The sequence below is a fragment of the Nannobrachium achirus genome (genome assembly GCF_963921795.1).
Source record: "Nannobrachium achirus genome assembly, chromosome: 12".
NCBI classification, from domain to species: domain Eukaryota; kingdom Metazoa; phylum Chordata; class Actinopteri; order Myctophiformes; family Myctophidae; genus Nannobrachium; species Nannobrachium achirus.
The window spans coordinates 35,023,425-35,084,372 of NC_137832.1; the positions used below are offsets into that span (position 1 = coordinate 35,023,425).

Here is a 60,948-nt window from a genome sequence, read left to right on the forward strand (position 1 = left end):
GGCAACATGGCCGACATCTAAGGGTGTGCCCCATTCTTTCACAGCATTAGAAAAACAAAGTGGTGGGGTTAAAAGAACAGGGTGATGTTTCAGCTCCGAGTTCTATGACAGGTTCCTCTACATCCCGCTGCCTTAATGGGGTCAGCAGACCCCTGTTACCAACACTGCCAGCCACCCCCTACTTACCTAAAGGGCACACTCCCCCCAGGAGGGTCACACAGCACATCATCACTGAGAGTTGCAAGCTAGACCCAGCAGGGGCTCCAGAGGTTGATATTGCCCTTGTCAATGCCTCTGTCTGGGGCCTTGAACAGACTATAGGAGAGTATGGTCATTGCCCCTGTGACCCATGGAGCATATTTCCCTTTAATCATGTCAACATGCTACCTCTTCACCGAGACATGCATCTCATCATATATGTACTATAAGCATGACACACAGCCAAATACATATACATACATCCATTTTTACACAGAAACGGCATACAGGCCACACATTGTAATGCCCAGACTTAACAGAAAAATAAGTGGGGGTGGGGGGATCATGGGGTGAAACCCTGTTAATAACGGTTATGGCAACAGCAGTGATACGGTCAGTCAGGGCTAATTCTGTGTTCAAAAGTTAATGGCTCCTGACAAGCATTTCATCCGTCCACTGAGAGACCAGAGTGAACATGACCACTCAGCAAAGGGACAGATTTAAACAATTCATTACAAAATGAATTACACATGGCGACCCTGTAAAACTACCCGATAGTTATGGCACATACCACATGGACTCTAATGCCTGACAATGAGTCCTCGGTTTGATTCCTGACAGGCTGATCCTTCTGCTGCATTTCCTGTCTCTCTTACACAATACCACTCACAAAGAAAAAAGTGATTCATCCAGACAAAACAAACACACACAAAACGATAAATGATTTGTAAGTCTTCCCTCCCTCCTGGGGACAACTCTTTGAGGTTTGCATACTGTTTTCATTTCATCTTTCCAGTTCTGACATTCTCTCTCTATCCTTGACCCCCTTTCCTCGCTCCCTCTGTTATCTGAAATAATGTCAGGGCCTCCTTAGAATCTATTCATCAGAGCAGAAAGAAGCTGGCGCTGACATTGATAAAAAAAAAATACCATCTGTGCCTCGCAGGGGTAAAAGGGAGCGAGAGAGAATGAGAGGGAAAAGAAAGAGAGGGGCTTCAAATGAAACTAGCGCTGCTGTCTCCCTCTTGTCCACACCCACCACCCCCACCCCTCGTCAATGCCATTTCAATTGAAAAGCGCAGTGGTAATTAAATTCCAGCAGGGGTTAGTGGCAACTGTGCCGTGCACTGACAGGGGGCTGCCCTGACATGAAGATGACACAATTCAGGAGGACAGAGGGGGCGCCAGGCGGAAAGGCAGGGAGGGTGACAAATGTCCATTTATTCACACACAGTGGCAGAGTTGCACTGCTCAATCTTCATGATATTTAAAATATGATATATACTGAGAATGAAATGGAAATTCGAAACTCATAAATCCCAAGATGACCTTTTTCCTAAACCAGGGCTATTCTAAATACAGTAGCTTCATATTCTGCTTCCGCAGCAGTAGCAGAATATTTTGTCATGATTAAAGGGATGAGCTATTGAGACAAAAATAATTTGGTAACCTGTGTGTGTGTGTGTGTGTGTGTGTGTGTGTGTGTGTGTGTGTGTGTGTGTGTGTGTGTGTGTGTGTGTGTGTGTGTGTCAGTCAGCACAAATGTAAGAGTGACTCACAGAAGGACGCTGGTTGCTGTTGATCCACAATAAAGTGGAGGTAATCCCGAGGATCCAGAGAATCCACAGATTCCCGCCCACGCACGCACACTTCTTTAGCAAAGAACACACTAAACATTCAATATTACTACACCCGACTGTTGTGTATTTTGATTTAAGACTTTTATGAGAAAATGTAATTAATGAATGTTACAGTTATAGCTATATTTTAGCTTTTTCTTCAGCCACTTTCACACCAGATAATACATTGTATTTGTTAAGTTATCATCTCCCGATACCAGGTCATTCAAGGATACAATCTCAAAAACATTAGGCATGATGTAGGAATTGTAAATAACCACTTTCCCTTTTAATTCTTATATCTTCTTTTTACCCATTTGAATTAAAAGGCAGTGCATATTATACAACCACAACTGACTGATTGGTCAACTTATCAGTTAAGAAAGGTATTTCTATAGTGTAAAAAGATTACAATGAATCCATAAACTAAAATATTTTATGACTTAATTAACACAATCATCAGCTCTCATTCTAGCCTCTGCTAAAAGGACAAAAAGTCATTTTTGCAACGTTGACGCCATCTACTGGACAGAGAGCTCAAGCATTCACTTCAGCAAATAAAATAACATTGTTTTCATTCCACATACACAGTGGGCCTTATGAAGGACAGCCAGTCCATAAAATGAAAACATCAGGTTGTATCCATTCCATTATGAGTTGCACCATCAGATATGCTTCAAACAACAACATTCTAATACTGCAGCAATAATCACCTGGCAGACAAAGCATTGATATTACAAGTTAGATGATTCATTCTATCTACCCGTGGAAGCTGTGTGGATCTCACATACTGTAGGTCTTGATGCATTACTAATAAAAGGTCCATAGTCCATTATGTTTGCTTGTTCATCTGTAGCCAGTTGTGGGCCCTCAGTAAAGGTTTAAAACTTCCAGAATCTCCTCCTTCACAGAATGAGGAGAATGCTGCTGAACACCAGGGCCACCAATACTTGTTTCCCAGCAGTCAAAGCCAAAGCCTTGCAGGTCCTGTATAGTGTTCTGGATAACTAAGCAATCCGTCTCTACAAATTAAAAAAAAGTCATGTCAAGTCAAGGTATAAATGTACATGCAAGTGAAAAGGGGATCACATACACGCATGTCTAGCTAGAAGCTAATAGGACTTGCTACAACTGCTTTGGAATTAAAGACTGCAATTCAGAGCAAGTGACTGGAAGCTTTGCAGAGGTGGTTTCACAGCCAGGTGTGACAATGTGAGCTCTGCTGTGAGAAGTGAACCTGCAAAGTCCCTCTGGCTAACAGCAGAAGGGCACACGGCAGGAGGTGCCACAACTGGAGCCAAACAAATATCCTGATCTCTAAACTCAGTAATCCTTAAGATGTGTAAGACAAAATAGAGGGTGTGCTATGAATTCTTTCCTACCAGAGGTCTGGTGGTCCCCTGCTGAGACATAATAAGGTAGCAAGAGAGGTTTTAGCACTTAACATGGACAGGGTAGACACAGCTGCAGAGCTGTGCCAGTACATGGCAACACCCTCATTGTCCATTTGGTTACATGTGTATATTACTATCTGAGTTACAAATGGATAAATTAGCCTTGAGGATTTTACTATGTACTAACCATAAATCACGTTGAAAATGTAAGACCTCAAATACAAGCGCAACATTTAACACACTGGCAGTCAAATCAGCATATGTCACTTTGTGCCTACTTCCTTAAATCAAAGCACTTCAGCTCAAAGACTTGGGAGAGCATTTTAGGAGACTAGTTTGTTGACAATAGTTGCAAATAGACAGAGATACAAGCAACATGTGCTAACAAAGAACATGATTTATGGCCTTAATAGATATTCAAATTATGCGTGTTAAAGGATGCAGGCATTCCGGGCATAAACAAACACAAACAATTCAGTTTATCTGTCTGTGTGGTCGAAGTCCAAATGATAGACAGTATCTTCTTCACCAGTCACAATATACACACACAGCAAGGCATATCTTCACTATTGGGTGGAAAACGTTTATGTCCAAAACCGTTACGTTTCAGGAAATCCTGTGTTCCAGTGGAGCCAATGTAGATATTATTTTGTCACAAGCTCTTCGTTGCCATGTCAGGACATTTTATTTAATTCACATGAAAGGTTTCTTGTAGAAGAAATGTGTCATCATAACAAGATATCATCTTCTTAAAATGTGAAATTCTATAACGTGTTACGTGATACACTTTTATCTTGTTATAACATAATAAGTTATCACTGTTTAACATGACACGTTATCACATAACGTAAAACATTTAATGTTTTTACAAGATGAGTGGTCATGTCATAACGTGATACATTTTTAGCACTAAACCGTGTAATGTTCATGTTACGGGTCAGAAGCCCACCGCTCCGCGTCGGGCTTACGGCAAAATCGCGCTCTTTCGAACGACCATCATTTCGACCGGAGGGTTAGCGACTCACTACACGGAGGTTAGGGTTAGGGTGAGGGTTAGAGTCGAGTGTCGAAAAGATGACATGTAGTAACAGCGACACGCTCCCGGGCTTACTACGCCTCTTGTACGCCATTGTAAAATTCAATGTAAAACACAGCCTCTTGTGGCTTATTTTGCTAATAAAACCCACAGACAGACTTAATCAAATTCAACCTGCGTCCCTAATATGGGCATGTTATACACCAGTGGTTATAGACCAAACCTTTTAGGCCGTGACCCAAAAGAGAAATTAGACGTTTGCCCGGGACCCAAACTAGTGAAAATAGCAGATCTACAAGCTCACAACACGCTCACACACATGGTCCCAACCCAGTGTTTGGGAAACAGTGTTATAGACAACATGCCCACATGCGAACTTGTTGATTTTGCTACTTTTGCGCAACACTGTCATACAACGAACTATTCAGGGGTTGCATTTGTAGTCCTAAACGGCCATGTTGAGGACCAACACAGGTGTTTCTATTTGTCTGATTGGCACAGAACTAATGTTCTACGCCAATCAGAACACCTGTGTTGGTCCTCAACATGGCTGGTGTAGGACTACAAATGCAACCCATGAATAAAATACGGACATAATTTATGAAGACACTTCATTTGGAAATAAAGGGTTTCTGCCTGACATAGAAGTTAAAAGTAAGAAAAGTATATTATGAATACATTAAGTTACAAGTAAGGTACATTACCAGGTCTTAGGAGGGTTATGCCACACCCCCCTCCTCCGGCGCCAGTCAGCTTACTGTGAAGTCCTCTGGCCAGAGTGACACTGCATAGTGTGTCCAGGGCAGTGTGTCCAACGCCCATCACATTCAGGTGGTGCTGGTTAATGTCAATAAGCTCCTAAATACATTATTTGACATTACACAAGCTGTAGTTAGTAGTGTACCTTGAAATAAATTGCTTGGATATAAAAATATGACCAACTATGGAGTATTATTTTTAATTAGTTATTTAATATAAAATATTGGTACACCACCAAATGATCTTGGCAACACTATCAACATGCTCTGTACCTCTAGAACATTGTAGTGCTCTCCTGTGATGGGTTCACTGGTCATGTCTGAGAGGGTTTTCTCACAAGTGCAGGAAATAGCGTCCACTGACTCAAGCACAGGGTACATGATAGAAGGAAACTACAAATGACAGAAGAAAAAGAGGGGTAAATATAGTTTATTAACAACCTTCACTCTCGTATACCCATTTTGGGCATGTCAACTCATAGGTGAAAAGACCTTTGATGGCAGATCTACAATGTATTGTGTGCAAGTGAACTGTATGCACCGAGCAAACCATGGCATGCGTGTAAAGATACAAAATGACTACACAAGTGCCATGTAACTTTCAAATATGGTGATCACAGCACTGCCGCTACGGTGCCACGCCATTAAGGCTTATCTCCATCTCAAGCGGAAATACACACACCTGCTGGTGTCACCACGGCAACAGTACACAGGGGTGCTGTCCTAGAGTTTAATTTCAATGTTTTATGAAGGCATTCTACATCAGGCACTAGGGTGACTGTAATGCTAACGCACTGGAGATTATATTAATTACAGTGTTGGGGAGTAATACACAGGGGATGAAGTAACCATTTAGTACCTTGTTCATTTTGTCCTTCACCCCAGCAACAAGTACCTTGGTGCTACGTGGCACTTTTGTGTTTGTGAGAAGGATTCTCAACAATGGCACTCTAGAGAAAAGGAGTACAGACAGATTATTGAGCTCACAGCTGAGCAATATTTACCAAGATGCTGCTTTGTTAATGCAATAAATAAACGTGATCTCCACTACTTCTTAATTGTGCTCATTATTTTAATTGCTACAGAATAATAGTACCTGCTCAGTGGTATAATCTTCCCAGACAAGAATCTTAGCATGCCACCTACATGAAGGGAAGGGAATTACATGAAGGGAAGCAAATTGGTATAAAAACTGTATAATAACGTAAAGTAACTGACTGTTCAGCCACAACATGTGAAACTTACTGTAATGTATTAGTGGTTTTATGTCTCCAAAGCACACATTTGCAAAACAAAGCTTATCACAGAACACTGAGAACACTGTACATCCCAAGAAAATCTTCTACGCTAGGGGCCCCTGGGGGCCAGAGGCACACTGTTGCTCCCATCCACATCAAACTTGGGACAAACACTGTTCAGGGGTCTGCCATGAAAATAGTCACTCAAAAAAAGCTAAATTGCATATGGGGCTTTAGAGCATAAATGGCCATAACTCAGTGACAATTGCTCTGATCAGTGCAATATAGCAAATCTAGTAATAATAACATATTTACAAAGCCAATAAGATTCAGTACTCACCCCAAGTGCTTACAGCATTGTCCACCCCTGAAGGATTACCATGAATGATCATCTCTCCCTGAAATGCCCAACTGTTAATTAGCTCCATATGCTCCTGACTCCATCTAGATTTACACAAAGTGCAAAAACAAAGCACAAAAAAACATGTAACACATACTACAGTGAATACCTCATACTCATTGTGTCTTAATATAACTCAGTCTCAAACCAAATGATGTGCAAAATTAAGTGTGAATATGAGTGTGAAAATGTGTGTTTTAAATTGAGATGCCCAATTAAGAGCATATACTTATTCTGTACATGAAAAAAGTGGTCTATATAAATTGATTCATACATAGCGAATGGGTCTCAATTGACCATATCACACAGCTGCCATTTTGCTTTTACGTCATAGTCGGGTATCATGCTCGCCTTGGTAAGAGCAAAATTGACGGTGTGTGAAAATGGTCCAACATTGATATTACCTGGCGGTGGTGTCCCAGTCTTTGAGAGGAGTGGGAATGGCTCCACTGGCAGAGAGCAGAGCAGCTGCGAGGCACACAGAGAAGGCAGCACTTGACCCGAGTCCTGCTCCAGTTGGCAACTCTGACCACACAGTCACTGTCAAACTGGGCAAATCTCTTCCACTAATGAAAAACAAAAACAAATACATTTATTTAGTTAATGCATGTATTTTATAATAATGTTAGACTCAGCCCATCTTCATATAATTGGTCCTGACTAATGCACGTGATAAAATGGTACCATCTTTATCTAGAACTGTCCCAGGGAAGGGCTGTCTACAGTTCAGAAACCTTCCTACTGATGACATCATCGTTAGGCAGCTTAATTTAGTGTTTTTGATTTCGATTTTTATTAATGCAAGAACAATGGTTTCCATTATAGCATGCTAACTTTCAAGGAATAGAGACACAGACATAGTATAAAGATGTTTACCATATTATCATAAGCATTAGTGAGGACCAATAATGAAAATGGGTGAAGTCTTCCTTTAAAGAAAATGTAATGACAAAATACCAAGTACCAACATGGTAATAATAATCTGACCTTTATCACAATGGCTTATTTGGGAAATGTAACTCAAAACCTTATTTCCTTCACTCTGGTCAGCATCAACATCAGGTAGGAGCAAAGCATGTGTAATGTATATGCAATATAAACTTGCTCAGCTTAGCTGTCAATGTTGTCTGTCAGGGAAGCTGTTTTGGGCAGACAGGGGGATACTCTAAACTAATTGTCCGGCTCCTCTCCCAGGGGACAAACACATCCAGACTTGTTAAAGGCTGCAGTGTGGCCTAGTGCCAGACTCTCATTAGTGGCCATCCTGTCAGAACCCATCACCTCTCTCAGACACGCCAGCACTGTGTCAGGACTGATTAAGCCTACCAACAACCTTCAGCTATAATATGCCTGAGCATCTTCCCTGTTTCCAGATGCTAAAGCCTCCGACACTAACATGGTGTCATTGTCTTTTACCAGAACAAGAGATACTTCTGATTCAGTGATAAAACTCAAATCCTGATGCACATACTCCCCACTATGCCACTTTTAGCATGTGTCTTCGGCACAAGGGTTTTTGGACTAGATTAAGCTGCCCATACCTATTCGGTGTCCCAATTCTTCCGGTATTTAAGACTGAAAGATTGTGGTCTCCAAGTACTTTTTTAAGCTATTGATATAAGGTACTATTTGTAAAGTATGTGAACGCTGCAAAAAATCCCAATGCAATGTTCAGAGGTGAAGCAAATAATAATAATACAAATAAAAATAAATAGGACAGCGTCTTCCCCCTGCTGAAAAGATCTACACCTCCTTTAGCTAAAATATCAACCAGCAATCTTTACAAAAGTTTTTTTTTACATGCTTTTCACTTCACCAGTCATTTCTTGGTTGCACACCCTGCAGACTTGTTTATGGCCAGAGGTCTGTGTCATGCACCTAGCAGCCTGAGATGCTATTGGTCTACTTTTGAGGGGACAAACATGCAGAGATATACATATATTATTGCGACCGTAGGTCGCAGTTTAGTATGAACCGTCACATCTTGACCGTATCTGCTGTCTGTCTGTTTGGTACTACACTGTGCAGACAACTAGCCTTTGGCCACAAAAATGTTACATGGCTGAAGTTTAAATTCAAGCAGACATACTATGGAAATGTAATTCAAATAGTTGATTATCCGTTGTAATACAAAACAAAAAGTCAGAAAAAAAGGTAAATGTCAAGCACTACTCAATATTAAGGGTTCTCTAAGTGAAATATAAAGTATGGTAAACATGAAAGGCATGTGCACAGACAGACAGATGGCCAGTGGAACCAGATGAGTTAAATACATTCATTATGGATATCAGAATCTTTGAGAGAGTGATATAAAAAGAAGTCTGCTTTGCTGTTCTCCAAAATACCAGAATTGGTATCGGCTTTGAAGAATCAATTCTGGACAACCTCTAAGTAATGCAACTATGTTTTAGTAATAGCTGCTCACCCTGATCCAAACAGAGAGAGGTAAATGTAGAGGAATGATAAGGTGGCCATGCTGCGAGTGTCCAGGTTCCCGTTAGTTACACCAATAAATTCACGAAGTCTCTTGATAAGTTCAGCATCCAGCAGTTTCATATCCTCCCTTTTAGCTATAAGAAGAATGTCAACACAAAAAAATTACCAACAGCAATTAAATGGATCATGGTGAATTATCACATGTATGAGTCTGAAATTCTGAATATCAATGAAAAAAAGTGATAAACAATCAGATAAAAAGATTTAGTAATATTGTCAACAAATTCCCTGTCACTTATTATACTGTATATATATATACATACATACATACATACATGCCTACAGTACAAACATACATACATATCTAACTATTGTATGTCTGTCTGTCTGTCTGTCTGTCTGTCTGTCCGTCCGTCCGTCCGTCCGTCCGTCCGTCCGCTGTCTGTCCGCATGCTGACATCACTGATACTTTCTAGGGTTAAACCCTATTATTCTAGATAAATAATACAGAATATAAATATTAAGTCCCTTGAGTTCAATGGGGGAGTGGTGCTAGCTCGAGGATTGTTCGAGCTTCACATGACAATCTAGCTATCCAGACAATAAATAGGCAACCAAACTTGCAATTTCAAACTGCATCTTTCTAGTTAGTGTGGTTGCCTGACAGGGCAACACATTATAGTTCTAGGGAAACTTTATAGAGTTCTAGGCCAATCTAGGGTAACTGTTTTAGACCTGTAGGGTAACTTTTCCGCTGCCATTGGAAATGGCGAGTGGGGAGTGGGAATCAGTAGGGAATCAATGGGAGAGGGAATCAGTAGGGAATCAATGGGAGAATCAATTGGACGAGCTTCACATGACAGTTAGCTTACTGTAGAATATAGTCAGTAACCGTCAGCATCAGCAACCACACTCGCAATTTCAAATTGCATCTTTCTAGTTATTAGTCCTTGCTCATTTGAATATGAGGGATTGAATGTAGGAGTCTCAGAAGTAATGTTGGAGAACCCAGACGTATCAGTGATGTCAGTCATCTCCAAATTTGGGCACTGTTTCAGCATGTGGCTGTTACCATGGCGGCGGTATCAGTGATGTCAGTCATCTCCAAATTTGGGCATTGTTTCAGCATGCGGCTGTTACCATAGTGGCGACGCATGCTAAAGACGTATCAGTGATCTCAGTCATCTCCAAATTTGGGCACCGTTTCACCCGTTTATGCCCATAATGGTGTTCTGTGTCCACACCAGTATGTGACGTCAGTACTATGATGTCAGAGTACAGAGAGACGGCGGACAGACATTCCGTAAATTAATAGTTTTTTATTAATATTACAATTCACCATTCCTTACCACAAGAGTCGGGAAGAAGTTCCTTCAGTTTAGACAGATCCCAGGAGAGGAATGTGTCGATATTTGGAAGATTGATAACAACTTTCCCTGTAGAGCTCGGCTTCAACCGTAAATATGTTCTCAGGTTCAAACTCACTGCAAGAGCCACCTAGTATGGAGTATTATTGATTAAAAAAAAGACAGCAATGCAGTTAACTATACCAGATCATGAAATACATTTGGAAAACATACAGTACAAATACTCTCACAAAGCATGGTTGATATTTGTTGTCTTTCACCAGACAGACAGACAGACAGACAGACAGACAGACAGACAGACAGACAGACACACACAATATTATTTATCAATCAAGTCTGTTCTGCAATATCTTTGTTAAGCATTCACTTATCGATACATCTCATCGATCTGGTGTCTTTGATAATTATGGATCTGACCTACAGTAAATACTAAATACTGGAAACTACTAACCTTTCCATGAACAACTGCATGTTCTCCATGAAGGATAGCTTTTCCTGGAGCAGACACGATGCATTCTTTGACCTGCATTTCTATACTAATGTTAATCCTTATAGACAGCAAGCTACCATTAGCACGTGCCCAAGATATGTCTTCTTCTCGTAGTTTGGTGCCGTAAGTTCAGAACGGCTCACATCGATAAGCTGTAGCCAGTTAATCACAGCACTTCCAAGAAAGTTTTAAAGTTGACCTCAAAATTACAACTACAAAAACCTCTCCATCCAGTGCAATCAATGAATGTGTGAACTGTCACGACAACAACAGGCTACAGAAGATGATGAGGATGGGGAGGAGCAAAAATGTGGTGTTTGGCTTGCAACGTCCAATGAGCGCTCGAACTAATGACACACATTTTACGCTCATCCACTCACAGTGCCATGACGTATAGGTGGATATGCTGGTGCCATTGGTCGTTCGATGAAATGACCGCTACCCACACGGACTAGCCATAAATTATAACTTCCAGTAGAGGGTGCTAATATGCGGAGGTTACGTCTCTCCTGGAGTTATAACGCAGAGTAAAATAGCTCTCGCTGGTTGAGCCTCCATGTCCCTAATCGCCTAAAAACATGTTTAAATCATGAAGTTGCTCACCTCATCGTCGAAACAGCTTTATATCTACCGATGAGCCCACTCGTTGGCATGTGTTAGTCCATATGTTTCTAATAAATTAATGTTTACTAAAACTTCTCTGAGACTCGCGTTTCCTCGTCGGAATGTTTCCGCATACAGAGCGCTTCAGAACTACAGAACGTTGGAATACTTCCGCATACAAAAACGTCATGTCCTAGTATGAGCAAATCGCAACGGCGATCAACGTCACGTGATATGTAGCCTCGCGTAGCCAGGCTTTTACTCATCTCGCGTGATATGTTCGGCCATTTTACCCAAGCAGTTCAAAAACAAGGAAAGCGTGAGACTCAAAGAAGTTTTAGTAAACATTAATTTATTAGAAACATATGGACTAACACATGCCAACGAGTGGGCTCATCGGTAGATATAAAGCTGTTTCGACGATGAGGTGAGCAACTTCATGATTTAAACATGTTTTGAGGCGATTAGGGACATGGAGGCTCAACCAGCGAGAGCTATTTTACTCTGCGTTATAACTCCAGGAGAGACGTAACCTCCGCATATTAGCACCCTCTACTGGAAGTTATAATTTATGGCTGAGACGTAACCTCCGCATATTAGCACCCTCTACTGGAAGTTATAATTTATGGCTACACACGGACCATGCAGCTACGGAATACATGAGGGACAAAATAGAGTCTACTGAAAACAACATGGCTTCAGTTATTATCAAACCGACTCATCTACGTTGCTTTATAAGAGCAGGGAAACGTCTACACCTGAATTGGACAAGGGCTTCCCTTGGGTTTGAGAGAAGGTAGTTATTTTTGTAATTATTATTCCAAAAAGCTTTATAATCGGACACAATGTGACATATCTGTTCACAGTACACAATGATGTACCCCCCCCAACTGTTTTATAATGTTCCCCATTTTCAACAGTTTTATTGTATTTTGACACTTGCTTTGGCAATATAAACATAATTTGAATTGTATGGCACTGTTAGATTTAAGCCGTTTCATTATGTTTGTCAGGTCAGTCAGGCCACCACACTGGTGGCTGTTATCTCAGGAAAGTAGGTAGGATATAATGTAATGATGTTTAGTTAGCGCTACCTGTTATTTCACTCAAGCATCTTTTTGCAAACGTTTTGCTTTTATCCTTTAACAGTTTTGTCACCGAAGGAGACTGTAAGATCCCTAAAATTTACACCAAAACTGGAGACAAAGGTTGGTTAAGAGGCACCAGTGAACAGTGGTGGTTACACATTTCTATTGTAAATTCAAGTCAGATGGAAATAAATTAGATTTTACGTTTTCTCATAGGTTTTTCTAGCACCTTCACAGGAGAAAGGAGGCCAAAAGAAGATCATGTTTTTGAAGCATTGGGAGCTACAGATGAATTGTCATCAGCCATAGGGTATGCATTGTACTATTATTTTGTATTATTAATTGTATTTGTCACTATCAGCTTTGAATGAATCTTTGACTGACTAAAAGTCATCTGAATTGTACAGGTTGGCCAGGGAGTTCTGCATTGACAAGGGCCATGAGTTCACTTATCAGCTGGACAAGGTTAGAATTCCAACATCTACCAGCCTCCAGTAGTGCTGACAAATTAAATAATATACTTGCACATCAAATGCCTATTTCTCATCCCATAGATACAGTGTGTATTACAAGATGTGGGGTCAAATATTGCCACTCCTCTGTCATCTGCAAGAGAAAGTCACATAAGTAAGTTACGTTTTATTTAGTACAGAGCGTATAATAGCACTTGACTTGTGCCTTGATGAAGTGATCCAGGATCTACCTGCCAATTTTTATTTCTTTTTGATTAGAGAAAACCAGGTTTTCCTCTCAACCAGTGATGGACTTGGAAAGCTGGATCGATAAATTCACAGACGTACTCCCACCACTCACCAACTTCATTTTACCTGTAAGTAAATCCACTCACACTGAAACGAGACACGTGACTCGACTGTGGTTAAACTCAAGTGCATTCTTTCTTGATATACAGCACATATCACGTTAACACTTGTATACATATTACATTCTACAGTCTGGAGGCAAGAGCAGTGCTGCTTTGCATGTAGCTCGGACAATCTGTCGCCGAGCAGAGCGCAGGTCAGTTCAAGAGTATTCCAGTTATAAAATCGTCAAATATTCCTCAAATTGGCCTAGTCAGTCGTGACTCGTGATATACTGACACAGTTGGCTGACAGCTCTCTGCTCTTATTTCAGTGTTGCTCCTATTGTGCGCTCGGGTGAAGCAGATCAAGATGTTGCAAAGTTTTTAAACAGGTCAGTATACATGGCTTCTGTGGAATTGTACAATCACAGGAACACAATTTGCCTGATTTAATGAATTATCCCTCTATTCATTCAGATTAAGCGACTACCTGTTCACCGTGGCCAGATATGCAGCTATGAAAGAAGGCAATCAAGAAACAATCTACAAAAGGCCTGAATAACTACATCAGGAGCAAGGATGAGTGAGGCACAAGTAAAGTGCTAAACATTTTTTTTACTGCATTCTTGGTGATGTCACCATCAGCAAGACCTGATATAAGTAACACTGGGCAAACAGATAGCCACCGAATGCAGTACTTGCGCACTCTGCTGGTGCAATTATGTATTTCAGTAAATTAGGATGGAAGTACTGTTACTTGACATAAATATTACTCAAGTAGAAGTAAGACTACTTGTGCTGCAAACTATACCCATGGTCACTGTGAAAGGGCCAATGTGGCATCCTGACATAAGCCAATCAATATAAAAACACCCTGCCAACCAGTTGCTCTCCCCTTAAAGGGACAGTTCACCCAAAAAATAACCCCATATCAAGGATAATATGATGACCAGCAGTGGTTTCCTATGGAGACACAAAGGAGACTCTTTGTGTCCCCTTAGGAAATCATTGCTGGTCATCAAATTATTGGCTTAGGATTGTGACAAATAACATGAATTCAAGTCTCCGTGGGGTGAGTAATCGATAGAATAAAGTCATTTTGGGGGTGAATATCCCTTTAAGTGATTCCAAAGTGGTGACTATCTTCTCTTTATAAGAAAGATTTCTGAAAGAATGTCCTCCTCATTGGGCCATAACAGTAGAACTGGCTACATACTCGCTGGCGTTCAATTTGAATTACTATTTAGAGGCTGCATGTACATCCAGAATATTAATCGTATTCTGTTTTACAATTGAGGCCACTTGATGTAGTGGCCTGTTTTCATCCAAAACCATATAACAGCAGATACTAATTACTGTATATACCTGTGTGCGTGATATATCATAATGTACTGTGAAAATATGCCACTGTGTTGGATAAAGAAATTAATTGGCTGCATCACAAATTAATGCAATTATTTTCCTCATTTGTTTTTATTGCACCATGTCTAGTTACTCTAGTATTTGAATGTCAGGGTCTGGAGTGTTCAGCTTTCTTTCCAATTGTATCTGTCATCACCAGACTTCTCATAGGATCTGGCACCAGCCCTCGCTCTTCTGAGAGAGTGTGCTGGCCCATGTCATTAGAGACAGATTGCGGTCGTCATAGGGTGGATAACGCAAGTAGGTGACACATTCAAACCGTGTGCCTCTTAGCAGGCACGATTTCCTGTGAGAAAATGTGTCAAAGCTGTTGCGCCCATGGTAGGAGCCCATTCCACTTGCCCCTGTCAAGTTTAAAGAAAAAACATTTTATATATTATTTATCCCATTCACACACACCCTGAGTTACATCATCCTGAGAGGGTTGGACCCCCATACACACATTAAACTTGACATAATTTGTAGTCCAATGTGTTATTTGTACGGCTGCACTTACCAACTCCGCCAAAAGGCAAAGTCACCATTACACTCTGCAGGACGCTATCATTGGAACAAAAGCTCCCACTAGATGTCTCAGTCATTAGCCTTGAAATGACCTGCAAAGAAAGGATGTGTGCATGAGTAGAATATGCACTGGCAGCACTAGTAGTGTACATAGAATAATGAATATAAATATGTGTGCTTGTTACCTTGCTGTTGGTAGAGTAAGCATACACACAGAGAGGCTTCTCTTGCCGATTAATGAAGGCAATTGCCTCGTCTACATTGTTAATGGTCAGAACTGGAAGAACCGGGCCAAAAACGTCATGTTGCATGATGGGGTCCGAGTCTACCACCTCTGTCAGAATTGTTGGGGCTTCAGACACGATAAAAACAAACCATCCGTTATACATATGGACAGTACATACCACATACAGTATTTGCACATTATAGTGCAAACTCTGGTACATAAAGAAGAAATTCCAAATAGATTACCATTACCAATGTATTTTTCTGCTTCAATCACCTTCCCTCCCATGGCCACCTTCCCAGACCTCAACAGCAGGTCTTTGGTTCGGTTCAAGGTCTCCATATTCACCATGCGCCCAAAGCTATGGGACTCACGGGGATCCGAGCCATAGAACTGCATCAGGCAGCATTTCAATGCCCGGACCAGCTTTGCTTTGACATCAACATGGCACAGGATGTAGTCGGGAGCTACCACACTCTGGCCAGCGTTATGGAAACGTGCCCAGGCAATGCGTTGTGCTGTGATAAGGATGTCACATTGCTGGTCCACATAACATGGGTTCTTGCCACCCAGAACGAGTGTAACAGGTGTCAGTGTGCGAGCTGCAGCCTGAGCCACTCTGATTCCATCCTCCTTGTTTCCTATCGTGACAGTTGAAATGACAGTTTAATCTTTATTAATCTAATTGAGAATGCGTAACCACAGAAACGACATATTTTGACAGCTGAATCATTCTCATCTTTACCTGTAAAGAAGATGTGATCAAAATCGAGTAACGCAATGTCAGCCAAGTAATTTGGGCCTGCAAGAATCACATGGAAGCACTCCTTGAAAAAGAAAAGTAATTTGTTTAAATTATGTTTGCTTCAGGGATAGAATAGGTGTCTTTATCTCGTACTTTTAAGAATTTACAATTTAGGCATTTAGCAGATGCATTTATTCCAAAGTGATTTACAGTAAGCAAAACATACTGTAGTGTACCATTTCAGCCAAGTTCATTATGCAGTGATTACAGTTTTAGTTGACAAAGGTGACTGGTACTGTACACTTAAGAGATAAGCCATCATAACACCTCAGCACAATATTTAAAATACATTACGGCACAGTTGTATAAGCTTGTTTGTGATTTGTTGACAAGGATGGCATTTATTTAAGATGTTTATTCAGAAACATACTATAATAAGCTTGTGCCACAGTGAATTTGTTTCATGTTGTACAAATGTTATTTCTTGAAATATGAACAGATTTGCGTTAGATCTAGGACTTTTGGTTAATGGTTGCATTTGTCAGAAAATGATGAAAAACAGGTATCAATTTTTATGCACTAAAACCAACTATTGAATAGATTTAAGTCTTTGTTCATAAGAATAATTTCATCATCAACAGCCCTAATACAATTCTTACCCAAATAGAAATCTTTGACACTCAATATTGTTGGGATTTACAATAAACAAACTCCAAGCTGTATCTGTTATTCTTATGGAACTCATAACTACTCACGTTATCCAGATATGAGGATATGAGACGATGTAGAAGCTCTGCTGTGTGAGGGGTGCTCTGAGAGGGGTTAATTATTGCACAGTTTCCTATAAGGATTAACACAATATATCAATTGTCAAACTACTGGTAAGGAAAGGGATGATCTAAAAATATAGGCCTGTAAATTAAATATGTTTTAACGGGCACCTGCTGCGATAGCCCCGACCAATGGCACCAGACACAGTTGGACAGGACTACACCAAGATCCTATGATCATCACCACACCCAGCGCCTCATTCACCACCAGACACTCATCTAGGGAGGTGGACTACACCAATAAGATAATAACAAAACAGCTCAAAATTAGTTTACAAGTCAAGCTGAGCCACGGTCACCAGCAAGCAGGCAGCTGGAAGTCTAAAAGATGTATAAGCCCTATTTAATCTTTAAATTATGTAAAGATCACTTCAGTTCTCAGGTTCTAATCTGATCTGGTGGGCTCAGCACAATGCATTGCTTTGTATCCCACCTAAGATTGCAAGGGTAAATAGCTGTTGACAATGCTTAGAAAAATATTCACATGGATCTCACCAGATTCCTTTCCATGCGTTGTGGTTGCATCCATTTCTTCAGGTTGTTGATAGCATAACGAGCCTCATTCTTCACAAGAATGAGCTCTGACACAACTGTCTCAAACCGTGACTGGGAAAAAAACAGGCACACAAGTAGGCTATTAAAATATCTGAAACAAATCACCTATTTAACAATTATATTTGACTGACTGTGTAGAAACCTACTGCATTATTTCAACGTGAACACTGCAAACAGAAAATTCAATTTTGCAGGTACTTTAGTCCACACCTTATGGAGGTCCCTTCCAAGAGCATCCACAAATTCACACTCATGTTCCTCCAGCAGATGCACTAGGGCCTCAAGCTGAGCCAGTCTGAAGAATTCCTTAACTGTGCGCCCGGCTTTGAAGGCATGTCGAGCCCGCTGAAGCAGCTCCACACCCGCCACATGATGGGGCTTCAAACAAGGTTCTCCTTGCCTGGTCCTGGAACACAAAAGATGGTTAATAGAAATGTATCATAAATCATGTGTGGTCGGATCTAAATATCTGACCAAATACGTTCAACACCATATACAGTAGGGGTTCTATAGTATACCGAGAGACAGCCGTTGACGGCCGCGTCCACAAGAATACCTTCTGCATGTTAAACGGCCATTCCTTTGACATGTGTAACATGCCCTTGCTTTTCCGCTCATTCTAACAAAACATCTTGTGGGTCTTTTCTAAGTAGATTTTATTTGCAGTTGAGGCTTAAGCCTATTCAGACAGACCAGCTATGAAATTCCTGTATTTTCAGCCAATCAGTTGGTGAACACCCACAGGCCTATGTTCCCTCAGGAACTGTACTGTAGCACAAGTTAGTGCTACAATTAAATTAACAGAGTTTTAGGAACAGACACAAATCCACTAAGCAAGCCAACAATGTCTCTTGTGATTTTCCAGAAACTTTAAAACAACCGTGGCAACTTAAGGGATTGTGTTGTCTAAACCAAAGAAAACATTCACTTTACCTGCCAAATTAGCAACCTTATGTTTATCCTTGTGTTCAGAAACAAATACAAATGTTCATTAATATAGTCATCTAGTTGGCACAAAATAAATTACACAAAAGATTATCCCAAAAATGTGTGCCTACTTGACCTGCATGTGTGTATTTACCTTGGTAATGTTTTAAACCAGTTTGTAGGAGAAGGGCTCTGTGGACTAGTCATAATGATTCCAGTTATTATGATATGGGGGGTATCCAGAACCCATGCAGATCCTACAAGGTTAGCCTGTCATGAAGTACAAGGAGTGAGCAAAGGTGAATAGAAATAGAAAAAAGCTTATTCTAGGACAGGGGTAGGCAACCTTAGCACAGGTGCCAACATGGCACAGGGGAAGGTCAACACTGGCATACAGTAAATGTGAGACTCAGAGGTTTTTGGTTAAAAAAATAAAAATATTGTATTGTTTTATTTATGTATAGGCCTAATCAACATCTGTTGGAAATATTACATTTTGATGTGGTGCCATAATTAAACCTAATGTTGATATGGCACACAGACTATGAAGAAAATAAAAACATGGCACTTCCATAGGGGCACATCATGTCAAAAAGGTTTCTGCCCCTGTTCTAGGGAATAAAAAACATGCTTGCAGAATACTAAAAGATGCTATGAGTGATTTTTATGGTATAAAAAGTTAAAAGATTTAAACTGCATGATAGTAATCATTGTTATAGTGTTTGTTCTGTAACATCCAATAAGAGACAGAACTAATTTCTCTATATACATTTTTACCAATTCCAAATTTGTTTGCTCATATTTTGTTATCACTTTCAATTTCACATGACTGGATGAAATAGGTGTTTTAAAGAGCTGGAAGACCCCTGAATACTCTTTATCAATGGTTACCATCAAAATATAATTTACTTCAACTAAACACAATGTATCACTTTTACAGCACCTTTAAATATACTGTAGCCTACCTGACAGCAGAATAATTTAAAACTGGTAGGTTTCAACTTGGAGCAAGACAAACAAGGCAGGTGTATATAGTTAATTAATTATGATAATCAAGGCAAAAGGCAGCCTATGCTCTTTTAAGCTATTGCTGATAATGAGGGGAAAAACACACATTATGCTGTTAAGTAATGTTTTATATAATAATAGTTTACATGACTTTTAACAATTGTGTTAATGCCTCGGAGAAGAATGAGTATCTTACAAATGGACAGGTTTTACATGGGAATTGCCTTTTCAAAAATTTGACATAGTGCAGCCAGTTTCAAAGGCTATGTTCACACTGGCACCCCAAATCAGATTTTTGGCCAATACAGATTGGAATCAGATTGGTTTTTATCAAGTCTGAACACCAAAAGAAAAAAACTGATGTATACTGATTTTTGCAAAGAGATTGAGCCTTGTTCAGACTGCATAAAACCAACATTTGGAAAGGAAAATCAGATTTGGCCTGCCAGTCCGAACAAGGCATCCATCACTTCAATAAAGGGGTCAGTACTTCAATAGGAGTGTTGCACTTGAGATGGATTCAAAGTCAGCTTCAGCAGTCCACTGGAGCATTTCGTTGTTGTCGGGTGGAAATCTTGTATGTCCAAAACAGTCTGTTTAGTATTTATCATTTTAAAAATGACTCAAAACTAGTGAAAATAGCGATGCGATGTGTGCTTGTAGATCTGCTAATTTCACTAGTTTTGTGCGACAGTCTGGTATGATGAAGCAGGGTTTTACGTTACGAAAGAACGTACACATTTGAAACTTGGATATACAAGGTTTGTGTCCGACAGTGACGATTTGCAATCTACTGTTGTTACTGTATAGCTTTCATGACATCATTTAAAACTGATGAGTGACCTCATCAAACAACAGACAAAGCTCATGAGGTATCTTTCATCTCTCTTGCACGCTACACAACTCATTTCTGTAGTTACAAAAAAATTGTTTCAGCAAAGACTGGAATATAACATGAATGGGAAAATGAAGCTCATTAGCAGTGATATCCTCAAGAAGGTTTTTTGTTTGTTTTTATCAAAGATCATAAGAACAGGCTCACTTCATACTAAATTGAATATAACTAGGGATATATTACAATATTTTTGCAATTAATTATTTTTTAAGTAAAGTTAGTGGCCATAATACTGGTTAGACAAATAGTCATACGTTGGAATATATTCTTTGTTCTCACAAAAGTCATTCACCAAAAAAAGCGTTGCATAATAGAGAACTTAAATTTGCAATTTTTTTGATGGTTGAAACCATTTTCTTTTCTTTTAAAATTGTAGTGCCCTCACTGGTAATAAACAGTCGCTTAAATTACTACACTAAGTAATGAAACCCTGTTAAATGTAATATGTATACCATTCACCCTTAAGCCTGATTTATACTTGGTTGCACACCAAAGGTACGCACCGAAAATAGGCGATCTACAAGCTCATGTGTCGCACTGCAACACGTGAGTGCGTAAGTCTGATATTTCTGGTGCGCAATTAGTGCACAATCAAGTATTAGTATTATTAGTAAGCCTTCTTTCCCTATATCAAATGCCACAAGCAGAGCAGAATTTAGTGTGCAAGAGAACATCTCTACAGGAGACATCAGAACAAGCTGTCAAATTCAGTTCATGAACCAGTCCATGACATCATGTTGAGGTTTTGCCTCAATGTCTTTTCTTTTTTTTCACATGGCTTAAAAAAGTCCAGAGATGAGAGTGCAACCTTCTGGGACTCTCCTTGTTTGTTTGTAGTGGTAGAACAGTGGTTGGGGTTCAGCTGTTTGTTCTTAGTAGGTGCAGGGAACATTCAAGTACCTTGCCCCTATGTATGGCTTGATTCCGAGAGACTCGAGACAATCAGACATATAATAGCAGGGGACACACACGCAAACAGTACATGAGGCACTCTGCATTATTCAAAGATGTAGTGAAAAATCTCATTATATTGGTAATCTATACAAACAGTAACATCACAGATTGACTTTGTGGTTCACGTCTTGGGCTGAATGACATGGATCAGCTTTGCCTGCTGCAACAGGCAGACACTCACAAATAATAAAAACATCCCCTGATACAGCAGGGATGGACATCTTTGTCTTGAGCAAACAAACAGCATGATGAAAGACTCAGGGACTTGGGGTGTCTGATACAATTCTGTGTAGAAAAACACAGGGTCAAAGCCTCAGTCAGATGACTTTAGGGTCTTAAGTAGGGAGAAATGGAATGAGGTCACCAGGATTTACTTTCATAATCCACATGGGATATAATGTAATCAACATAGGGCCACTTATCATGGGCCATTTCCCCTTTATAAAAGTTGAACATGAAGCAATGATTTGTCTTCTCTTTATAAAAAGGTGCATCATGTTCCACAATACTTCTTAAAACACATCTAACAGCCTAAGGTTACTTGGATAATAGAATCCAAACGGGTAGGTATATTAACAATGCATCCCTTGGACTGGTTATGCTCAAGTGAGTCTCTCATGTGTCTAATGGCTTGCATTGTATCTGTATTGCTTTCCACTTTGCTTGACATGGTTGTGTTCGATCCACGAATCATTCTGTTAAGCCTGAGAAGTAGAGATCTAGCCAGGATATTTCTGCATTTCTTCAAATTACAGTATAGTATATGATGTATTGAATTTCAGGAGTGGTTGAAAAATGCTGAAAAATCTAATCATGCTGCAAAAACGAAAAGAAAAAACAGCATTCTCTTTGTTTTTCCCCCCAGAACAGTATATATGATGGCCAATGATTGCAAAAAAGATTCTATAGGCAGCAATGGGTAGAAGCAGCCAGAGAGCGGCTGGCTGGACGTCCAAGAGGGACTGTGCCGAAGGAGAGTGAAGCTAGTCTGGTTTCAATTAGCAGAGGCAAACGGAAAGTACACGGCTCCTTTATGATTCCTCTTTTACTTCTGATGCTCCACTGAAGTGACAGGCACCAGTTCAGGCGAGCCTTGACCCTCTTGCTGGGGTCAGGCTGCTTGGAAAAGCCCTGCTGTGCAGACTCTCCTGGTGCAGCTCAGTTAAGATAGTTCAAAGCCTGTGTTCATACTGATGGCGTAGCGCAGTTTGTCACGCAGAATGCTTTTCTTGCTGTAGTTGGGCAGCTTGAGCAGGTTGAAGCAGGTGGATGAGGTGGGCAGCCGTCCACCTGGTTCCTTCTTCCGGATGGTGAAGAAGCCCCTGAGGACACTGCCGAGGGTGTCTCCAGTGTCCTAGACACAAGAATGTAAACTTTAGCACATTTGTTGAGCACAAACAACACGTGGAAATGATCAAAAGCAATATAATTCTACACAAAGCAGGGATGTCATGAGCCACAGCCTGATGATGAATGTTATTTATTTCTAAGGATATTGTGCCCTTTCTCTTCTGTCTTTCTTACCTGGTCATCTGAAACCTCCACGCAACGGATAGAGAAAGGTGGTTTGAGGTAGGCGAAACCTAGAAGAGGCGGCCTTGAGCAGCTAGTCACAAACTATAAGAACACAATAGCATATAATACAGATTATGTAAAAAATAAATATACAGTATGTACTTGGCCAACTTCAGGTGTCGTTACTAAAGGTCTGTGATAGTTATGGAAATAAGGGAGCTTACTTTGAGGAACATTGCCCTCTCTTCAGCGTTGAAATCACTAGACAGGATGTCCCACAGCCAAATGATGACCCGATGACTGCTGTGAAATCCTCCATAATAAACAGTGTGCTTCCTGGGAAAGAGAGAAATACAAAATAATTGTATCCCCTTTAGAAGTTCCCAAAGGTGGTATCATATTCTAAACATGAAGGTTATTGCATGTGGTTGCATAGGGCAAGTGGAAAAAGCTATACGAAATGTTCTTCTATCAGAAACCCTTTTCCTTTTCTTTTTATATATTAAAATGGGCTGAAAGTGATCTCTTTTGGTTTAAAGGTTTAGTGTTAGAAGGTTAAAGCTCTATCTATATTCTGCTGCTTAAGAGTTCCAAGAAGCTCCAGAGCAAGCCATATGTTCATTAGTGTCAGGGCAATCTGGCTAGCCATCGTCAAATAAAAGGGAAAAACAGCGCCCTCTCTGTTGTAGCATAAGAGTCTGTTCTTGAGAGACTAGTGTCAGGGTACCTACACAGTGCTGTGTTCTACCTGTAAGTAACGCACGTATACGGCGTCTGCTGTCTGAAATAAAAATATGAATAGCGTCTGCCCTGGCCACACGAATAGCTGCGGATCATAGATTATAGTATGCGCTCAAAAACAGTCTAGAACACACCACTGTACCTACATGCTATGCTATGCTACGTAACCATATGTTTAGAGGCATGTGTAGGAGTCAGCAAATTATATAATTTCTGTCATAACCCTATACGCAGCTGTCAGGTTTTCCTCTAGATTGTGGAACCATTGGCACACATGTCTGTATAGAAACTGATCTCTATGATAGGTTTGTATGTTTACTTCTTTTTATGATATTTTTCTTTATTGTGCTATTTTTATTGTGAATGGATCTCCCCTGGGTCTGAATTGAATTGTTTGTTCAATAACAGGGGTATCCCGTCTCATATTCAGGTGGATTACAAATGTAATCCAATCAGGAAAGAGAACCCTGCAAAGATCATTTATTAGCTTGTGTTATATTTCCAATTTCACTTGTTTATCCTACAATATATAAGTTGTCTCTCCTGATTGGATGAAATTGGTATCCCAACGTGAAAAATAGTTTTTTGTATAGTAGAGAGAGAGCAATAGTTATTGAACAAACACTCTGATAGACCTATTTAACTTATTTGAACAATTAAAGCACCTTTAATAATTAGCTGTGTAAACTATTTTCCTTTTCTCATGTGTAGCATAGATTTTCTTGTTTTGCGTAGCATAGATATTATTCCTCCCTCCTTTCTTCATAAAACAGGAAAGGAGTGCATAAAATGGCAAAAGACAGCATTATAAAGATATTTAAGGAAGGGAATGGAAGTCTGAGAGAGGTTCCATACTTGAGGTCGTCCAGATCGATCTCGGCATTGTCCCCCGAGACAAGGCGCTGAACTTCAGGGGTGGAAAACATGTGCAACCACTCTGGGTTGATAATGCTGCGGAATCCACGGATAAATGCTGTGGTCTGCTCCTTGATCTGCGTGTGCATCCGGAAATGTGCCATGAGGTGTATATAGCTGATCCTATGAGAGAATCCATTTGGTGGAGATGGAGATGAGGTCATACTCAGCGGGTGATCAATCAGTGAAACAACATATCATATAAAGTACAACTGTATGCAGTTAAAAGTACAACCATACACTATAGAACATTGTACTGCATATATGAATCAACTTAACCACCCGTGTTACAGCATATTTTCCTAGAATCTGATAAAAATGTACACACTTGTTTTCATTGGAGACTGGCATAGTCTTCCCTCCCGGTATCAACTCATGACAGACCAGCTGGAAGGGATGGGATTTCAGAATTACAGAGGAAATGTCTTGTTTTGTATAATTTTCTTTCCGATTTTACACATGGCTTAAGGACTTACCTGCCCCATGACATCCTCGTCATAAGACAACGTCAGTCCTAGATCCCCTACATCACCATCATAGCGCTGAAAAACCAAACATGACGTCTCCCTCAAATATAAATGAATCAACTGGAGCAATGTAACTATGAATAAAAGCCCATGACATTTTAGTGTGGGGGGGAATAATAATCAGCCATTTTATTAAATTTTGTTAAAGCGTTAACTATTACTGACCTTGATGGATGTGAGATTCTTGTAGAACTCAGAGTCCAGTGAAGGCAGCTCATCAATGGAGCTGTAAAATGTGCTGTGGTGGTGTCCTAAGACCTGACTTAGGAAGAAGGATGCGAAGGGGACATCCACAACAATGCCCTGAAAACACAAAAGTAAGACAATTGCTCTCTGTGCCTTTGAAGATGCTGCTGCATTCAGCACTTTGAGCCGTTATTACATTATGAGTTGCACTGAAACAATAAAGAACTTCCTCAAACATACCTCATACATTGCTTTGCCAAGCATTTTCCCGACAAATTCAAAGAGCTGCAGATGGTTCTCGTGGATGTAGGATGTAGGTGAAGGATATAACCTTTCATTTCCACTGGTAGTCTATGGTGAAACAAACATCATCTTAATGTTAAGAATCAATGATAGCAGCAGAACTTTACTCCAATTTAAAAGAAATAGAGAGCTATTTTCTATATTTTTCAGCTACAATCTGAACGCTTGCTTCTCTTAGTCTTGCCTGACTGAGAGAGGTAATTGCAACTTTGTCCAAACTACACATCTAGTAACCAATCTGGTGTGCCGGATCTGCTTCAAATAGCTTTATTGTCATTGTTTACCAGTTGGTATCCCACCTGACACCAGGGTTTAAATGTCTCAATAGTAGAGAAGTAGAAGAAAATTACCTTAAAGAGGTTGAGTGCAGGATTAAAGACTTTCTTGATGATCTCCTCTAGAAACTCTTTGAAGACACCATCCTGGTCAATACCAGCCTCGTCTACTCCCAGGTCATTGACAAACTTCACACGAATTACACCTTTCATGGAATTCACAGGCAGCCGACGGAGCTGGTCGTATCCATCCTTAAGGAGAGGACATTACAGACATTATTCTGAGATCGTGGTAATAATATATAAAAGTAATGCCATTTTATCCCATGCCAAATATGTCCTGGGCTAGCCCCATCCATACCTCCAACATCCGAGAGCGGCGAATGGTAATATGGGTGACGTGTGGCGAGGCATGGGTCGTCTCCACCAATCCCAAACTCTCTTTTTCTTTAGTCACAATGTTCCGAAACAACAGCACCCTCTACAAAGAGAAATTAATATGAAAGCAGCACTATGCCTGCAATTAAAAGGAAATAATTCACAATTACATACTCACATTTTTATGCGGAATGACATGGGGGATGTACTGCAGTAAAAGTTGGGCTCTTTTCTTGCCCTTCTCCAGCTCTTGGAACAACAGGCTGGGCTTCAGGTCCCTGAGAGCAACCACACCAACAGGAACAGATGAGCATTTCTATTGAAGCACTGTGTAGTGATTACACTCAATAGAAAAGCTATATTGTTCCTCTGTACAATGTTAATAGACTACATTGTAGTAAGACTATAGACTCAGGAAGAGATGTTAATGTTAGTGATTCATAGTTCTTTTTGAATGAGGTAAATGTCTCACTTGCGCAGCCAATGGTCATCGGGGGTAAACCTCCTTCTGCAGTCTCGCTCATAGAGCACCATCAGCCACCCATGAACACTGTGGAACAGCTCCAGTTTTTCTCCTTTGGCATTTTCTGTTGTCCAACAAAAATATACAGACTGAGATAAAACACTCACATCCTCACAATCTGTCCGACACAGATGTTATGTAACGGCTACAGTATATGACGACTTCTTGAGTACAGATAATTGCTAAAACTGTCATATGTGTAATCAGTATCATGAAGATTAAAAATATATATATTTTGCCTAACTGTGATCACTGATCACCTTGAATAATATGCGTCGAGGCTTACTCACCTAAGATACCATCCCATATCATCTTGAACACAAATGTGTTCAGAAATGAGGAGATGGTGAGAAGTTCTTCTATCTTGAAAGATGTCTGTTCCTCATAGACCTCAATGTCATCTAGAATTCTAGAACACATACAATATGTCTTCAAAAGGAGCCATAGAGTTAGCAAAAAGTTGTTGCTCTCTTGCACAGCATGTACTGTAATTTCTATTCTTATTACGTGATGAGGTGCCGTGAGCAGTCACAGAAGAGCATGAGCATGGCCAATAGCTGCTTGGATTCTTCTGTGTCATTGTTTAGGCACTCCATGAACAGCTTCAGGCCTCCTTGGGGACCCAGCTCACAGATGAAAGCCCAAAGTTTAGGCAACAGCTCATCAAGGTGTGTCAGACCTGCACAGAACAGAGTCAGAAAGCCTTCCCTAAATTATCCATTTTGTGTGCATTATCGTTATCAATTTTGTACTCCCAAGAGACGGTACAAAAACACTCTTTTAAATGAACACTGACGGTTTTACTGTGTTTATGTAACCTCGGAGGCACTGACCGGTGAGAATCTGGAGTCTTATCTGCGTCAGCGTGGAGAGGGCAGTCTGGTAGAGAACACAGATGCTGCACACCTTCTGAACTTCAGCCGAGTCCACGCGCTTCCCTCCCACTGGCTTCAGGATGTTTCGTACTGAAGCTGACTTCTGAAATGCCCTCTTGAAGAGATCTGTCACAACACAGCCACAAAACAGTAAAAAAAGAATGGGACCAAGAATACAAATTAAGCAACAACTTATATCAGTTTGTTAAGAGGGTTACATGCACTTATTAATCATCCATTTCAGTTATCCACTGAAGCAGACGTTAAAGGTGGTATATATATATATTTTTTTTTTTAATATGTTGAGCTTTTTAAAGTATTTCTGGGACTACAATGGCAGGACACAACCGGTTTGGACTGACACCCAGATAAAATTGAAAGCTGGATTAAGAAACTCCGGTTGTGGCCCACCTAGGCTCAGTGTAGCCTGACAGCGTGTCACGGGTTCGAGTCCCGGCGGCCTTTGCCTCATGTCACTCCTCATCTCTTTCCCCCATTTCAGCCTACCGTCCATCTCTATCAATGAAGGCATAAAAGCCCCCAACCCCCCACAAAAAAAAAGAAACTCCTTTTGTGGCACTCCAGGATAATCAGCTGAGAGATTTTGGGGCATTTACACTGCTAGATTACTTTTTGGAGGAACGGAACGTTGCAAAAACGTTTTTCTTTTTCTTTTTACTATTTCTGCGAAAGACAGAGCACCCCAACAAGCCTCCCACTGTCTGAGCAGGAGGAGCTCATTGATCTTTCATATTGACGAGCTATTGAAAGACAATTTCACTGGACAGCCCCTCGCAAAGATATATATATTCATATTACAAATGTGTGTACAGAAACAATTCTTTTGCTTTTATTGATATTATTCATGAATTTCACTGATAAAATACATCTGTATAATTAGATTTTCTAATGAATATTGATATTTTATTTTTATATTATTTATTTCCACATCTAGTTGCTGAATGTGGTCTATACTAAAAAGCACTTTTAATATAACTCACTCTTAACTGGTAGATTGTTTTGCGATGTGCTGGGCTGTGGGGGAGGAGGAGTCGGCTCCTGACTCTCCAACTTTTTAGAGAGGACATCACTGAAAAGTGTCCGGATAACTGTAACACCCCACAGGTACTGCAGCTGTTTGGTGACCAGCGGCATTGACTCGTTCAACCTGCAGAGAATAGGAGAGGGGACAACCAGAGAAGACATTAATTTAAATGTGTGTCACACTAAATGTGTAATCCATCTTAATAAAAGAGGATGTCTCACTGACCCGTAGTCTACAGTCTGGGAGAACCAACCCAGTACTGGGTGCCAGTGCGTGAGGTTGGATTTCTTTTGGGACACATATCTCTGGCAGTAGGACAGCATGTCAGTCAGGTCCTTCACAAAATGGTTGGCCTCTTCCTCCAGGACTTTCTCATTGAGGTAGCCCAGGTGTATCAAGTTACCTACCATACAAAGGAAAATATTAAATACTACCAACAACAAGCCATATAGTTGAAAAGCAGTATTCCCCAAAATGTAGCTATGACAAAGATATAGGCTTAATTGTCCATATACATTTATAAAAGCCACTCTCATTGTCTAATTTAAAAGATAGCCTACCCAGTAAGCAGAGCGAGTGGCTGCCTTCCAGACAGACACATATGTCTAAGCACTGTTCTTCACGACTGAGAAATAGAATGAACTTCCGCAGCAGGTCATGAGTCTGTATGGAGGCCATGCACTGCCAAATAAAGAAGAGTCAATCAAAGCCTATCTAACAGTCCACCTGTAGACACACTGACCAAATGAGTTAAATTGATCACATACTTTTCTGTTAAAGTGTTTACCTCTGGGGTGATTACACTGAGATGGGATACAACTGCTGGAACCGACATGATGTGAATCAGAAACGATCTCAGCAGGTTATCAGAAAAATGAGCAGCAATGACCGGTCTGAGGAAAAAAAGCATACAGCTTTAAAGGTAGGTACACACACCAAGCGACATTGGGTTGTCTGGCCATCAACTATGGTCTGTAGCTGAAAATTGGTTGTAGAATTTGCAGTGGTGTGAGTGAGATGTCTGATTCAACGATTCAAATGTTGAATACTAGAGGTTCGCGGCCCTTCGGGCCGCTCACATCTAGAGATCGCGCCTGCTTCGCAGGCGCTCACAGCTACGTTGCAGCAGTGATCCACCCACATCCATCCATCCATCCACATCCATCCATCCATCCACATCCATCCATCCACGCATCCATCCATCCATCCACATCCATCCATCCATCCATCCATCCACATCCATCCATCCATCCATCCATCCACATCCACATCCATCCAACCATCCATCCACATCCATCCATCCATCCACATACATGCATCCATCCACTTCCATCCATCCACATCCATCCATCCATCCACATCCATTCATCCATTCATCCATTCATCCATCCATTCATCCACATCCATCCATCCATCCACATCCATCCATCCATCCATCCATCCACATCCATCCATCCATCCGTCCGTCCGTCCGTCCGTCCGTCCGTCCGTCCGTCCATCCATCCATCCATCCATCCACATCCATCCATCCACATCCATCCATCCGTCCATCCACATCCATCCATCCACATCCATCCATCCATCCACATCCATCCATCCGTCCATCCACATCCATCCATCCATCTCCATCCAACCGTCCATCCACATCCATCCATCCATCCACATCCATCCATCCATCCATCCATCCATCCATCCATCCATCCACATCCATCCATCCATCCATCCACATCCATCCATCCATCCATCCATCCATCCACATCCATGCATCCATCCATGCATCCATCCACATCCATCCATCCATCCACATCCATCCATTCACATCCATCCATCCATTCATCCATCCATCCATCCATCCACATCCATCACTTACTGTACTGTACTGTACTTTACTGTACTCTACTGTACCCGACTGTACCGTATTGTACTGTACTTTTCTGTACTCTACTGTACCCGACTGTACCGTATTGTACTGTACTTTGCTGTACTCTACTGTACCCGACTGTACCGTGTTGTACTGTACTTTGCTGTACTCTACTGTACTGTACTTTGCTGTACTCTACTGTACCCGACTGTACCGTGTTGTACTGTACTTTGCTGTACTCTACTGTACCCGACTGTACCGTGTTGTAACCGTATTGTACTGTACTTTTCTGTACTCTACTGTACCCGACTGTACCGTATTGTACTGTACTTTGCTGTACTCTACTGTACCCGACTGTACCGTGTTGTACTGTACTTTGCTGTACTCTACTGTACTGTACTTTGCTGTACTCTACTGTACCCGACTGTACCGTGTTGTACTGTACTTTGCTGTACTCTACTGTACCCGACTGTACCGTGTTGTACTGTACTTTGCTGTACTCTACTGTACCCGACTGTACCGTGTTGTACTGTACTTTGCATTACTCTACTGTACCCGACTGTACCGTATTGTACTTTGCTGTACTCTACTGTACCCGACTGTACCGTGTTGTACTGTACTTTGCTGTACTCTACTGTACCCGACTGTACCGTGTTGTACTGTACTTTGCTGTACTCTACTGTACCCGACTGTACCGTGTTGTACTGTACTTTGCATTACTCTACTGTACCCGACTGTACCGTATTGTACTGTACTTTGCTGTACTCTACTGTACCCGACTGTACCGTATTGTACTGTACTTTGCTGTACTCTACTGTACCCGACTGTACCGTATTGTACTGTACTTTGCTGTACTCTACTGTACCCGACTGTACCGTATTGTGCTGTACTCTACTGTACCGACTGTACCGTATTGTACCGTACCTGACTGTACTGTACGCGACTGTACCGTACTGTACTGTACCGTACTGTACTGTACCCGACTGTACCTGACTGTACTGTACCCGACTGTATCTTATCGTATTGTACCGTACTATACCTCTCTCTCTCTCTCTCTCTCTCTCTCTCTCTCTCCCCCTGTTCAGCTGACCCCCCCCTTCCCTCTTGTAACCTGAGACTCTGGTGATGATAATGACACATTGCCCTACAGAGGATTGCGCAATAGGTATTGCGAAATAACCATACAAACACAAACTGTACGGTAAATATGCATTTTGAAAACATGAAATGTTGACAGCGCAAAGCGTCCAGGTTAGTCTGTCCTGGTGGGTATGTTTATGAGAGGTGTTGTCAGATATTGTAGATGTAGATACAGATACAGATTTGAAGTGTGTCGCACCATTGGAATGTTGCTTGCTGGAGTGTATGATGCTGATGGGAGAGGGGGGCGGGGGCTCTCTCTCTCTCTCGCATTTGACCAGTGCAAACACAGAGAGAGATAAAGATGGAAGAAGGCAAGTGAGTGTGTCCATTTTAAATATCAGAGACTGAGATTCCTCTCATGACAGCTCACCTTAATGACAATGTGTATATTGCTGTTAGAGTGCCCTTTGAGAGAGAAGGTCTGGAACGAGCTAAGCCATTAGTAAGCAGGATCTAAAGTATACAAGAAAAACAAAGATGAAGTTAAAAAAACAAGGCAGCAAATTAAACATTTTAATAAATGCATGAACTGTTACAGTACCTGTATTACAGAATAGAATCCCTTTTGATTGAGATGCCCCATAATATTCTCACAAATCCTGGTCAATGCGGGTTTCAGAGCCTCTCCTTGACATAAAGAAGGGAGCATGTTTTGTTTTCCATTTTCAACAAACCACACCCAATAATTAAATGTGTTCGGTGACAACTGTAACCGATCAGAGACTGACCTTTCCCTCGTGCTATCTTCCAAGTGGAAACATCTGTGAAGGTCACCAGCATGGTGAGGTACAGTGTTACCAATTTATTTTCCTGAAGTATGTCAGGCTGCAGTGAAAAGAAGTCACAATACTGATGTTAATAAAAATCACTGGATTAAAATAACTTTTCAAAAGTAACTCTGCTTTAATGCAAAACTTGCCTTTAGGTTTTTCAGTAGCTGACAGGAGACCCAAAGAACATCTTTAATCTGTTTGAGCCAAGGAATGGTGAGGTCTTTGGAAAGAGCCAAGGACACATACCACACCTGGCATCCAAATGACAGAACAGTCATTTATTAATACTAGCCCTTACCCGTTCAAAGATATGAGCTCCAAAATGATGTGCAGTGTGTGGGTTATGGGATGTGCACTGTGCACACAGTATATGAGGGATGGAAAGTAACTTTAACTGGTGCTTGCAATTGCTCCAGCCACTGAGGAGAAACGCTGAGACAGACAGACAGACAGACACTCACTCACTCACTCACTCACTCACTCACTCACTCAGACATTTGCAAAATTATAGTATAGATGGTGGTACTTTATCTAAAAGCTGCTTGATTGAAAAGAAAAAAGTTAGAGCGTACTCACTTTAGGTTCATTTTCAACCTCCATACTGGCAAGTATGGATCGACAAAGCTTCTCAAACCTCTGTATAGTAGTAGAATTAAAGTGACTGGTTTAAAATCATTCAGCCAAATAATCAACATTGATATACTTACAGTTACCGGTCTTTGATCAAATATGAAAGTATTCCAAATAATAAGGCAACAACATCACTAAATAAACACCAACTATGTTGTCTGTGTAGTGCAATGTGTTAGTCAACACAGTGTAACAAAAGATAACTCACCAACTTATCTTCTTGGCAATAGATGAATAATAATTTCCGAGCAATTTTGAAGATTGATAGTGCATTTCTCTTTGATGTCCCAACTTCAGGAACTTGAAAATAATCATCAACCTCTTTCCTGGTGAGACATTGAGAGAAAAATGTTACTGTATCAGTGTCCTTAAAACTGAACTGACATAAAACTCACTTAACAGCCTCTCTAAATTCTAATAATTCTGTAATTTATTTGCGTGTGATGTTTGCTTATACCGTAAGTGTGGATTTGTCACTTCAATTTCATGCCGTCATTGAGCCTACCTTATTTGCTTCTGGAGTCTGCAGCGACAAAGAAACCTCCTAGTAAGAGCTTGGATTTGGGTTGCTGCTCTCTCCTTCTCCTTGTGTCCTTTCCTCTCCTCTCTTGCCTGCCTGGCCTTGTCCAGGAACTCTGACTTGGAACTTTGAGTTGCACTAAACATGGTGCACCCTAACAATGAACAAATCAAGAAATTCAAGAGAATATACTGTAGAGCAGGGGTCTTCAACCTTTTCAGGCCAAGGACCCCTTAGCTGAGAGAGAGATGAAGCAGGGACCCCCACAACCTTTTTTTCATAGATTCCATATAGTGTCGACGTTTGACAGAGAGAATCGTCAGTGTATTTTGGATTCATGTCAATGTGTGTTTTCAGATATTTTATAAGATATCTTATAAATCTTGACCTTTCACTCTGTACTTAGTCTGCTCTTTTCACCCTCTCCACCTAAGTGCTTTGCTGAAAATAGCAACTGCGAGGCGTTGTGAGCTTGTAGATTTGCTATTTTCGGCTAAAGTTCTCCCAATATGGACACTAGGGTTCAAGTGGTTAAAAAGGAGGAAAAAACACAAAGATTTGGAGGACCCCCTGTAGTAACTCTGAGGTCCCCCTAGGTGTCCCGGACCCCCTGTTGAAGACCCCTGCTGTAGAGATGCACATGCACTGAAATACATGTGTTCACTCACTGAAACAACAGTTACTATGTGCAAAATATGTGTGGTTGAGATAAACTGTACATCAATGCGAAAAGACAAGTAATAATTTTGCATCTGATAACAGTGGAACAGTAATTTCAGGCTTTTCCGAGATTTTACCTACTCTACCACTGTCTGCACACAAATAGGGTATTTTCTTTTAAAGGTGGTTACCAATGGTTACAGGCTGCCATGCTATAAGAAAGAACTATATAAAATACTCAGTGCAGGGCCTATTTGCAAAGATCACTGTCATTCACTGCATTAATTGTACCAGCACGATAATCACATTTTAGTACAGTAGGGATCTGATAGAATATGTCAAGTGTACAGTGACTTTACCTTCGATATTTCCCAACTTTGACTTTGTCTGTGCTGGGCCTTGGGGCTCAGTGGACGCTATACCCCTTCAATCATTTTGACGCGCTCGACATTCAATATCAGGAAAGCCAAACCAAAGCTGATCATCAACTTGTCATCTCTGAAGAAAAGGGCGACAGGAAAGATGGAGCTGTGTTAGCTAGCAGAGGGCTAGTTCGTCGCAAGTTAGCTTGATACTGTTTTAGAAAGAATGTGAGGGGAATGGTTCAACGATAACTCACATCATCATGGGATAAAAGTGGGTCCTCAGTCAATTACAGCCTAAAAACAGAGAAAACATATCGTTTCCAAAATGTAAACAATAACAAGAGATCCGTACATTGACTGCAGCCATTAATCCCTGGTGTCGCATCGAATGATTCCGGGTAATAATGTGTTTGTGAGATAAATTGTGACATACACCTATTTTATTATTTTGACAGATCGGCTGTTAAATCGAGAAGTATGTATGGTCATATTACAATTGGGATTGTATAATTAAATGAGATAATTATGTTTTTAACAAGCGTGTAGGGGAGGGGAACGCTTCTGACGAGGGGAGGGGACCATTATCTCTGTTACGCTTTCTTCACTGCTCATGTAATATGTGTGTCATTACACATTTACTCATTATAGATTTAGGAACATGAGCTGTTGTAGCCTGAGATAGTTTTATTTAATGACCACATACTGTGGTGTAAAGTAACTAAGTACATTTACTGAAGTACTGTACTAAATTTTGAGGTATTTGTACTTTAATCAAGTAGTATTTCCAATGTATTTTACTTCTACTCCACCATCTCGGATCCAAACATTGTACTTATATTACTCCACTATTTATTTGACATTTTTAGTTACTAGTTACTTTGTAGATTTTGACCATTATTATTAGATTATTACAAACTTTAGATTATTGAAACTTGCAGCCCTATTCCCTATATACATTTTGCCATTTGATCTACAAGCTCGGCGACGCATTGTGAGCTTGTAGATCTGCTATTTTCTAAGATGAAAACTTGAAATGGGACATTCTGCATAATGGGTACCTAATTTCAACTTTTGGCACATTTTGTAGGCTACTTTTACTCAGGTAAATTCTGAATTACAGACTTCTACTTGTATTTCTGGGTATTTCTGCATTGATGTATTAATACTTTTAACAAACATGAATACTTCTACCACATTGACCACATACATATCAGTGCAACACACACACACACACACACACACACACACACACGCACGCACGCACGCACGCACGCACAGGAAAAGTGACGTCATGTTTAGAAGTACGCAGTGCTGGACAGGAAGGAAGTGGGTGTTAGCTGGCTAATGTTAGCACGCTCACATTTCGGAGTCTGTTACGGGTTCTATGGTAAATAAATACACTTTCTTTCATAATGATTAGCCAAATACGAATACATTGCTAACGTTACATTGGCCAAACGGTCATTAGTTAGTTGTTTGTCTATTCCTTTTGTTTGGCCTTGTTCCTGTGAGCTAGGCAAATGCATTTTAACGTAAGTAAAGAAGTTTAGCTAGCTACGTTAGCTATGGAAAAATCATCATATCACTTAGTGATGTCATTGACATTAGTTATTACCATCATTATTATGGTCAAATATTACACAGGGCATAGACCAGTGCTTCTCAAACTTTGTCATGTCAAGGACCCCGAATTGACACTTAACCCGCGGACCCCCATTTGAAACCAGGGACTCCCATATAAGGGAATATTGTTTACAGCTCTAGCAGTGATTCTCAAGCATTTTCATTTTAAGGACCCCCCAATTTGACATTCAATTAGGCTACGAACCCCAATGGCATTTGTAAAATTGTATTGTAAAATCTAAAATCTGAGAGGGTAAAAATGGGTCCATTGGTTCCATTAGTTCACTCTTGAGTTACAGGCCCACTAGTGTCCATTTGGTTCCTCCTATCACTCATTTAGCTGGTGACCTCCTGGAACTCCTTCAAGGACCCCTAGGGGTTCCCGGACCCCCAGGGGGTAGGCCTTTAAACTCACCAACCTTGCAACATTTCGGAAAGCTTGATTCCTCCTTGTATCTGTCAAAGTATGGACAGGCCTTTACACTGGTGTGGTGTCTCTTTTGAATTATCCTCCTTGTATCTGCCGAGATTTTGTGCTTGTTGGAAATCAATTCAATTCAAAAAGGCTTTATAGGCATTAGGCATGAGAAAACATAAGTTTGTACTGCCAAACTAAAAGTGGAAATAAATGTAAGTCAAAATAAAGTATGTAAAGGGATAGAAATGATTTGTACTGACACAGAACTGTTACATTGCAAATGAGGGGAATCTAACTTGCAAAGCCATATGAATTTGCTGTCAGAAATAGTTAGCATATATCTCCATCCACATAGGAAAAGTTAGCTTGTTGTAAGTTTTTGCAAAGTTGTGTTTTTTTACAATTTAAACATTTAGCAGATTCTCTTAATCCAGGGCGATTTACTGTAAGCAAGGAAAACAAGGTAATAGCATCAAATGCATAGAAATGGTTGCCAAGAACCATCATCAGTCTAAACAGTAGAATATCCAAGATTTTCTTTGTTTCTATGTACAGAGGTCACTCTGTGTTCTGTTTGATAACCTTATCCTGTCATAACAGCTCACAAATCTTGCTGCTGTGTATTTAAAGTTGTACTATGTAACTTTTTTTATAAAACAAATCTTAAAATTCTCCTAACTATTAAATCACAAAAGTTTTAGAAGATCCGCGCCGTGAATTTCAGCCTGTAAAGCCTTCTCTATATGTAAACTGAGATCCTTGCCGTGGACCGGATCTCGCGCCAAAATTGCGTCATCACACTACCGGCCAATCACAGCGAGGGTTATACAACTGCCGGCCAATCACAGCGCATCTTGAAGTGGGGTCGCTATGGCAGCCATATTTGTTGTCGCCCGTTTGTACCATCCCTTCTCTAGGTAATTTCGCCTACCAGGCAGGGTGAAGGAGTCCGTATCTCTGGAATTACTGAACGCACAGGAACAAGGGACCCCTTAAAAGATAGATCTCAGCGAGGTGGAGGCAGACGCGGGGGTCTGAAGGTACGAAAAACGGACGAAAGACGCGGACGCGACCGCGGTTTGCTATAGGGCTAATGACCACTAGTTGGGCAACTTACACAGTATGGCTTTAAACTCTCCTTGGGTGATTGTGATCTGTGGGAAGTCTCTGATGTCTTGGTACACTCAACAGTCCCAGTTTAAAAATAATGCAGTGCACATAATGCACTTATGGGGGTGCAGGCAGACATTGAGTTGACCAGACTCAGGTGCCCACTCTTCCGGTTGCCTTTATGCATTTATACATTTCTGTCTAATTAAATATTCAATCAATCCATCGCAGGAAGAGATGTCAGGAGAGAGTGTTGTGAGCTCGGCGGTGCCGGCAGCTACAACCCGGACCACTTCCTTCAAGGGTTCCAGTCCCAGTTCCAAGTATGTGAAGTTGAATGTGGGTGGGGCGCTCTACTACACCACAATGCAGACGCTGACCAAACAGGACACCATGCTCAAGGCCATGTTCAGTGGAAGGATGGAGGTACTGACAGACAGCGAAGGTAGGTCCTGGTGGCTTTCTTTGTTTATGTTCAAACTAGAAAGTATAGGGTGGATATTAGGCATGTGCTAGCCTCGCGTAGCCACTAACCAGGCTTACTCATATGCGAAGAGAAAAGCCTGGGAGAGATATGAAGCAGAAAGAGTTCTAGGAGGTGGGGCTGAATTTTTCCGTATGTTGTCTTTTTTTCACAGTTCGGCGTCCGTGCAAACGTATTCCCCGCTGAAAAAAATCTGTTCTACTTCTCGTGATCCATCGGTTGCGCACGCAATATACAATATACAAACAAAAGCATTGACTCGGGCAACGTTACACCTATTAAGAGCGAGTTAAGAGCTACAATCTATTTGTTTGTTTCGCTGGGGGATGTAAACAAGACTGCAACGCATGACGTAACGTCCGTTAAACGCAGCACTTCTGCCACTTCAGCTAGAACCAACCGGAAGTCATATCGTGCCCAGGGTGGGCATGTGCTAACTCAAAGCAATCATTGAGCCGTCTGTCACTTGTTCACATACGCAGGATGGATCTTGATTGATCGTTGTGGGAAACACTTTGGGACGATCCTGAACTACCTTAGAGATGGGGCTGTGCCACTTCCAGACAGCAGAAGGGAAACGGAGGAGCTGCTCGCTGAAGCCAAGTATTATTTGGTCCAAGGCCTGGCTGATGAATGCACAGCTGCCTTACAGGTACAACCCCTTGTTTAAGAGGCCTTCTGTATGACTTTAACCACTTCCCCATCCATATTCTAAGGGGAACATTTACCAAAAATAGAGGATCTACAAGTAACAGTGTAACAGTAACAGTCTTGTTTGGTTTGAAGTGGTTAAGCATCTGTTCCATTATCTTCCACCAGGTGGCAACATTAGTCTGCCTCTACATTGCACTGGAACAAACAATACAAATGCATTCATTGTTTTCTGAATGTGTGATTTACAGCGACACATTTAGGAAAATAATAGAATTATTCTTATGATTTCTCCTCTTAGAACAAAGACACTTATGAGCCGTTTTGCAAAGTGCCTCTGGTGACATCATCTAAAGAAGAACAGAGGTTAATTGCAACTTCTAATAAGGTAAAGGCTTTTTACTTGCTACACCCAAACACCATGCAAACACATGCTTAACAGAGTATCACTAGCTATGACAGTGAACTCGTAGGACACAAGCAAACTCAAAACACACAGGAATGTGATAAATGTAAGCGATAAGTATATACAGAGGTAGTTTTATCTTTGTCATTCATGAAGGGAAAAAACTGTGAGAATTACTATATACATTTGTTTTTTGTTGTATGTTGCCTTTGTGCAATATCCTGTCTTTTATCTTGTGTACATATAGAAGAGCTTTCTGTTCTATAGAGGCTACTCTGCCGCAAGGTCAAGATGATAACAATAAGACTCATGTTGTATTAGGAAGGCTGGCAAAATCTGGTGTTTGTGAGGAAAGAGTCTACCCCATCTAATAGTTAATTATTAACCAATATTACTGTGAGATTACTTGCTTGCAAACATCAAACCAGACCAAGAGGGATTTGTGTATTCCTCTTTATAGATCTCACATGTTTTTCATGACAAATATTAGTGTAGTATAATTACCTTGGCAGTCTCCACTTCAGATTTCAAAACGCTTTTCTTTTCCACAGCCTACTGTCAAACTCCTGTATAACAGAAGCAACAACAAATATTCATACACGAGGTGAGACTTTTGTTTAGAGTTGTTTCTTATCTTGTAACTCTAAAGGAGGAATATAAGAGTATAACACTGCACTTTATCTTTACTGTCTTGTAAATATTTCCCTCTCTTGTGCAGCAATTCCGATGACAACATGCTTAAGAACATTGAGCTGTTTGACAAGCTGTCGCTGCGGTTTAACGGCCGTGTACTCTTTATCAAAGACGTGATTGGAGATGAGATCTGCTGCTGGTCATTTTATGGACAGGGACGCAAGATCGCTGAAGTATGTTGCACCTCCATTGTTTACGCCACAGAGAAAAAGCAGACAAAGGTAAAAAAAAAAAAAAAGTATATATATGTATAATCAATTCACAATCCATATTCTTGTTATGCCAACAAATGGTCCATGTCCTTTTTAAAAGGTAACAATTACATTCTTCATTCCTCTCACTACCTTGCTCTAGGTGGAGTTCCCTGAGGCACGAATCTATGAGGAGACTCTCAACATCCTCCTCTACGAGTCTCAGGATGGGAGGGGCCCAGACAATGCCCTGCTTGAGGCCACAGGGGGCGCTGCTGGACGCTCCCACCACCTGGATGAGGACGAGGAGCGAGAGCGCATCGAGAGAGTCCGTAGGATTCATATAAAACGACCTGACGACCGCACACACCACCACCAGTGACCTTCCTTCTCCCACCATGAGTTGCCCGACCCGTCAGCCCTGTGTCTCTGACCCTGGACACTCTTTGGAGCTCTGGTTCCCAAGCATTGGGACGGGACCCATTTGTGGGTTGTGGACACATTTTTATGGTTCCCTTAAATTCTTTTTGTTTCCTACATTTTGTTTTTAATTATTATTTATCAATATTTTCAAAAAGCATTCCCTAAAAAAGCAACATTTTAAGTAAAATCGGAGTAATTTCATGAATAAATAAAAATAAAGATCAAAGAAATTCTATGAATTAGAAAACAAATGTTTAAGTATTATGTGAAAATAGACGATCTACAAGCTCACAACAGTAGATCTGCCATTTTCACTAGTTTGGGTCCCGGGCAATTTTGCTTTTGGGTCGCGAGCTAAAGAGTTTGGGAACCACTGCTTTGGAGCATGCTTGTGCCTTACAAAACCCAGCACCTCTCTTTCACAACCACTCTCATCTTGATCAGCATTTTATGGGGTCTAATGCTGAGGGGAGATGGGTCATACAGTACTGTAGTTTGAAGTGGTGAAGTGATTTGTCTTCCTTTTTTGAGGGTGTTGCTGCTTGTCAGCTGATGTGTGTCTGTTATGTTGTCTGATAGACTTTGTTTTATTATATGTTTGTTAGTCACAACTTTCTATCACTGTACTCTGCTCACTGTTGGAATGCAGAAGTCTAAGATTTAGTTTACACTTCATCACACAGCTACATCTATGCGATACTTTTGATACAGTTAGAAGATATCATGGGTGGATGCAACATTTCAGAAAACTAATTGCATCATACCATTCCTTTTTTCCCTTTGATCAGATTTCCCGTTAATCCAGTGTCCTTTCATTCCACTAAAGTGATCATTTTAAAAGGACAGAACTTGAGCTGTGACCTGAGGTGTTAAGTGTATCAGGTTGATTGAGTGATGGATGCTGAGGTTGAAATGAATGGCTGAAACCAGAGACCTCCTACGCTGGCAGGAAGGGGATCCCTGTCTTGTACAAGCTTTTAACGGGGAGAGAAATTAGACCGGTCTTTCAACATAGCATTCATCAAAGAATGAACTGTTTGTACACAATAGGTTTGAATTGTGTCTCTTTTAACAGTCACAGTACTTGTAGGTCTACTGTACAGATGTGAACATATGTATGTTTTACAATATATTTATACATTATCACAAATAAATTTCTACAAACGTACTTTTGCTTGTTTTTAATTTGCAAATTCCCCCATTCATACGTAAACATACAACATTATGATACATATGGCTTCATTGTTCTGCAGTAAATCTTGCAATTTCAAATTCTTGAAATGCTTTCTGATTCTTAACGTGCACAGTCAAATCCTCACTGTTAATGTATCCACACCTGGCATGGTGTTCATCCCTTAACTATCTGAACCTTTACGTGGTGGAACACCTCCAACAGTGGTGGAAAGTACATCATTTTGAGGCACTTTCACTTTATTTCTACCTTCACTCCGATATCTCGGAGGCAGGCAACTTATTCGTTACTTTACAGATTTATTACAAAACCTACAGTTAAGCCCTATTTTATATTTTGGCTAATCGAAAATAGCTACTCATTGTGGGCTTGTAGATCTGCTCTTTTTGAAAACGTGAACATTATGAAAAATGTGAGTACTTTTATTTTTGTACTGTACTTAATGTCAATACTTTTACTCAAGTAACATTTTAAATACAGGCCTTTTACTTGTAACAGTATTTCTACATTGTGGTATTTCTACTTTTACTTCTGAAAAAAGCACTCATTCCATCACTGCCTTCTTATAGAAAAGTATGATAGATGATTGGGACTTTTGGCCCGAACATTTATAGATTAATTGTGAGGTATTCTGGTATTACTGAGGAATAAAAAAAGGCTCATTCAGGAGTTGAGTGGTGCTGATGTTTCTGGTCAGTTGTGCATCCTGTGAGCATGTCTATATGCCCCGTAGGGGTCTCCCCGGCCCTGATGAAATATGCAGGGCTTCTTATGTGTCCGTTTCAACCCTGCATGGGTCACCGCACCCTGGTCCGAGTGGACACCTGTAGCAGCATAGACAAATGTATAGATATATTATTCTTTTCATAACATTTCATCACAAAAAAAATAAAAAATGTTTAATTGAGAACAATGCATGCAACTCCATAAATCATACATCATGCAGTTCACAAAGCCAGCATCTTAGCAGAATATTACTCACCACCATCAAGTGTCCGTTCTTGGCCTTGTATGCCATGGGTTCCTGGCCAGTGCTGAAGTCCACAGCACTCTCTTTCCCTGCCTGAATTTCAATCTTGATGCTGAGAATTAATGCAAAAAACACATTTCAAATCAAAGTACTTGAACACTTTTAAGCCATATTATATACTTGGCTGTATGACAAATAGCTGATCAGCATATATATTACACACACACACACACACACACACACACACACACACACGCGCGCACACACACACACACACACACACACACATCTGGCACCCAATTTACAGACTAACCTGCCCTGAACCACTTTGATGGCATTCTGTTTGTTAGCAATTACACTGAGTTTGGTCAGAAACTCAAACAGGTGGTCACACTGCATTACAAGGTCCCCCTGAAACAAACAAAAATACAATAGTTTGAAATATTCCATAGCTATTATTACATTTTCGTAATAGAAAATGTTTTGATGCAGAAAACACATCTGGCTTCAAATGTTTATTTCAACTGAAGGAAAACATTTGCAATCTCCTGCTGGCTTTGATTTGTATGAAGGAATTTGGCATTTGTCCAACATCTTAGAATGGCACTGTTCTTATCAATGACAAATCACATATGTTAGGCTCTGGTCTTTTTCCAAATGAAAACACAGTGTACTTTTGTTTTGTTTAGTTCTTTACCTAATTAAGGCATTACTGTAAAGTATCATGTCATCATAATGTAAAGGTTGGGATGTTATATTTCTCTTTACCAAAATATTCTAGACTAGATCTAAACTAGACTTTCTTTTCTCTCATAAAAGTATCAATGCCACCCTGAAACTATATGTTATATTAGATACCTTCTGTTTAGGGTCTTCACACGTTATGTGGAATACAATGATGCCATCACTCAAGTTGCTCACTGAAACACCTGAAATGAGTGAAAAACAAATACTTTTCAGCACAACATAAAAAAAAAGAAAAGAATGCTTGATACAACGGCACAGTAAGATCTTTAGAGTTAGTTCAACTCAGAGGAGTGTGCAAATGGAATCAAACTATTACGGGTCCATTTGATTCCATGTGTACAATCTTCTGATTCTGAATTAAATGAACACATGGATTTTACTGTGTGATGAACGACCTTGATATTTGATTGACCTTTGAGAGAGGTGTACAGGATTCTCTGTTTGACCTTGGCATCGTCTATCACGTAAGCAGCAGTCTGAGTGAGGATGAGCTGTCGCGGGCGTGGTTTGAAACCATTCCTGTCATACTTTATCACTGGGACACTGTACTGCAGAAACACACAGTCCAAGGCACAATGTTGTATTTGATGCAGTGTCGTTTTAGGTTGTTGTAACTCATCGATAATGTAGCAGTGGTTCTCAAACCTTTTCAAATCAAGGACCCCCATGAATGAGGGTCCATTTGTTTCCATTTTTACCCCACTTTGAGAACCACTGGATTAATCAAAACACTCAAAGGTAAAATGTGAATCTCTCATCTACCTTGATACGTTCATTCCGAATCATCGGCAGGACTCTTGGGTCTATGTCTTGTTCACCTAAAAATGCAATAAAATTAAAAAATAAAATAATAATAATAATAATATATAATTGTGTTGGTGGGTGGGTGACTGTGCACGCAGAAAGATTCAATAAAAATGTAGCTGCGCATAAATATCTGCCAACACTTACTGATTCTAGTGTCCACAAATGGCTGAGCAACACTTGGTGGATAGCTCTCCTTTTTACCCTTGAAGATGGCACTTGTAATGGTCTTCAGTTGAATCTGAAAGGATAGATGTACTGATTTTTACTTAAGTAAAATTAGCAATATCACAATACTGTAAAAACATTGTTACATTTATCTCAAATGTTTACTTAAGTACAGTACTTGAGTAAATATATTTACTTTCTACCACTGGTTTCTATAGTAAATCACTAACTAAGTGTTTTTACACAGTACAGTATTACCTGTGCTTTTCTCTGAGGTGTAATCCCTCTCACATACTTCCTCACCATGGTGCGAGTGTGGAGAGCACGCAGCAATTCTGAAGTCTAGGTGAGCAAATAAGAAATAATGAAAAGTCAACAATACACTGAAAATAAATGAAAAGTGGACATTTTTAATTTCAAGTGAACTGAAATTATTTAAAAAAAACTATATCAATATCCATACCTCTGTTAAAACAGGCGGGGGGGTTTGCCAGGTGGTTTTATCAAGAACCGTTTTTGGCAGACTGTCTTTCAGTCTGTTCAGGTAATTCTGTCTCACAAAGGCCAGATATTCAGAATTGTCTGTGGGTTTTGCTTGTCCTCTCGTCATGTATCCTTTGATAAATCTGAAGTGATAGTTAAATAGTGTATTCGTGAAAAGCCTCACACAACTTTTAAAAAAGAGATCTCTGGTGTCAAATCACTACCCAGTAAAATAAATGTTTAATAAAATAAAATGGAACCTTATGGGTTTTAGTTAAATTGACAATCTTTTCGGTGCACTTACTGCCTGATGACTTTGACAGCCCAGGCTCTCCTCTCTTTCTCCTTCCTAGCTTGTACTCCTCTCCAACAATTCTCAATCTTTGTGGCTAAGGAATTGTGAATATTATAGAATACATGTCATTTTTCTGTACTAAAAATGCCTAGAAGAGATTTGCTCTTATTATAAAGAATTTGCCACATACAGTAGGATTTAGTCATTTACCAGCTTCTTTCTGTTTTCGGAATTCTGCTTTTCCCCTGTATCCTTTATACTTGGCTTGGAGCCGTGTCGCTGCAATTTCAGTATCTGGTATTACAATTACAGTGAATATAATAAACTGAAAGAAAAAAATATTTGCAGTTGATTTGCACTCACCCAGCTCATGTTTACATCTTTCAAAGGCATCTTCTGTGGCAAAAAGTGTCCTGGCATGACGAATAAATATTTTGGTTCTATATCAAAAGCAAAAAGAGGATGGTTACTATCAGCATGCATTCGCAAGACATTCATACTGCAATTTAGACCAGTGGTTCTCAACCTGTGGGTCGGGACCCAGATGATTGACTTAATGTGCAACATTGTTTTCTCCCTCAACAGTAATCAAACCAACATAAAGTTTAAGTGTATAGACTATAGAGGGTATCTGCACATTGCTAAAGTGACAATTTTAAGGACATTTTAATACATCTAAAATGACAAATTAAACAAGGGCCAAATTGTCAGGCAGAAATTGTGAAAATAGCCGATCTACATGCTCACAACGCCTCACGTTGCGAGGCGTTTTGAGCATGTAGATCTGCTATTTTCACAATAGAACCGTGTCATATAAAATGGGATTATTTTGGGGGTTGTGGCCTGAAAAGGTTGAGAACCACTGATTTAGAGAGTAGCTTCTCTCACCGTCCCATTTTGTACTCATTGTCCAAGAAGCCCAGATGCTGCACCAGGACCTCCACTCCGTCAGCCGGTAACCCTCTCCAATGTGGCCAGGTGGCGGGACAGAGCGGTTTGTACCTGTGAGACCCCACCAAACACCCACAAATCAATGCCTGACTAAATCAAGCCGGACAAGAACATCACATCCACACCACATTCGCACAAAACCTTCACTCTACCTCTGTAAGAAGACCTCGTATTTGCGTCGATAAGCGAAACCAGCACGCCGGACCCTGAGATGCTCCATCAGTCCCAGATATTTCACTTGGTGCCTAATTAGTGCTTCATCTAACCGTCCTGAGGTGTGTGTGTGTGTGTGTGTGTGTGTGTGTGTGTGTGTGTGTGTGTGTGTGTGTGTGTGTGTGTGTGTGTGTGTGTGTGTGTGTGTGTGTGTGTGTGTGTGTGTGTGTGTGTGTGTGTGTGTGTGTGTGTGTGTGTGTGTGTGTGTGCGTGTGTGTGAGAGAGAAAGAGAGAGAGAGAGAAAGAGAGAAAGAAAGAAAGAAGCCGAAACAAACAGCAGAAAGTGGTAGAAATACATATCAGTTTAAAGTGGCTCCAAACGGTAGCTATATGGTTTAACATTCCAGCCCCCATGTTGCAGTACCTGGCTGCTTGGTCTCGTTGGACTTTAGACAGCGGACGTACCAGGCCTCCTTAGCCATCAGGATCTCTGTCAGCTTCAGCAGACTGCTCTTGAACTGGGTTGACACCTGCAAACACAAACTGGGGGTTAAAATCCCTAAAATGATCTGTCAAATACACACAATTTACACAAAACTGATTGTGACAGGGAGAAACTGTAAGCTACGTCCTCTTTTTTTTCCATGTTTAGTGTAAATAATGACAAAGAAAAATGTGATGGCTGTCAGAGTTATAGGGCTGTATTTTGATTGTCTTAAGTACCAGCTCTTATGCCTTAACTTGAAGGCCTGTCCATACTGTCTCCGACCCCTAACCTTTCGCCGGAGACGACGTGTTCGTATATGTGTGTGTGTACAACTTTCTGACGTGCAGCTTTCCGAACTCTAATTCGGGGTAATGCTTTTCAGAAGTCGCGACTTGCGAGTGACGTCATTTTGTAGTTGAACTGGACCTTTCTGACGAAAGGTTTGGTGGTCGGAGACAGTATGGACAGGCCTTTAAGTTAAGGCATAAGAGCTGGTACTTAGACAATCAAAATAGAGCCCATTATATTCACAGTAAAATCCTTAGTGTTAATTTATCCATGTGTAACTCTGAGAATATACAATACAAACGTAACCAAATTGACCCATTTAGTTACATTTGTACACTCTGCTTTTACAGTGTATGCATGGTTTAGAATTCTGTGTGGCATTGTCGCAGTCTAATAACACTATCAGTGTTTATGAGGATGTTTGTTGCTGCATGGATGCTCACTGTTTCTGGTCTCCTCCTGCTCTCTGCATCCGAGGTAGAGAAGCATTCTCTCACTATGCCATTCTTAGATTGACACATTAGCTACAGAAAGCAGGGTTAACAGGAACACACACAGAGGTTATCAGATATCTCTTCCGGCATTCGAACAATACTGGCAAGCCACAAATTAACTCACGCAGGCACACACGCACACACACACACGCACACACTCACACACGCACACGCACGCACGCACGCACGCACGCACACACACGCATGCACGCACACACACACACACAGGCATACAAACAAATTATATTAAGTTGATACTCAAGGGTCATTTACCACATTTACTGCATTCCCCTCCTGTATTATTTACAGTAAGTCTACAAGATGGTTAATAATTAAGGAACCAATTGAAAGGAATACGCTCTCAACTCCCATTCCTCACAGTAATAGACAGATAGAATCGTGAGAACTTACTTCTTTTATGTTTCTATACAACAGATCATTGTTTTTGTCCAGGAAACCTAGACGGACAGTTTGAACAAAAACAAAATAGATTTAGGACGTGAGCAGCTATTTGTCAGTGAAACCCTATTTTGGGCATGTCATTATAAGCAAAAAATGTCAAAGCATTTCCATAAAATGTCTTAACATTCCAAGAAATTCCATTGATTTTCAGAAATAGCGAAAAGTGCAGATCTACAGTCTCACAGTGAAACGTTGTGAGCTTGTAGACCGGCTATATACGCTATTAGAAATAGGGCTTAAGAGGTTAAGGACCAAGCAACAGGGCCTGAGATTGAGGTTTCTTTTACCCACAACGCAGTAGGTCACCTCCCCAGCGTAATGCAGGAGACGGAAGTCTCCCCTCTCCAGAGTCTTACGTGTCATCTTGTCAGCCAGCTTGTGCCTGCAGTCAATGGGGCAGAGAGAGAATGGAGGGATGCAGAGTGAGAAGCATCAAGGACAGAGTCCTACTGTGTCAGCTCACTGTGGGTGAGACAAGCCATCAGTCAGCAGAATGATTACAGATTTGGACCTGAGAGCTAAGAGGATCTCAAGTTTTGAATTACGTGGTAGTACTGAGATGGGCATTGTATTTAACTAATGTAATTGGTAGATGGCCAAATGTACAACACGGGGGTAACAAACATTTTCAAAATGATATGGTATATACTGTAATATGAATGTACAAGTACTGTATGTCCATGTCGTTTTGGCTTCTCAGCTAATACACCCTCCTGATGGATGTCTGATATAGAGCAAGTCTTTTGTACAGTTTATAGAGAATATTCTACTCACGTGACAAAGTGAGGATGACTGCCCATCTTCTCCTCCAGTCTCTCCAGAAAGGTGAGGTCGGATGCATTTCCTGGCCTGAGACACTCCTCATCCTACAGCACAGGTAAAACAGATGGATGGAACCTTGTTGCAAAGTATCATTTGACTTTCCTGAAGAGACAGAGTATGTTGGTTGAAAATGACAAAGGTGATGATTAGAATTTAGGTCACGGTCAAAACGAGACTGGATCGGTAGGATCTGCCTGAAGAAATGATTACATTTTGTGGCAAAATGATCAGGTCATAGATCACACCCAAGTTTATTTTATTTATTTTGTATCATTGTTTTCATACAAATGATGTATTCAGCACCTGAACTATTGTACCGGATGAAAGTCATAGTTTCATTTCCTCAGTACACACCAGTATCGAAATGATGCCTCTGTGCTTCTCTTCTACAAGGTCACAGATGATCTTGTTGTTGAAGTACTGCACTGGCTCCCACTGGAGGATGGCAAATAAAATCACAATGAAGCAGTTTTAAGGAATGATGCACACAACCAATGGCTAATTATCAGTACTCGTTAATTTTACCCAGGGGTGTTGCACCAAATTCTGGGTGCAAGGATTCACTGCAGGCCCCCCATGAATGTTCTTCATAGGGGGGGGGGGGTTTAACCCATTTAGACTGGGAACACATTATTTTGTGCTTTAACTATTGAAAAATAGCAGATATACAAGCTCACTGCACGGCACAGAGTGCCGCGCTGCAAGTTTGTAGATTTGCTAGTTTTGAAAAATCTTGAAAATGTGTGCAAGTCTTTGAATACGTTTTTTTTAAAAAGCTATGTTTCTATGTCAGTGGTGCTCAAACCTTTTCATGTTAAGGACCCCCAACATGATATGTATTTGGCCATGAAAACCCATCTCAAAATATTTAGTTCCTGCCTGGGACCCCCCAGAAGCAAAATTTGAGTTACAAATGTTTGCTTAAAAAATACATATATTCAAAGATTTTGCACACATTTTCACGACTTTTCAAAAATAGCAGATATACAAGCTTGCAGCACAGCTCCGAGCTTGTATATCTGCTATTTTTCAATAGCTAAAGTATAATATAATTAAGGCCCCTCCCTCCACCTTTGGCCCTAGTAACTCAGTCCCACTTACCCACCCCCCTTGTGACGCCTCTGATTTTACCTCAATACCCTCAGCCTCATACTCCTCTTGCTCAGCCTTGAGTGTCAGCTGGATGAAGAGCTGCTGCAGCTTCTCATTACAGTAGTTTATACAGAACTGCTCAAAGCTGAATGGAAACAAGTAAAGACAAATAGGCAAATCTCAGTTTCAGTGCGGTTATTCATAAGTAGAACAAAATAGTGAGCATTAAATTAAAAGAGTTTAAAGATTAAACAAGTTCTATGAATTCTTCCTGACAGCCAGATGCAGTGCATAAAGGACGACTTTGCCACTTTTCAACCTATCTTCATATAAGTCCTCACTAATTATGTTCATAATAATGTGTTACTCTTTAGCAGTTGTTCCCAGTAGAAACCCATCATCTTGTTGCGACCGTCAGGTCGCAGTTACTATCAAAACCTCGACCAGCTGTCCGTCTGTCAGTCTGTCACGCGTCACACTTTTGCCCTGCTCATATCTCCGCAACCGTTGCCCCGATCCATGCCAAATTTTGCACACACACTCCTTGCCTGCCAAACCACAACCTCCACATCACATGCCCCTCTTCTAGCGCCACCATGAGGCCGATTCTTGCAAAACACATTTTTGGACACTGCTCCTACAACTTTTGCCCTAAAATCACACAAATCGGTACACAGTATGTCTACACTCATCTCTTCAACATGGATCTGTCCCATTTAGCGCCACCTTCAGGCTGATTTTTTAAAACACATTTTTGGACACTACTCCTACAGATTTTGCCCTAAAATCACGCAAATCGGTACACAGTATGTCTACACTCATCTCATCAACATGGATCTGTCCCATATAGCGCCACCATCAGGCCCATTTTTTCAAACACATTTTTGGACACTGCTCCTACAAATTTTGCCCTCAAATCGCGCAAATCGCTACACAGTATGTCTACACATACTGTGTAGCAGTGTCCAAAAATGTGTTCAAACACATTTTTGGACACTGCTCCCACAGATTTTGCCCTAAAATCACGCAAATCGGTACACAGTATGTCTACACTCATCTCATCAACATGGATCTGTCCCATATAGCGCCACCATCAGGCCGATTTTTTCAAACACATTTTTGGACACTGCTCCTACACATTTTGGCCTAAAATCACGCTGCGACCTGACGGTCGCTTATCTCCCGATTAGGGAGATACAATGGCTTCCACTTTAACATTGCAACTTTTCAGGAATAGAAAACCTACATTTTCTATTAGCATTGATTCCCCATCGATGATGTCACAAGATGATGGGTTTCTGAAATTCTGAGCTGCCCACAGCCTTCCTCTGAGACACAGACCAAGTAGAAAAAAAGAATGCTATTTTATCACGAACATTAGTGAGGACCAATTATATGAAGATAGGTTGAAAAGTGGTGAAATCGTCCTTTAACACTGGGTAATATACATATACGGTACATCTCATGTGCACAAGACGGACGTCACCCAGTGTTAAGCACTGCAGTGTCAAGCATATCACCACAGTAAGTCAGGAAGAATGCAATAGAACTAGCACATTATGGCCAACAGGCAAATGAAGAACCTTGATAAAGGCTGTGCAGGTCAGAATGTGAGGTAAATAATGGGTGGACATAACCTACCTGTTTACGTAGAAAACCTCAAAGCCATATATGTCAAGAAGCCCTATAACAGTTTTCTTTGAGGGGTCCTAACAGAAAATGACACCAAAAGACTCAATCAATGGTCATAAGAAGGCAGGCAATACATAGGCCTTTATATTCATTGATTACATTCTATTTACAATTATAGTTAAGTTACAGTTATTAACTTCGTACGTACGCACGCAAGCAAGACACACACACACACACACACACACACACACACACACACACACACACACACACACACACACACACACACACACACACACACACACACACACACACACACACACACACACACACACACACACACACACACAAACAAACAAACAAAACGTGTGATTGTGGCAACACTTTTCCCTGTTGAAATTACATGTTTGGTTGAGGGAATCAGTTGGAGAGTGTCAAGTATATATTAGCCTTTAATTCTCCTCACCTTATTCTCCAGTGATTCATTGATCCTATTGACCAGCCAGGTGAAGGTCCGTCCATAAATTGCTTTGGCCAGGGCATCCCTGGCATAGATGGCATGGTCTATTGTGAAGGGGCTGAGGACCTTTACAGTTCAAGGAGACAATGTGTTTTAAATGAGGAATGACACTGAATGTTAAACGAAGTTAGTCCATGTTAGTTTTTAGTGGAGCTACGACAGACACAACCAATCTTTGTCAACTTGCCGAGACTGTCACCTGGTCTATCTTGGCTTCAATCTTCCTGTAAGTTAGTCCCTCTTGGAGCATTTGTGGATTAACTCCTAGTAGCTATAGAGCAAAATGACACAAGATGTTCTTAAATAAACACAAAACAATATTTTGTTATGATGCCTAATATCTGAGAAATGACTTTATACTGTAGGCTTACTGTTGAGACCCAACCCAGCTCTGCATTGTTGTCCAAGGTGGCATAGCCTTTGCTATTAGACTCAAATTCAACATTCCCTAAGTGGAGAACACTTGCAGCGATGCCAAAGAGGTGCTGCACAGAAATAAATATTAGTAAACCGCTTCATAAATAGTGGGAAAAGTGATCAATTGAAAACACACAACAACAGCATCTGCTAGTATTCAACTTACATTTATGTTACTCTCATCAAAGTCAATGACCTGCAGTGCATTTTTGACCGTCTTCCAGTCATTTTTGTCGTTGATGGAAGCCACAGTGGCACACTGCCCCTGCCAGGAACAAAAGCATGCATAGTAACAGATGAAACTGGGTCCATAGCAGTGTTAAGAAGAGAGAGAACATACTGTAACACAAAAAAGCATATTCCTATTTAACTTCTCTTCACTGGTTGCATGACTACTTTACTCTTCTACTCATTATATTTAAGGCACTTCGCACTTGCAAATAGGAGCCCTCGCTCCTAATTACATTTGTGAGTTATTAACCCCATGGCTTTTGAGCCTGTGTGCAGGAATTATCTGCTTGAGGAGCTAAATCTTCTTTAAAGTCACTTCTTAACACATACTTGTATCAAAAGGCTTCTTCATACATTGTCACCCACAGCCACAACTAGAGGGAGCAGCCACGATCTGATACTACCCAATTTTAGAACAAATATGGGTTTGGGACATGGTAGTAATTCTATTACTCTTCCACCAAAATGTGGAATTCCCTGACGTCCATTAAAAGATATACAGTAAATCACTGGTTTCTTTCCAAATTTGCTTGAAAAAACTATCATGAGACCACAGGGGGATGTAAATGCATATTCCTAAGAAAAGGAGGTGTCATTCACTGTCGCCATTTTCCCTTTTTCTACTTTGTATGTAATGTTTTATATTAGTTTATGACATGCATTATCGTGTACTTTTTGTATGCTATGTTGACAAATTGAATACATAGGACCACAATGCAAACAAGTCCCAGGACTTTTTTCTGTTATCCTTTTAACCTTAATGTCTGACTGTACGTTATGCTGTTTACATTTCAAATAAAGTATTCAATCACTCAATCAATCAATCAAAACCTCTATAGAAATAATGTATAGAACTCCAAAACAACTCTCACAGCGTAATCCAGGGAGGACTGCCCTAACTGTACTGTTCTGCTTACTGTAAGGGATCATTTTAAATGATTACTTCAATTGATTAAATATATTGTAATAACTAATAATAGATCAGGAATGCGACAATAAATAAACAATCTCCATTAATTTCTAGACTTCACGAAGTGAGTAATTGATAGGAAAATATATATTTTTTTGGGGGGTGAACTACCCCTTTAATCAAGAGTTTAGTTGTTGCACACACTTGTGTTAGGTAGTAGTAATGCTGGCAGTCTCTCTCTAGGCCCAGCTGGCGAAGCAAGTCATCCGTTCCTCCTTCCACCAGCTGGTAGAATATGTGGAAGTTCCTTTCTCCATGATTCTGATGCACCACCCTGGACTTCTCCAGCAGGTAGTTCAGGATATGACCTCCTACCGCATCCCCCTGCAAGCAGCATCACTCAAAAGCTTCATTTGACCAACTATATTTGTTGTATGTCTGTGTCACTCTTTCTGGTAATAAAGTATAAATTAGCCTTAATGTGAAAAACTACAACTAAGCAATAGGACTACAAACTACTCTTGGCCCTTACCTGGCTGTCAAACTGAATGTCCATATACTTCCCAAACCGACTTGAGTTGTCATTCTTCAGTGTTTTTGCATTGCCAAAAGCCTGAAGGGAGACACAAGTATGTATGAGTAGAGTGGTGGTATAAGTATACAGAGTATGGCATGCTGTCTACGCTAGTCCTTAAATGAATGCGAAATAAAGGCAACAATCAGACCTCTAAGACAGGGTTGGACATTAGCATTCTGTCCCTGACTGTATCAAGCAGAGTGGTACTGGGACAGCTGATGGCATAGTATTGTAGAATCTTCTTGGAGGCCTCTGTTTTCCCTGCCCCACTCTCACCCGAGATGAGGATGAAGTGATTGTTGAAATCTGTGCGCATAGTGTGGTAGGCATTGTCTGCGAGGGCGTAGCTGTAGCAAAACAAATCAAATCAAACTCAATGATTCACAGGAAAGCCTAGAGAGCAGTTGAGTTGTTCCCAAAACTTCTCTGGTCGAGACCCAAAAGCGAGATTAGACATTTGCCCTGGACCCAAACTAGCGAAAATAGCAGATCTACAAGCGCACAACAAGTTTGCGAGCTTGGATATCGTCTTTTTGGATATCGCCTTTCTTTTCTTTTCACTACTTCTTGATTATAATTATATATTATTCATGGAATTTCTTGTTTGTTTGTTTGTTTTAAAATGTATGAAAAGATTTTAAAAAGAATTATAAAACAAAAAAAAGAAACGTACAGTATATATATATTTTCTTACAAGGGATTTTTACTTGAGTCTTGACCCATAAAAATTGGTCCATGACCCACAAATGGGTCCCGAACCACTGTTTGGGAACCACTGCTAGAGAACATGAGTTATTACGATGACACGCACAGAAATATACATACTGCATCTAACATGCACTACACTTACATATGTGGTGGAAGCTCAAAAAAGTTGATACCCATGTAGAGAGCCATCTGTTTCTTATTGTAGATATCCAGCTCTTTGTAGGGGTTGACAGACACCACCAGAGTTCCAATATAGGTCTATCAATACAGTAAAATAGAGTTTTTAAAAGTGGTTTAACATATGATGTACATGCAGTGTAGGACCAGTAAGACTCCCTAATCGGGAGATAAGCGACCGTAGGTCACTTATCTCCACAAATAGAGCAAAAATTTGTTTTTCCAAAATATTCCTGAGCATGTTGATGACATGAGTGTAGACATACTGTGTAGTGATTTTCGTGATTTTAGGGCAAAATCTGAATCGGCCTCATGGTGGCGCTAGAGGGCCATGTGAGAAATGAGGGGTGGGGTCTCCGCGCCGCCAAGGTGGACGAATAGGTACCGGCCCCGGCTCTCCCGGTCGCTCCTAGCCCGAGTTAAGGCATTTTATGTGAGCTGCAGTGGCAGGGGGTCCTCCACTGGGGGCGCCACCACTTTTGCATCCGTTCTGGAGCACCAGGAGTGGGTGGTCCCCGGGAATGCCCCGTGAGCAGCCCCGTTGGGGTGGTCATTTGGTAATTTTTGCACATGTGCTCATTTTTTACACTTGGGGGTCCCCGAGGGAGCTGGGGGTCCCTGGAGCTCCGGGGGTCCTTGGAGGTTGTAGTTTGGCAGGTAAGGAGTGTGTGTGCAAAATCTGGCATGGATCGGGGCAACGGTTGCGGAGATATGAGCAGGGCAAAAGTGTGACGTGTGACGTGTGTGACGGACGGACGGACGGACGGACGGACACCTCGAGCAGCTTTCTGTAGTAAGTGCGACCTACGGTCGCAACAACAATGTACTTCAATGTACACTTGCCAAAAATAATGATTTTCAGTTGATAACCATTTTCAGCAAGCAGGTTCTACACCAATGTGTAAATTGGAAAATAGTAATTTCCCTGACGCACATAGATGAGGTCTCCATTGAAGCGTTTCTTCAGGTTGTTGAAGAAGGACGTCTCTGTAGTCTCATCTAGGAGGACAAAGTCTTGGAGGCCCACTCGGTCCCTGGCAATAAGGGCCCCTTCCATATCCAGCTGACCCTGGGCAACAAACATGTTAAAAAGGTAATTACAAGGCCTAAGCCACCAGAGTAAATCAACCACTTTAACCCCCTATTCTTACTGTAGACTGTATACCTTTTTCCTTCTACACCAAATCTCTTCACCAAAAATAGCTGATCTAACAAGCTCACAATGCAGATCCTGTGAGCTTGTAGATCAGCTATTTTTGGAATGTTCTGCCAGGATAGGAATGCTGGGGTTCAAGTGGTTAAAAAGGCTCTACTCTGGGGGCACCCGCTGGCCTACCGGTTCAGGCGCATACCACATAGACTCGGTGTAGCCTGACAGTGTGTCTCTGGTTCGATTCCTGATCCCAACCAACTTTACGTGTCTCTCCCCATTTCCTGTCAGTCTACTGTCCTATCAATAAAGGCATATAAAGCCCCCACACACACACACACACACACACACACACACACACACACACACACACACACATAAAGGTTTATTCTGAATGTCTGAATTACAGAATCATTTAGTATATGTATTCCTATAATTATTATTACAGATAATAAACAGTTTAGGTTGCTGAACATAATTGAATTCCTCATTCCTTCCTGCTTCTGATATTCAAAATTCTCAGACATGTATTTTTGATAAATGTGTCTGGATGAGTGAATAGATGGCACCATAGGGGAGAACTCGGTTGAGAAAGCAGCAGCAAAAGCGCAAACATGGTCCCTGTTTTTTCTATTGAATAAGGGGTCTAGAGGTCTTATGTGGCTTTGAGGCAAAGCCTGTGATTGTGCAGACGAGCAGACAGAAGCTAATGATCGCTACAGAGCACATGGGGATGTTGGCGAGCAGCCCACAGTTCAGAGCTGACACACTGACCAACACGACACACTGTGCGAGTCGGAATAGTGAGAGAAAACAGCGGCACATTTAAGAGGCATATATAGTGGGAAAATTCCACCAGTCTCTTTTGCATTCTCAACATCAACACTTGGACCAAAGGTTTTCACTGCTTTTGTTGGTTTTGTGTCCTCTCTCTCTCTCTCTCTCTTTCTCTCTCTCTCTCTCTCTCTCCTCCCCCCTTTTGGAAGCAGAAGTCCTTTGATTCTCAACTCTCTCTGTAAAAACATTAAAAAAGATAATCCATTGGATCTAATTGACACAAAGCCCTTAGCACCCCACCCCTCCTTAGCCCCCTCCCTACCTCCCCATAGCCCTCATTTCTTCTGAGAGTGTTTTTGTCCTGTAAATACCACGGAGCAGAGACAAAAAAGACGTTTTTAAAATGCAGTCTACAATCCATTACACATATTCCCCCTGCATATCCATTCAGTAATTATTCATTAGAAAACATTTAACGTCACAGTGAATTTCACACTGGGCAGTCGAAATACAATAGAGGAGATTTGGCCTATTTTGGGGGTGAGGAGGAGGCGGTGGTTGGTTGTACAGAGGAAGGGTGAGGGCAAAGGAGGGGAGGAAGAGGGGGGCAGTATTTGTCTGATCTGAGAACCTCTGAAACAGGGCCGTCTTGAGACAACGGGACAGACTAAATAGTGCAGTAACGGTCTGTGCCCCGCTGCTTGCTGTGACACTCATTTAGAGTGCCCTGAGGGTGAACAATAGGGGCTTGTTCTAAGCAATCCTGTGCTGTAATTTGGACTTCATTACTTTGCTCACACAGGGCCCCATGGAAGGACAGGGGAGGTTAGTCGGATGAGAGTTTTTTTTCCCACCTGTCAGCCTCCTACCCCCAATGCTCTCACCCCTCTCCCTAACAATGCCCCTCACCCTGTGTCCCCACCAATAACCCTCACCCGACCCCCTTCCCATAGCCCCACCCTCCCACCCCGCTTTAAGCCAATGAGACAGGTGAACAATATCATTGAAGGGACCCTATTTGAGACGTCAGAATCAATCTGGCAATGTGATGGTAGTGGTGATGGTTTGGGGTATCTGTGACACCCCCTTTCTTCATGGGAACAAACTTCTCTCAAGGCAGTGCAAGCAACACAATATGCAGGGACAGTGTGACTTAAGGATCTGCCATACAGTATTACTAATGTAATACTAATGTTTTTGGTTTTGACATATTGCTGTTTTATTTCCCTTCACATGAGTTTACAGCAGCTATTTTTGGTAAATCTATGTGAAGTGTGCATTGGTAATGTCACTGTGTTGGTCTGGCAGAGAAACTACACTGCATGCCATACTGGGAGCTCCTTCAAGCAAGCAATGACAACATAGGCTGACTCTAAAAATAACTTTCCAATTATATGACATTATATGTCTCAAACTAGGCTTTATTTTAAAAAGAAATCCAAGTAGGTTGTAGTGTTAATTGAACACTTTAAAAAGTCAAATCACAAGGACGGCGGACATGATTACGCAATGTACCCAAAAAAGCCATTGTCAGATCAGGTGAATTGCCTTTGTTAGCTCTGAGCACATCCGATTGTATTTTAATTAAGAGATGGTCCCTCGTCTTGGTCTAGAGTGTCAGTGTTGCTTGAGGCTGGGTGACCTCATCTCTGTGAGCGAGGAAGACAGCAGGGTAAGAGGAAGGGAGGGGAAGCTGCAGGAGACACATGGAAGTGAGCTGACACTCAACTCCACAGCAGCAGCCTAAGCCCGTAAGAGGAAAGTTTATCTCTAGGGTTATGTCTTACAATTTGACCCCATGTTGGCAATATCACTTGGCCCCTAACATAATGTTACATCCTGGCTTCCAACTCAATCATAAGTACTCTAGGTTCTACTGACTGGGCTTCAATGCCACCCACAGAAATCCACACTCATGCATCCCTCCAGCAAGGTATAACTTCATATTCTTGTCACAACTCTGTTTTACAGCATTGTGATATCCCAAGATAGCTAAACAAAATTATGAACATGTTCACCAATAGAGCACATATAGTGTCCAACTTGAAATGAATTCAAATCAGAATCATACCTGCATGTTGAAAGCTGTGTCGGTAGGTCCTTAGGATATAGACTTGTAGAATTCAAACTGGCAAAAAGCAACTTGAAAAGTTATAGACTACGCCGTCCTCCCATGTCAGCATCCACAGAGACAATCTCTGTACCTGTAAATGGTGGAATATATGATAGCTAGTTGGCAAAATTCCACTTTGCATACAAAAAGAAAAACACAATTATTGCCTTCTTCCCTGTGTCGGCATAGTCCTGGTTGCTCATTCATTCACATTGCATGGCACTACAAGGGCTGATGCTGCCGTGTGGAGGCCTGTAGTCTCTCTTCCACTCCATCCTGACCCAGACTCAGGGCACTGTGGGCCAGGTGCTTAATCATTCATGCTGTGGGGGATGGAGGGACAGGGGGATCTTATTCAGTGCTTACCTGGATATCTACTGCTCTCTTGAGTGTAACATAAAGATGCAGAAACAAGATCCAATGGAGAGCAGCTCAACCATGCATCTTGTCTTCTATTGCCCTCTTCTCCTTCTCTCTCTGGTTCTGGCTAACATTACGTCACAAGTTCCCAACTCTCCCTTTTGAATTAGTCTAGGTCTGGTTACTGATCTTTGATTAGATTGGTTCATTAGAGGCAGGGTTTGGTTCACCAACTCTGTTACTCGGCAAAACGGTGTCAAGTCAACACCATTATTTCATAAGGTACTGTAATCTGCCAATGCTGTAAAAGGCAGTTGGACCAATGCCAAGCAAATAATATGACTAAGAAGGAAAGGTTGATCAGAGCAGTGATTAAGAACTCAGTACTGCACAATTGGATTTTGGTTTAAATTAAGTAGAAATCTATCATACAGGTATAGAGTGGTACTTCACATTTGGATCTGTTGTTTTCAGCTTAAAACAAATCATCATTTACTTGCATAAATAAACAATCAGTCACAAACTCTTTGGGAAACTGGTCAGGGTTGTATTTTCTGGCTGTTTGAATAAAAAGAAATTGTGTTAGAAGATTTTTTTTAATGTATTATTCAAACAGCCATATTATCTTGTATGATAATCGTAAGGAAATTGTGGCTCCAGCTCATTGTTGGATCTTGCGGTGTGGGAGCAGTAAATGGTTTACGTCTGTAACCTGGTAACCTGCAGCAGCAAACACACACCGGTGTCTATTTTCTGTGGCCTGATGACCTTAATGAGAGAAAGATCATGTTTCTCTCAATTTAGGGTAGTAAGGAGTGTTTTCAGTAAGATGGACATAAAGGATGCTCAGTTTAGTGTTCAAAGTACCATTTGAATTATTCACTCTCTACTCTCCAGAAAAGTTGTCAAGGTTACCTCTGCCCTGACCCCGCCTCTTCCTTTACCCAGTAGCCCAGCAATGCTTGTCCAATCTTAACAAGCTTTGTGCTACCCACTGGGCTCTGATTCAGCACGAGACCCGGCAAATCCAATTACACAGGAGTCAGAGAGGTTGATTTTCCCATTATAGATTCCATGCTGAGAATGAGAGCTGATGTGATAACACTCACATCACACCATTACTGCCCAGTTTCTCTTGTATTTTCCTTCTCGTTTTATCGTCTTCTGTCTATTTCTCATTCGCTCTCTCTCTCTCCCTCTCTCTCTTGCTTCTCTCTTCAATTCATATCGATTCCCATT

At 40.9% G+C, this 60,948-nt stretch overlaps 6 protein-coding genes across 6 annotated transcripts; 2 read left to right on the forward strand and 4 right to left on the reverse strand.

The window, feature by feature from the left end:
- Positions 1-2,157: 2,157 nt before the first annotated feature.
- Positions 2,158-11,149, reverse strand: mvk (mevalonate kinase). The gene is made up of 10 exons (XM_080739548.1): positions 10,898-11,149; positions 10,429-10,576; positions 9,069-9,213; positions 7,048-7,209; positions 6,584-6,687; positions 6,102-6,147; positions 5,865-5,955; positions 5,279-5,398; positions 4,952-5,105; positions 2,158-2,839 (listed from the first exon to the last, which is right to left on the reverse strand). Exons 1-10 carry the CDS (start codon positions 10,973-10,975, stop codon positions 2,688-2,690), a joined length of 1,200 nt encoding a protein of 399 aa, XP_080595674.1. The 5' UTR covers positions 10,976-11,149; the 3' UTR covers positions 2,158-2,687.
- A 1,072-nt stretch (positions 11,150-12,221) lies between these two features.
- On the forward strand, positions 12,222-14,605 carry mmab (metabolism of cobalamin associated B). Its single transcript, XM_080739551.1, has 9 exons — positions 12,222-12,335; positions 12,689-12,747; positions 12,844-12,937; positions 13,035-13,092; positions 13,182-13,254; positions 13,359-13,456; positions 13,580-13,644; positions 13,762-13,821; positions 13,907-14,605. Exons 1-9 carry the CDS (start codon positions 12,232-12,234, stop codon positions 13,989-13,991), a joined length of 696 nt encoding a protein of 231 aa, XP_080595677.1. The 5' UTR covers positions 12,222-12,231; the 3' UTR covers positions 13,992-14,605.
- Positions 14,606-14,995: 390 nt separating this feature from the next.
- Positions 14,996-18,845, reverse strand: aldh3b4 (aldehyde dehydrogenase 3 family, member B4; the record flags this gene model as incomplete). Its single annotated transcript, XM_080739546.1, has 10 exons — positions 14,996-15,195; positions 15,348-15,447; positions 15,541-15,707; positions 15,833-16,222; positions 16,327-16,408; positions 17,082-17,167; positions 17,268-17,388; positions 17,652-17,762; positions 17,922-18,117; positions 18,793-18,845. The coding sequence occupies 10 exons, from the start codon at positions 18,843-18,845 to the stop codon at positions 14,996-14,998; spliced, it is 1,506 nt and encodes a 501-aa protein (XP_080595672.1).
- Positions 18,846-19,248: 403 nt separating this feature from the next.
- Positions 19,249-35,117, reverse strand: ube3b (ubiquitin protein ligase E3B). The gene is made up of 28 exons (XM_080739533.1): positions 34,985-35,117; positions 34,725-34,863; positions 33,691-33,859; positions 33,394-33,511; positions 33,132-33,191; positions 32,702-32,806; positions 32,511-32,607; positions 32,324-32,409; positions 32,153-32,235; positions 29,566-29,671; positions 29,339-29,459; positions 29,004-29,181; positions 28,735-28,901; positions 27,692-27,859; positions 27,366-27,537; positions 27,149-27,267; positions 26,808-26,922; positions 26,514-26,613; positions 26,319-26,438; positions 26,033-26,209; positions 25,620-25,730; positions 25,359-25,496; positions 25,143-25,208; positions 24,995-25,053; positions 24,607-24,789; positions 23,235-23,346; positions 23,020-23,112; positions 19,249-22,849 (listed from the first exon to the last, which is right to left on the reverse strand). Exons 3-28 carry the CDS (start codon positions 33,849-33,851, stop codon positions 22,658-22,660), a joined length of 3,207 nt encoding a protein of 1,068 aa, XP_080595659.1. The 5' UTR covers positions 33,852-33,859; positions 34,725-34,863; positions 34,985-35,117; the 3' UTR covers positions 19,249-22,657.
- A 932-nt stretch (positions 35,118-36,049) lies between these two features.
- kctd10 (potassium channel tetramerization domain containing 10) lies at positions 36,050-41,867 on the forward strand. Its single transcript, XM_080739549.1, has 7 exons — positions 36,050-36,117; positions 38,113-38,326; positions 38,848-39,017; positions 39,318-39,404; positions 39,974-40,026; positions 40,141-40,336; positions 40,470-41,867. The coding sequence occupies exons 1-7, from the start codon at positions 36,115-36,117 to the stop codon at positions 40,686-40,688; spliced, it is 942 nt and encodes a 313-aa protein (XP_080595675.1). The 5' UTR covers positions 36,050-36,114; the 3' UTR covers positions 40,689-41,867.
- An 851-nt stretch (positions 41,868-42,718) lies between these two features.
- myo1ha (myosin IHa) lies at positions 42,719-56,378 on the reverse strand (the record flags this gene model as incomplete). Its single annotated transcript, XM_080739540.1, has 31 exons — positions 56,244-56,378; positions 55,275-55,390; positions 54,573-54,771; positions 54,380-54,460; positions 54,052-54,231; positions 52,873-52,971; positions 52,661-52,774; positions 52,489-52,560; positions 52,236-52,355; positions 51,779-51,846; positions 50,177-50,282; positions 49,400-49,480; positions 48,998-49,089; positions 48,511-48,605; positions 48,173-48,219; positions 47,711-47,791; positions 46,917-47,022; positions 46,492-46,609; positions 46,277-46,390; positions 45,752-45,828; positions 45,599-45,667; positions 45,398-45,482; positions 45,074-45,236; positions 44,869-44,952; positions 44,590-44,683; positions 44,401-44,456; positions 44,051-44,186; positions 43,750-43,820; positions 43,205-43,302; positions 42,904-43,003; positions 42,719-42,745 (listed from the first exon to the last, which is right to left on the reverse strand). The coding sequence occupies exons 1-31, from the start codon at positions 56,364-56,366 to the stop codon at positions 42,719-42,721; spliced, it is 3,072 nt and encodes a 1,023-aa protein (XP_080595666.1). The 5' UTR covers positions 56,367-56,378.
- Between the last annotated feature and the right edge of the window lie 4,570 nt (positions 56,379-60,948).

Bases quoted from the DNA above. Each gene is read 5' to 3' on its own strand.
- mvk (XM_080739548.1), bottom strand. From the start codon at position 10,975: ATGCAGGTCAAAGAATGCATCGTGTCTGCTCCAGGAAAAGCTATCCTT. The intron at 7,210-9,068 runs GTGAGCAGCTAT...GTTTTTCATTAG, and splicing joins CTCTCTCTGTTTGGATCAGG to TGGAAGAGATTTGCCCAGTT. The intron at 6,688-7,047 runs GTAATATCAATG...GTGTAAATCTAG, and splicing joins GACTGGGACACCACCGCCAG to ATGGAGTCAGGAGCATATGG.
- mmab (XM_080739551.1), top strand. From the start codon at position 12,232: ATGGCTTCAGTTATTATCAAACCGACTCATCTACGTTGCTTTATAAGA. The intron at 12,336-12,688 runs GTAGTTATTTTT...ATCCTTTAACAG, and splicing joins TCCCTTGGGTTTGAGAGAAG to TTTTGTCACCGAAGGAGACT. The intron at 13,457-13,579 runs GTAAGTAAATCC...TACATTCTACAG, and splicing joins TCACCAACTTCATTTTACCT to TCTGGAGGCAAGAGCAGTGC.
- ube3b (XM_080739533.1), bottom strand. From the start codon at position 33,851: ATGTTTAGTGCAACTCAAAGTTCCAAGTCAGAGTTCCTGGACAAGGCC. The intron at 29,460-29,565 runs GTAAACACTTTA...TTTATTTGGCAG, and splicing joins TCAGTGTAATCACCCCAGAG to TGCATGGCCTCCATACAGAC. The intron at 26,210-26,318 runs GTATGGATGGGG...CCTCTCCTTAAG, and splicing joins GCCGCTCTCGGATGTTGGAG to GATGGATACGACCAGCTCCG.
- kctd10 (XM_080739549.1), top strand. The intron at 39,018-39,317 runs GTACAACCCCTT...TTCTCCTCTTAG, and splicing joins AATGCACAGCTGCCTTACAG to AACAAAGACACTTATGAGCC. The intron at 40,027-40,140 runs GTGAGACTTTTG...TCTCTTGTGCAG, and splicing joins AACAAATATTCATACACGAG to CAATTCCGATGACAACATGC.